Here is a 72,089-nt window from a genome sequence, read left to right as displayed (position 1 = left end):
CAAAACTCCTGGTGGCTCCTAATCCAGGGATTGTTATGCAGCTGAATCTATTCAGTGGACAAGGTAGGTACATGGGGGGAAGGAGGGGGGCAATAGAAAGGCTCAGGAGCTGTGCTCCTGTGAGATCCTGCTGAATTCAAGGAATAATAATAATAATAATAGGTGGTGGTGGAAGAGGAGGATGACAAAGATACTATTTATTGTTTTATCATTTTATTGTCTGATGGTTTTATGATGTAAGCCACCCTGAGCCCATTTTTGGGGTAGGGCGGAGTATAAATTAAATAAATGAAATGAAACCAGATCTCAGAAACTAAGCATGGTCAGCCCTGGTTAGTACTTGGATGGGAGCTCACCAAAGCTTGACTGCAAAGAAAGGAAATCTCAAACCACCTCTGTTTCTCACTTGCCTTGAAAGCCCCTTGGCTGGGGTCACCATAAGTCAGCCAAAGTGACAGCACTTTGCACAGGCGCACACACACAAAGCTTTATTCAGGAAATAACATACTCGATACTGAAGAGGAGAGAAAGCTGGTTTATCACAAGCCGAGAGAGAGAAAGACTGATACCGATTTCGCACACAGATTACCCCACAGTCACCGGAGTTACAGGAAGTGCCGTGGCTTTTGCATAGCAAACGTAAACTGGGTTTTAGTGTTTTATGTTTGCTATGCGAACGCTGCGACACTTCCTGTAACTCCAGCGCAGATAGTGGAAAATCCGACGGACGCTGCGCAGAGAACAGGAACGTGACCGCGGGGTAAGCTGTGTGCGAAATTGGTACCAGTTTACGTTTGCTACGCAAAAGCCGCGGCACTTCCTGTAGCTCCAGCGCAGATAGTGGGAAATCCGATGGACGCTACGCAGAGAAGAGGAATGCGACCACGGGGTAAGCTCTATGTGCGAAATCCATCTGAGTGGAACTTTGAGGAAGAAGCAGGATGTTGCCCTGAAAGTAGCGATCTGGAGACAGCCGAGGAATGATACACTTAACAGGAAAGAAGGTGCCTGCTCACCTCACTGTCCTATCTGTGTTCTTGCTGCCCCCTGCAGGGTCTTTTTGTTTTTACACCAGGCATTGCCTATTCCAATAATCTGTTGCAACAAAGTTCTGCTCTCCATCCCACCTATGTTTTTACTTAAATAAATACTGTTGTATTGTTTTGTATGTTGGAGTGTTTTGATTTAAACAAGTGTTATTTGTCTTAAATATCTATATAGTGAAATCTTAATGCTGTGTTTAAAAGAGGCAGCCATTTCTCTCTCTCGGCTTGACTTCGCGAACGAAGATTTAAGAAGGGTGCAGTAGTCCACGTCTGCTGCAGGCTCGCTGGTGGCTGACAAGACCAATGCGGGACAGGCAGATCCGGCCACAGTGGCTGCAGGGAAAAGTCTGATTTGGCGTTGGTGCTGTAGCAGTGCGATTCTTCCTCAATCTTCTTTTGTCCTCAAGACCAGCTATGCGTGCGTTCTCAAAGGAAGAGACAGCCTGGTGGATGGTGTGCCTCGATGCTTTGCGATCTGAGGCTAGGTCAGACCACTGGTGATGGTTGATGCGACAGGTGCCAAGGGATTTCTTCAAGGAGTCCTTGTACCTCTTCTTTGGTGCCCCTCTATTTCGATGGCCGGTGGAAAGTTCGCCATACAGAGCAATCTTGGGAAGGCGGTGGTTTTCCATCCTAGAAATATGCCCTGCCCAGCGCAGCTGCGTCTTCAACAGCAGTGCTTCGATGCTTGTAACTTCCGCCCTCTTGAGGACTTCAGTGTTGGTCACAAAGTCACTCCAGTGGATGTTGAGGATGGTGCAAAGGCAGCGCTGATGAAAGCGCTCAAGGAGTCGCAGGTGATGACGGTATAAAACCCACGATTCGGAGCCGTAGATGAGGGTTGTCAACACAACCGCTTTGTAAACATTGATCAGTGTGTATGCCCCAACTCTTCAAGCAGATCCTGCAGAAAAGAACAAGTTCTATGCTGATCTACGCAACCTCGTACGGAAGACCCCTACAGAGGACAAGGTGATCATCCTTGGCGACTTCAATGCCAGAGTAGGTAAACACTCGGAAGCCTGGAAAGGAGTACTTGGCAAACACGGCATTGGCAACTGCAATGATAACGGGCAGCCATTATATCAGTATATAAGAATGTGCAAAAAATCAGAAGGGGAGTGCTGTGATTCCACTGAAAACACAACCAGTGATGACACTGATGACAACAGCATCCTCCCTTGAAAATCCTGATTATTTAAGGCACATGTGGAAGAAAATAAACTGATTCCACAACTGTGAAAATGCAGAAGGAGGGCAGATGTGTGGAAGACGATCTCAGGGAAGGTCTTGGCCTCTATGCCCTGCTGTTAGCCACCCAGAGGAACTGATTGGCCACTGTGTGAGACAGGATGCTAGACTAGATGGACTATTGACCTGATCCAGCAGGGCTTTTCTTAAGTTCTTATGAAGAACCATGCCCAAACTGATTACAATGCTTGTGGATCGATGCTGAGAAAACCAGGAGCAAGCAGAGTGTGTGTGGAACAAGTTCTGTTTCTGATTTAACTCTCTAGAATTTACACTGGCAGAAGTGATATACACACATTCTGCATACCAGTTACTGGTACCCAGGGCTTTTTTTTTTTAGAAAAAGCCCACCAGGAACTAATTTGTATATGAGGCCCACCAGGAACTCATTTGCATATGAGGCCACACCCCTGACACCAAGCATTCCTGTTCAAAAAAAGCCTTGCTGGAACCAATATCAGGAGAGTGTCAATACCTTTATGCCCTGCCCTGTTTAGGGGCTTTTCAGGGGAATCAGATGCAGAACTAGATGGACATTTTATCTGATACAGTAGGGCTGTTGTCATGATTGGTTTTTTGCCATCAAGCCATAGTTCAAAACAGCTGCTGCATGGCCCATACAGAGCTCAATCCAGATTGAATAATTACATATTTCAGCATACTAGTGGAGCAAAGGGTAGAATTATGAACTACACTTAGTAGCATCAGACCAAGGAACCATTTGACAGCACTGAAACTTTAAAATAAGGTTGAGGGAAATCCAACTTTTAGATTACAAATTTGAGATTACAGACTGTAATTATGAGAGACTAGAGTAGTAAGGCTTGGTTTGGGTGTGTGCAGAAGAGGGACTGAGTAATCTCTTAGACTGTGTGGTGCAACGGTTAGGATGTCAGGCTAAGATCTGGGAGAGCCAAATTTAAACCTTTCCTCTGCCATGGAAGCTCACTGGGTGACCTTGGGCCAGTCACACACCCTTCAGGCCACAGGAGGTTTGGGCTAGATAACAGCCTGGGGAGCTCCTCTCCCCACCTCCACGCTGTGGTGTTAAACAAGATTGGACCTCCACAGCATTTGTAAAATAAGGGAATTCCCATGGTTAAATGGTATCATTGTCCCTGTGCATCCTTGGTGTAAATCACTTTGGGTCTGTGTTGGAAAGACACGTGGAGTACACATGAAGCAAAGAAATAAATGAAGGAACAAATATATGAATGAATGAATAGTCTGAAACCTATAAGATATTGGGGGAGTAATCAATGTGTTTTTAAATCTTTGTGATTTTACTGATGCTGCTCTTTTAATTAAACTAGTTAATAAAATCAGTCTGTTTGAGCATATGGAGATTCAAGGTACAAGTTATTAAATGGCTTGTTTTTACAGCTTATTATGGACAATTTTTATGTTGTGCTTATTGTATTATATTTACTTTGTGATGAGTTTTGAGTAGGTCCCTGGAGGAGCCGCATATACATTTTTCTAAGTAAATATAAATAAAATGTAGAATGAGGTGTGAATGTGGTGGCAGTGTCATGAGATAGCAGGAGGACCAAACTGTTTCAGATATCCAGCTATGGATTCCAGTCTTGAAGGTTTCTTTGCTTAAAAAGCTCCAGACTAAGACTCAGTTTGTGCAGCAAGCAGAAAGGCACTGACCTCTCCTTTTGACTCTTTTGCTGGTTTTCATTTGCAAGGAGTTTTTAGATATAGGGGAGCAATTCCAAAACGGGACCCTCCATCTCATTGCCACCTTATCCCTCTGCATGTGTGAGTCAGACCCCATATTTCTGCAGGCACATACATAAAAGAATTAAAAACAAATATACACACATGCAGGCTCATAACAAAATACAACAAATCAATATATCAATGCTGGACCAAGGATTTCCTGCCCCCCATTTGAAAGAATTTCATAAGGCGTTATGGACTGCATTATGAACTTTGTTTATTGGAGGAAGGATTTCTGAAAATCCCTCTATTGGAAAGTATTGGAACTAATTGTTGTTTGTTAATAATTTATACATTTTCTGGAAGGAAGAAATTGGAAATCGATGTTGATATTTGTATACACTGGTTTAAAGTTGTATATAGGATAAATAATTTATAAGGATTGAAGTATACTCATGGTTTTTCAGTGGTATTCTATCTGCTTTGACTTTACACTGAAACCCCTTCTTCTATGGTATGGACCATAACTTTTGGCACACTGGCTCTGATCTGGCACTGACTTTGATCAATTCTGGACCATTTTGGCATAAAATAAGATAAATGATGGAACACATATGCCCTTTACCAGGACATAAGGCTGTATTATAAGAGGTCTCAACTACATCTCTTAGTCTTTGTCACTGTATTAAACTACTTTATTTTTGGTCCAGCATGGATAAAGTTGTTGTATTTTGTTATGAGCCTGTATGTGTGTATATAGGGCTTTTTTGGTAGAAAAAGTCTAGCAGGAACTCATTTGCACATTAGGCCACACCCCCTGACATCACCATTGTTTCACACAGGGTTTTTTAGTAGGAAAAGCCGAGCTGGGACTTATTTGCATATTAGGCCACATCTCCTGACACCAAGCCAGCTGGAACTGTGTTCCTGTGCGTTCCCACTAAAAAAAAAAAGCCCTGTGTGTATATTTGACCTCTGAAGAAGATCGTTTCAGGTCAAAACGTGTCAGGTCAAGTGGTTTCCCATTGCGGTTGTATGATTTTACTAAGTAAGGAGGCTATGATGGGCCCCTAAATGCTTTTAACTTTCTGTAATAAATACATGTATTTTTGGTTTTGATTTTACCTTAGATTTTGTTTTTAATTTTTGACCCTTACTGCACATTTTAAGTTCTTAATTCCAGTGTTTGGGTTAAGCTTTTTCTCCTTATTTTTCTTTTAACATACATAAAAGGACCACTAGGTGGCTCTTCAAAACCGTATTATATAAAGTACCATTCAATTGATAAAAGAGCTATTGCCACCACTGCATTAGTCTAGGAATAATCAACAGGCTACTAAAGACAGCAATGTACAAGAGGACTATTTATTTGATACTGAAATATAAATAAAAAATAAACACTGAAAAGGGAAAAGAGAAAAGCAAGTTGGAAGGATGAAAATAAGGTTGAACCCAACCAGTTTTTCTGCTCATGAAAAAGAAGAGACAGGTCTTGTTTGGCCACAAAAAAAAAAAAAAAAAAAAGCTGTGCAGGCGGAATCAAAAGATCTGCATGAACAAAACATAATTTGAGATCTGGAACGAACAAACTGACTGTTTCTAGCTAATTATGGGACTGGTGATGTGCCAGTGATAGAAAACGAAGTTATGAGTATTTCCATGGGTTGGAACCAAACTAACCTCTGCATTGTCAGACTAGAACTTTTCCACCTTTCCCTTCCACTGCAGTCCACTGATTTCCATGAAAGGCTGCTCCTTGGGGATAAGGCACTGAGGAATGAATAGGGAAGACTGACAGCAGGAAGAAGCAAGAATTGATAGAAATTGACAATTCAGCTTGGATTCAACCTCTTCTCTATAAAACTGTGTAAAGCTTAAGTTGTGTCTTTCTTATATCTGCATAAAAACAAAGTTATGCAGATTCATTGCAGATGCTTCTGTAAATAAGGTCTACATTCCTCTAGACAGGTGCATATTCCTTCAGGTGGCACTTCAAGACTTTAGAGGGAGGGAAATTTCTTCCTCCCAGCCACCATTTCCCACCCCTTCCCTCAGTTTTCCTTCCCTACTGGCTCTGCTTCCTCCTTACTGTTTGTCCCTGTCTTCATATCTGCCCATTTCTCTCCTCTCCACTGACCTTCTTTCTGTTCCATAGTGCACTGAAGGACCACGAAGACTTCCTCATATGATTGTGGCAGTTGTTTTTGAATTGCCTTGGCAGAGATCTCATGAAATAGTCCTGGCAAGACCTCAGCACAAACTATTGTATGTTTACTTCTCATATCCCAATTTTTATAAAGTTCAAGACTCTTTAGCAGAATGTTCACTGAAACATCTCCCCAGTAATTATTAGGCCACATTGTGTAGATTTTTAAAATCCTCATTCTGGGATCAAGTTCAGAATTAGATATAAGATTGATCTCAGTATCTTGTGCACTTTAGAAGTGTGGGAATAAGTTCACAAGAATTACTGAGGTTTTACAATTCAGTGGTCAACTCTGAATATTATGCCTTTGTAGTGAATAGTCAGATATGCATTTTATTTATTGGGAAAAATGTTTGTTTAGTTAGTGTTTAAAATGTATAGCTTAATTTGATTTTGTATATGTATGCTAACTTTCTAGCTATTCTTTTAGGTTGTAAAAACATTTCTGTAGCTGAATATTATTTTTCTGGAATGGCCACTGTTAATTCTACTGGGTGAGTATCTTTCCTGTCAGTGGTGCAAAAATTTGCCATTTTTGCTATTCCATTACAATGAAACTTAATCATCCATTAAAATGGGAATATCCCTAACTCACAAGCACTTGTTATTGCAAAGTTGAGGGTGCCATGTTGTATTGCTAAGAGACAATGGTTCTTTTCCACTAAGAGATACAAAGGCAATAAACACACTCATGGTGAAGGAAAATGTGTGTGCGTGTAAAGTGTCATCTGGCTGTTCCTGATTTATGGGGATCCTATGAATGAATGTCCTCCAAAATGTCCTCCATTCTCTGTATTGCAAACTGAGGGACGTGGATTCTCTCTCATGTTGGGTTTCCCTCTGTAGCAGGAAAACCCCCAGTTTGTCAGTTAAAACAGATGCAATGACAGAGGAGGTCTGAGGCGGAATCAGGAAAACAGCTTCCTCTTTATTGAATACACACGTGCGGGCCAGACTCCCTTGGCATCTGCCACAAAGGTGGGAGTCTGAGCCCAGATTACAGTGAAGCACAGCCTTTTATACTATTTCTCAACACACCTTATACATCAGTAGTACATAGGTTCTGCACTGATAGTGCTGGTTCTGCACTGATGCCACACTAGTTACCGGCATGTTGGCACACTAGTGGTTTTTCTTAGATGGTTGCTTAAGTTGTGCACGTGACCACAGCAACACAGAGGAGTGCAGGATTTCCTGTTAATTCCTTTGTAACTTTCCCTTGATTTTTACAGTAACACACTGAGTGACACATTGATGTAAACCGTTACTGCAACTTATGTGGTTATGTGGTAAGGCCTCTACTGAAGCTCCTGGCGCTCATGTGGTATTGCTGAAGCCCAGGTGCTATGTTGCTGGTGCCCACGTGGTTTATAGTGCAGGGCCTACTGTAGCATCTGCTATATGACAATACTATTGCTCTTTACTCCATTACTGTAAGACAAGTTCAGACATGCCCAAGCATGCCCAGGCAAGTCATAAAACTTGATTTAATAATTAGCAAGCTATAATCTATACTCATTCTAATAATTACTATTTGGCCTGCAGTTTTCTGAATGGTTTCAGAAACTGTTTGGGACTACGCCTTTATCCTGCCCGTAGTTGCAGGAGCTTGTTTAAGCCTCTTTATAATACTTTACATTTGTCTTTCATTGTGGTGTCTTGAGCGCAAGAAAAAAAGAAAGCTAAGAGAAATTGTAAGGAATATAAGAGAAAATGTCGTCCGCTATAGGCATGATTGTATTGATCTTTTGGATACAAGCCCCCCTGACTTGGAAAACCCAAGGTGCCCCAATATGAGAGAGAACCTTGGGGACAAGAGGGAGGAGTATGACAATGAATAGGTGCACCCAAAGCCCAAAGATTTCGGCACATCTCGGGTTTCAGTTATTCACATGCCCTGTGAGACGCAGGACAGCAATAGATACGAGCCAAGTGGGCTCCGTGAGAAAAGAAATAGTGACCGCCCAGCCATTTTCGGTCCGCACCCCGGTATTGGAGTTAGCTCCGAGCCGTGACCCATTCCAGGACCCACGAAAATTACTAGCACCATTCTCTCACGGACAAACCCCAGTCCACCCTTTCCAAGCCCCAATTGAGTATGTGTAAAAGATAGCCAACCTTTCCAAATGCTGGCTTTGTGCCCACACCCATGAAGCAGGTGGAGCTTTGGCTTGGGACCCCCTCCATGGTCCCGACTGGATACTAAATTCTTCTAGCTCCGCATATATAGGGTTTCAAACTTTAGGGCGGAAAATGTTTCAAGCAACTGATGGCAGTAACACCTCTTGGAACCCCCATGATAGCTTTCGAGTAAAAGATCCAAATGGAACCATGTTTGACTTACACCCGATTGTGGCAAAACATCAGAGGCGGTACCCTTGGTGCATGATAGGTAATGGCACAGGTCCGGATGTGGGATATTTACAGCCTAAAAACTGTGAACATGTCCTCCACTTAGACCCGGACAAAGCTGGATGGCAAGCCAATATCTCTGGATCTTTTGCATATTTAGGGGACCGCAGTTATGCCCTGCAGTTAAACACACGGGGTATAATATGGCCTTCCCAAGGTGATCCACCAACATTTACGAGTTCATATGCTTCTGTTTGGCTTACTGGCTTAGCATATTTGCAGGCCTGCAAAACAACCAAGCACCCTAAGACACTGGCTATGCTTCAGAACTTATGTAACGCTTCTTACGCCCTTGTCGATGGTATCTATATCGACCTCCCAGGTGTCTATTGGGTGTGCGGAAAGACAGGCTACAAATATTTGCCCATGCATTGGAGAGGAATGTGCTCGGTGGCCTACTTAACAGTGGCAGGGCATCACCGGAAAAACATCATGGCACATGAAGTGTTAAATTTGGGGTACCCAACAGCCCGTCGGGGCCCGGAGTCCAGAAAAAGACGAAGCACCTCCAGCGGGGGCTCCGGGATACTAGATTTTCTGCGAGCCATGATACCAGGGTGGGGAGTCCATGATTTGCAGATCTATACGAGAAACCTCTCCAGGATTCTGCAGGAGGGACTCGAGAAAACAGCATCATCCTTGTTTACCTTGCAGAAAGAGGTTGATAGTATAGCCAATGTAGTACTTCAAAATCGTCCTTTAATGCAGTGCCAGATTAAACCTTGTGGAGGCTCCTAGGCGGTCAAAATCTTGGGGGGCCTTCACAAATTATCTCAGAGTTGGAGCACACACCCCGCCACTCATGGCTCCTGCTGCAGCCTGCAGGCACCTTCTTAAAAGACCCTTTTACAAAGCTGTGGGGGAGAGGCAGAGAGAGGCAAACTTGACAACAACACCAGCAGCAGCTGCACCAGGCAAATTGGGCAAAGAGTAGCTCAGTTGCTGGCTGTGCATGAAGGCTGGGAGAGCTGCAGGCAGGGGGGAAATGTGGGGAAGCCAGGCTGGGGCCCCTAAAGGTGAGGGGGCCCATAAGCTAGTGCCTACTTGGCCTAATTGTTAATCCAAATTGTTGATTTTCCAGGCTTTTCCTATCATCAGTACATTCCTTCTTAAAATGTATTGTTATATTTCTCGAGATAAAACAGTGGAAGTGCTTTGTTAGCTAGCTGTCTGGATAGGAAGTTGTGCTTTTACAAAGGTCCCACCTAAATCAGTGCCATTTCCTTTCTGTTAGCCCCTCATGTTTTTTTTAAAGTCAGTAATTGCTATTGCACTATGACCAGAGTTCCCTCAGAGTTCCCTCCAGCTCACACATTTTTGTCTCAGCTCAGGAAAAATAGCCCCAGAGCAAACCAACTGATGCAGTAGCTCCCAACTTTCATGCCAGCAGTTCACAAAGCAGAATTTTTGCTCACAAGGCATCACAGCTTAGAGGGAGCATTGACTATGACATAATTATGTTATAACTATCTAGTTATACATTTTTCTAATCCCTCTTCCCAACTATAGTTTTTTTTTTAAAAAAGAGTGAATCTCTAGCCTTTCTCAATACTGATTTCTACAATGAAAAGAGCTAGAGATTTACATTCTTTAAAGGAAAGCTTGGAATTCAGAGGAACTAGACTTTTAGATCTTTTAGATCTTTATTTGTTACAATCACAGATCTGTCAAGATTGACATATAAACCTAGTAATCAGCATTTCTACATACAACAAAAATCTCAAAGACACATAATAGGTTGATTTCCATGGTACAGATGTTATTAATAAAAATCTTTAACCAGATGCTTCCTTGTTAAACATGGTGAGGTGCAAAATTTGGCCACCATAAAGGTAGTCTCGCTAGAACAATCTGAGAAGAGGAGATAAATATAACATTCATCAAGTCTGTATGGAAAATTTGATAAGATTGCAGTTATGTATAGACTGGATGTCCCTATACAGATGTTGATGTAATAACACATGATCAAGTTTTTTGACAGTGTGCATTTGGTAGGGGCAGACATGTTGAGAGTAAAGAATACATGTGTATTGCTAGACAATTTTGGCAATAGATCATTATAATGTTATTGTGCTATAGGGCAACACCAAATACTTTTTTTTTTCAAAAGCCCTGCAGGCAGGGCAATAAAAACATTTGTATAGTCATGATAATCTCAAAAATGACCATACAATCTCTTACAAATGTAAGACAACCCTCCTGCAACAATGTGAGAAGCATTGTTATTCAGTGATTTCACCATCAGCTATCAGGCAGGCAGCATTACAAAATCTCTTCTACCATTTTAGTGCTCTGTTCAAAGGGGCAACTTTGGGAGTAAAAGAGAGACAGTAACCTAAATCATAGCGCTAATGGTTTAGTTTAATTGTTTGGCTTTATTCTTAAATGAAATGTTTAATGTTGGGGAAATTCTAGAAATGCTTTATGGCATTTTGAATTTTTAGTCTTGTTATTCTCTGCATGTCAGAAAACTCAATGTTTTAATAAAAAATTATAGACAAGCTCGGATCAAAAAGACAAAAATAGCAGACTCCAGCAACAGTTAGGGTCAGCAGGGTGAATCAGACATTTCTGATAATCAGAAAGCGGAGTCACGATGCACATGAGTGCACCAAAAGGTGAAGATCAGTAGGATTTTTTGGCATGTCAGAGGGTAGAGTCTGGTGGATTGGGTCCAGTTAGGTAAGAGAGTCTAATATTTTTTGATTCACAGGAGGTGAAGCCTGAGGGATCAGAGTTACCACATCGATAGGTTAAAAAATCCAATCTGCTCAAAATATGTGGTTTATTCAACAAAATATTTTATATCAAACCTGATGTAAAAATACCTGAGACTCTGAAGAGCCACTGCCAGCCTGAGTAGACAATACTGACCAATAGTCTGATTCGGTATAAGGCAAATTCATATATTCATAGACCAGATTCATATATTTATATACCAGTTGAGAGCCGGCAGCCCTAGCTACAATTTTCAGATGTGACTGAACAATGCATGCAGAATCCCATAATATATAAGTTCAACTTCACTGACATCAACAGAAATTCCTTTGAGAGAGCATGGGCATTGGCGGCACAGAAGACTAGCAGCACTATGCATTTTAAAACCTCTTCTAGGAATTAATTTATACAAAGTGGATTTGATGTATGAGCCACTGGTGATGAAAAAGGAGGGGAACAATTTATTTTTTCTTGATTATAGAAGTACATTTTACATTGAGAAATCCATGACCATGCACTAATTATAAATGCATTGAAAGAAATGTATGTTCAAGACACATCTGTGGTAGATTTCCCATTCTTTCAAGTGTGAATGAATTCTCTCCCTCCCTCCAACATCCAGTATCTTGCAAAAAAAGCGGGGGGGGGGGGATTCATTGTATTTTGATTAATCCATGCTTGGTCCACCTCAAACGTTTCCATGGAGACAGGATTTCTCCCCCCTTCTTCAGAGGCAGCTGCTAGAGGCAGGAAGGTTAGCTCCGTTCTCTACACACAAACCCACTTGAACTCCTAAAGAACCTCTTATTAGAACTCTCATGAGCACCAACAAAACTCCCCAACCCCTTCTCAGGCTCATTAGTGTCAATGCTAATGGAGCAGCATTTACTTAATGACTTTTCATTTTATCCACAAACAAGAGAAATGTCTCAGTTCAAGATCTCCCCCCTCCCATTAAAGGAGGGAAAAGAAACTGTAATGGGCAAATTGTTAAATATTATATATGTAAATAAATCTATGCTTTTTAATAGAGGGACTAACTAAACAATTTAGTATTAATACAGATCTAACTCGAGTTTAGTTCCCATTATAATTTATTCCCAGTAATCTGAAACCATTATTTTGTTAATTGTTAAAATATTGGAACAAGGTATATATTATAGTTTGCTGATTAGCTTTAGCTGCAACCATTCAGAAAGGACCAAATTTATGTAGGAAGTGATATTTCTCATCTTGATACTGTCATCAGTCTAAATTACTATAATAACACTTCTAATATTTTTCAAATGGGTTTTTGGTTATGCAAAGTAGCTCTTTCCCTTGCATGGCCTAATCGGACAGCCCATCTAATTGTCCTTTGCTTAAGAAGGCATGAAGAGATTCACAGAGACCATTCATAAGCAGGTCTACTGAGAAGCCTATTCAAGTCTTTTCAACAGGGCTTACTCCCAGGAACGTAGTCTCAGGATCGAACCAGCAGAGAGGCAAAGTTATACAGTGATTAGAGTGTCAGACCAGGGCCAAAGAAACCCAGCCTCAAACTCTGCTCAACTATGAAGTTTGCTGAGTGACCTTGAGTCAGTCTTCCTTTCTCAGGAGGCAGGCCACCCTTTTCCCCACTGCTGCTCCCCAAGCTGGTGTGAGAAAAATAGGGGAAGGCTCTTTGGCAATTATGAGTGATTTTATTTCCAGTGCAAGAACTGGAAGTGAAATCATCATGTTGGTGCAACACTCTAGGATTCACCCAAAACTCTAGAGTTTCAACATAGGGTTTTGCACTGAAAGTGATGTTGCCATAGGCACAACACCGGAAAGATTATCTCTGCCCTCTGCCCCAGTTCTCCTGCCAAGCTGCTAGCTATGGCTGGCTACCATAGGTTGTTACAGGAGTGGAATTCTAACAGGAACTCCTTTGCATATTAGGCCACACATCCCTGATGTAGCCAATCCTTCAAGAGCTTACAAAAAAGAGCCTTGTAAGCTCTTAGAGAATTGGCTACATTAGGGGTGTGTGGCCTAATATGTAAAGGAGCTCCTGCTAGAATTCCACCCCTGGGTTATTATGATTATAAAATGGATGACAGGAGAAATATGTTTGGGACCCTGAGTTCTTTGAGGAAAAGAAAGAATTAGATAGATATATACAGGGCCAGCTCGCCCACCAGGCAAACTAAGCGGTTGCCTAGGGCATCGGGAGGTAGGGGGCACCGAATTGGGCTCCCCCTGGTGCCCATGGCAAATGCCTAATTTGCTTCCTTCTCTCCCCACCACCACTGCAAGTCTGCCACCAGCCACCCCATCACCGCCACCGGCCCTCGCCCTCCTTCCCTTTGCAGTGCTGCCAGGCAGCACCGTGCTCCACCCCCCCCCCCCCGCGTGCCGTGCCAAGGCTGGTTCTTACTGGCTTTGATGTGGCTGGCACAGCTTCTACTTCTTTGAAGAGCCTGCGTCGCAAGAGGAGACTTCGCTCCCCCTCACTTCTGGTTTTGGGAAGAAGGGAGAACAAAGTCTCCTCTCACATTGCAGGCTCTTCAAAGAAGTAGAAGCCACGGCAGCTGCATCTAAGCCAGTAAGGACTAGCCTTGGTGCAGCGCGGTGTGGCGCGGGGGCAGTGGTGGAAGTGGCGGCAGCAGAGCGTGGCGCTGCCTGGCAGCACCACAAAGGGAGGGAGGGCGGCGGGGGGCAGCCGGGGAGCGGTGGACAGGGATCCTGGGCCGGCGCTGGATATATGTAACTTTCCTCTGCTTCCCAGTCCCTGTGCTATTCTCTGTCATGTGTATGTGGTGTGATATGAATTCATCTTTCTTGGAGAGACAGGATATATAGATGAGTCCTGTCAAAAAAAATCTGGGGTGTAAATTGGTGTAAGAAGATTTATCTTCCCACTGCATAATTTTTTAAAAATAGAAATTGCCTTTGTGGAACGGTTAACCCCAGTAAGGGAAAAACGAACAAGTACAATATGGGTGCCTCTCCCGGCCCCACAGTTCATAACAGGGAATTTCTATTGTGAAGCACATGTGAGAGGACCCTGATCTAAATCAGGATCCTTTATGTCTGCCTTTTAGCAATAAAAATATATTGCAAAACCCACCCAGAATGTACATTTCAGCCTTTAGTCTATGCCAAGTATAGTATGTTAATTCTGAGACTGAACAGCCATGAGATAAGGGTGGGAGGAGAAGATTATGGTATATTGTTAACTGTACTGCTGATTACTGTAGTGGATTTTTGAAAACAAAGTGTCAAAGGCTAAGCTAATTTTAATTATTTTGGCATGTATCAAATCTTGAATTATTCAATGAATTTTCATGTTACACAAAGAACCGTACAGTGATCATGTATATAATTGTATCCAGGCCTCAGATTCAGCAGGAGCTCACAGGAGCACAGTTCCTTAACCTTTCTGACAGCTCCCCCTCCTCCCCACCTAACGTCCATTGAATAGTAGGTGCAGCTGCATAACAATCACTGGATTAGGAGAGCGGGCAGCCAGCTAGCCACCAGGAGCTTTGCCATGCCCCCAGCAGTCTTCATTAACCCCTGGAGAAGCCCACACCACCCTTTCTCCACTTCTTATGTGATTTTGGGTGGCGGGTGGCTTGCTGGCCTTTTGCCTGGGGCGGGGCTAGCCCAGGAGAGTGAGGCCTGCTTGATGTGGCTGGATTTCTAGCCAGCCCAAACAGGCCTTGTTCATCCGGGGCTCTCTTTTCTTGCTTTGGGTTACTTTTGACTGGTGAGGGGACAGCATATGCTAATGAGTTATGCTAATGAGCTCCACCACATATTTTTCTACAAAACAACCCCTGATTGTATCTCATGAAATATATATAAGACTAGGATAAGTAATACATTCATAAAGTTGGAGAAAATGCTTTCTGAAGTTAAGGCAGCCTTCCAAAACATATTTTCCCTGAACTTCCCATATGGATAGTGCTGGAAAGGCGTCAGATATCATTTATTTTTTAAATAATGATAACTCTAGATAAGATATGGTGAACCTACTCCATAAAATCAAAGCAATTGAATCTGGTTGCAGTCCATGAATCAAATATAATGTCCCCATGTTATCATCCTCCGCACCAGGATAGCTAAATATGCCCTTAATTGTTTGGATTTTATGGCAATCGGACAACATGCAATTAGGATTGACATTCAGACTAGTCCAACCAGTAAATTGTGTGCTGCCAAGAAGCCAATGTTGTCTGAAAAGCCAGTAACCTCCAGTATTAGGGAGGGCCAAGAAAACCAGTAAACTCCACCTACAAGAGACTGTCTCTTAGACAGCTTGCCAAGATTCCACCTCTGTACTGCTCAAAGTGCCAGTACTTTTAAAGTCAAAAGCTGGCAACCCTCAAGCAATATAGTTCATTCAGAAAATGGTATCTGAGTGCACATAATAGGTCATAATGTATTCCCCATTTTCTTTTTAAAAAATCAGTGTGAGATCCATTTTTCTTTGAGATCCATCTTTCATTGAAATCTGCCTCCGTTCCTGAGGACTGGAAGGTAGCAAATGTCACCCCCATCTTTAAAAAGGGTTCCAAAGGAGATCCAGGAAATTACAGGCCAGTCAGTCTGACTTCAATACCGGGGAAGTTGGTAGAAACCATTATCAAGGACAGAATGAGTAGGCACATTGATGAACACGAGTTATTGAGGAAGACTCAGCATGGGTTCTGTAGGGGAAGATCATGCCTCACTAACCTGCTACATTTCTTTGAGGGGGTGAACAAACATGTGGACAAAGGAGACCCGATAGATGTTGTTTACCTTGACGTCCAGAAAGCTTTTGATAAAGTTCCTCATCAAAGGCTCCTTAGAAAGCTTGAGAGTCATGGAGTAAAAGGACAGGTCCTCTTGTGGATCAAAAACTGGCTGAGGAAGCAGAGAGTGAGTATAAATGGGCAGTCTTCGCAGTGGAGGACGGTAAGCAGTGGGGTGCCGCAGGGCTCGGTACTGGGTCCAATGCTCTTTAACTTGTTCATAAATGATTTAGAGTTGAGAGTGAGCAGTGAAGTGGCCAAGTTTGCGGATGACACAAAATTGTTCAGGGTGGTGAGAATCAGAGAGGATTGTGAGGAACTCCAAAGGGATCTGTTGAGGCTGGGTGAGTGGGCGTCAGCGTGGCAGATGCGGTTCAATGTGGCCAAGTGCAAAGTAATGCACATTGGGGCCAAGAATCCCAGCTACAAATACAGGTTGATGGGGTGTGAACTGGCAGAGACTGACCATGAGAAAGATCTTGGGGTCGTGGTAGATAATTCACTGAAAATGTCAAGACAGTGTGCGTTTGCAATAAAAAAGGCCAACGCCATGCTGGGAATTATTAGGAAGGGAATTGAAAACAAATCAGCCAGTATCATAATGCCCCTGTATAAATCGATGGTGCGGTCTCATTTGGAGTACTGTGTGCAGTTCTGGTCGCCGCACCTCAAAAAGGATATTATAGTATTGGAGAAAGTCCAGAAAAGGGCAACTAGAATGATTAAAGGGCTGGAACACTTTCCCTATGAAGAAAGGTTGAAACGCTTAGGGCTCTTTAGCTTGGAGAAACGTCGACTGCGGGGTGACATGATAGAGGTTTACAAGATAATGCATGGGATGGAGAAAGTAGAGAAAGAAATACTTTTCTCCCTTTCTCACAATACAAGAACTCGTGGGCATTCCATGAAATTGCTAAGCAGAAAGGTTAAAACGGATAAAAGGAAGTACTTCTTCACCCAAAGGGTGATTAACATGTGGAATTCACTGCCACAGGAGGTGGTGGCGGCCACAAGCATAGCCACCTTCAAGAGGAGGTTAGATAAAAATATGGAGCAGAGGTCCATCAGTGGCTATTAGCCACAGTGTGTGTGTGTGTATAAAATTTGGCCGCTGTGTGACACAGAATGTTGGACTGGATGGGCCATTGGCCTGATCTAACATGGCTTCTCTTATGTTCTTATTTTCTTTTGGAGAGGCCTTAGATCTGGTATTATCGGAGAAGTCAAGTCCTTTCTGTTTATTTTGGATACTTATTGACTTTCTTACAATTTTCCATTATGAAATTCAAAGTACACATTGGGGGGGTCTTCCATCTCAGGCCTAGAACGGCTAAGCTTAATCAAAGATGTTACGTACATCCTGTGCTTTTGGACTGTGCCTTGGCCAAAGGACTAGGATTTAATTTTAAATGATACCTTTGTCCCAAAGCTCTTTTAATAGGGCTACCATTTTCCCGCTGGGAACAGGGAATCTCTAGTCCCTGACTCTCATTTCCCACCACTGCTCCTCTGACTGCTAGGAGAAAAATAGAATATCACAATTGGGTGATGTTGCTTCTGGAGAAAACCCAGTTTTATCATAGAGTTTCCAGTGATTCCTAGAGAGATGTTGTTTGCTTCTGGGGTTTTCCCTGGAAGTGACACTGTAGCCCAACCCCAACCCCCCAGATGGGCCTAATGACCTTAGGTAGACTCTCTTGTAAGCTGTAAGGCCGAATTAGACAGAATGGGAACAGGCATGTGTTTCTTTTCATGTCCTTTTAATATCATATTTCGTGCCCGTTATATTAATAATAAAAGGGCTTGGAGAGTGGAACTGAATTCTTCCCACTCACTTGCCTCCCTGTCTGTTTCTAACTAACTTCCTGTATTAAAGACAGGATAGAACATAAGAGAAGCCATTTTGGACTAGTCCAATGGCCCAGCCAGTCCAACACTGTGTCACACAGTGACAACCCCCCCAAAAAACAGGTGCCATCAGGAGGTCCATCAATGGGGCCAGGACACTAGAAGCCCTCCCACTGTTGCCCCCCCCCCCAAGCACCAAGAATACAGAGCATCACTGCCCCAGACAGAAAGTTCCAAGCTGTGGCTAATAACCACTGCTTCATATATTTACCTAATTCCCTCATGAAGCTGACTATGCTTGTAGCCACCACCACCACCTCCTGTGGCAGTGAATTCCACATGTTAATCACCCTTTGGGTGAAGAAGTACTTCCTTTTATCTGTTCTAACTCGCTCAGCAATTTCATTGAATGCCCATGAGTTCTTGTATTGTGAAAATGGGAGAAAAGTATTTCTTTCTCTACCTTCTCTATCCCACGCATAATTCTGTACACCTCTATCATGTCACCCCTCAGTCAACGTTTCTCCAAGCTAAAGAGCCCCAAGCATTTTAACCTTTCTTCATAGGGAAAGTGTTCCAACCCTTTAATCATTCTAGTTGCCCTTCTCTGGACTTTTTCCAATGCTATAATATCTTTTTTGAGGAGCAGTGACCAGAATTGTACACAGTACTCCAAATGAAGCCACACCATCTATTTATACGGGGACATTATGATACTGGCTGATTTATTTTCAATTCCCTTCCTAATAATTCCCAGGATGGCGTTGACCTTTTTATTGCAATCGCACACTGTCTTGACATTTTCAGTGAGTTATCTACCATGACCCCAAGATCTCTTTCTTGGTCAGTCTCTGCCAGTTCACACCCCATCAACTTGTATTTGTAGCTGGGATTCTTGGCCCCAATGTGCATTACTTTGCACTTGGCCACATTGAACCTCATATAGTACCTGATATTGTTTTATGTTTTTATATATTCTTGTATTTTTGTGTTTTATTTATGGTTTATATAGATTGCTGGTTTTATGTGATGTTTTTACAAAAATGAGAGCTGCCCTGAACCTGCTTCAGTGGGGAGCGTGGGATATAAGCAAAATAAAAAAATAAATTTGCCTCATTGACTCCCACTTGTCCAACCTCAACAGATCTCTTTGGAATGCCTCACAATCCTCTCTGGTTCTCACTACCCTGAACAATTTATTGTCATCCGCAAACTTAGCCACTTCACTGCTTACTTCCAACTCTAAATCATTAATGAACAAGATAAAAAGCACTGGACCCAGTACTGAGCCCTGCGGCATCCCACTGCCTACCACCCTCCACTGTTAAAATTGCCCATTTATACTCACTCCGTTTCCTATTAATTAGCCAGTTTTTGATTCACAAGCCAGTTTTTGTCCTTTTACCCCATAGGAGCCTTTGATGAGGAACTTTATCAAAAGCTTTCTGGAAGTCAAGGTAAACAACATCTATTGGGTCCCCTTTGTCCACATGTTCACCCCCTCAAAGAATTCTAACAGGTTAGTGAAACAAGATCTTCCCTTACAGAACCCATGCTGAGTCTTCCTTAATAACTTTTGTTCATCAACATACCTACTAATTCTCTCTTTAATAACATTTTCTACCAACTTTCCCAGTATTGAAGTCAGACTGACTGGCCTGTAATTTCCCAGATCTCCTCTGGAACCCTTTTTAAAGATGAGAGTGACATTAGCTACCTTCCAGTCCTCAGGAATGAGGCAGATTTTAATGAAAGATTACATATTTTTGTTAGGAGAGCCAAAAGTTCACTTTTGATTTCTTTCCGATTTCTTGGATGTATGCCATCTGGGCCTGGTGACTTATCAGTTTTTAAATTGCCTATCAGTCATAGGATCACCTCAATGTAGGTCTTTCAACACCCCTCCCGAAATCATCAGTTCTGGAGTGGGCAAACACTTCTCATTTTCCACAGTGAAGATGGAGGCAAAAAATTCATTCAGCTTCTTAGCCATTTCCCTATCTTCCTTCAGTAATCCTTTTACCTCTTGGTAAATGAACTGATTGCATATCTAGATTCAGGTAGATAGCCTAGATTCATATCTAAATTCAGGTGGTTATGTGAAGAAGTGTGCATGCTCATGAAAGCTTATACCAAAATAAAATTTTGTTGGCCTTAAAGGTGCTATTGGACTCTAACTTTCTTCTAACTGCACATGCAGTTTGGCTATAGAGTGATATGTAAGTACTTTCAGCTGCAGTGGAATAGTGGCACAGTATGGCCTGCCTCACTGAAATAGGCTGTGCCTGATCTCAAATATCTCATCACTAACAACATGGACAACGTGACCCCATCTAATAGAATTTATAATGTACATGTCTTTATATGGTAAAGATAAAGTTGCCGATCTCCAGGTGCAGCCTGGAGATTTCCCAGAGTTACAACTGATGTGCAAACAATAGAGATCAGTTCCCCTAAAGAAAATGGCTACATTGGAGGGTGAACTCTGTGGCACTATACCTGCTGCAGTCCCTCTGCTCCCAATCCCACACTCCCCGGGCTCCACCCCCAAATAAAACTTGTATAAAAAGAAATATATTTTTATATAACCATTTGTATGTTTATAATAAAATATGTCATATATAATTTTTGTTGTATACATTATAATATCAACTTTGTATAGCTCTTCCACCAAGCCTTTGATGGTTAAATTCTGGGATTCCTATCTGGTCACATGTGAAATGTTAACATGTTGGACAAATTGAACTGCCTTTAAAGAGCCTGCCTCTAGATGTGAACTATATCTGGAGATTTGAACTTATGTTGGAAATCATAATGGAAAGATTGGTGCACTGCCATTGTGAAAACAATGCTTAATGCTACTGTATTGGCTGTTTTAAATGTTTTAAAATTGTAACTGCATCTAGTTTTAATTGGTTTTATGTATTTAAACTTGCCTATTGACCTTGTCTGCTGCCCTGCTTCGGTGGGGAGAGCGGGATATAAATATAACTAACCAGAGCTTTTTTTGTAGCAGGAACTCCTTTGCATATTAGACCACACACCCTGATGTAGCCAATCCTCCTGGAGCTTACAGTAGGCCCTCTACTAAGAGGCCTGTAAGCTCTTGGAGGATTGGCTACCTCAAGGGTGTGTGGCCTAACATGCAAAGGAGTTCCTGCTACAAAAAAGCCCTGGAACTAACTAACTAACATCACTGGAAGATTTATGTGGGACTACAGTTACCATGTGAAAGAACCCATGGTTTGCTTTGTGAGCTATGTGGTAGAAATGTTTTTTTTTCCACAATTAAACAAAATTCAATATTAATAATGCTTATTTCTATTATAATGATTTTTTTTCTTTTCACTCCTCTTCTGTATTTTCAGATAACATCACCTGGTCAGGATTGATTTATTTTTAAATTGAGGACTGATGTATTTCTAAAAAATGTTATCTACTATTGACCACTGAGAAAGGTTTTTTGAGGCTAAAATGTGTATGATCTTGTGTTGGTCAATTGATATTTATCATTAACATTGTATAGGAATTATAACAGCTTATATAAAACTTATTTTTGATTACTCTTAATGTAGCCCAATATTCTAGCCCTAAGTTTTTAATTATATTATTGTGTACCCTATGACATTATGAGAAAATATTTTTTAAAAAAATAAACCATAGACAATATCTTGTTTATTTACTTCATATCCCTTACCTTACTTCCCAAAGCTGCTTACATCATTCTCCTCTCCTTTGTTGTATCCTGTCACGTTCTCAGGGCACAGGCTGGCGTCCAAGGTCAAAGTCCAGCAAGTCAAGCAGGGGCAAAGTCACCAAAGTAAAATTGCAAACCAGCATCAGAAGTGAGTGTCCAAAAGCCAAAGGGTCAGGGTGCAAAGGAATTCAAGCAGGTCAGGATCTGGAATCAGGAAGGAGCATGGATGCAAGCCAGAGAATAGACTGGTTGCTTCCACAAGGTCACCAGGTCCTGGGTGGGAGTTATATGGGAGCCTCAATCAGCCTGCTCTCTGGGTGGCAGCAACTCTGCTAGAACTCAGAGCTGAGAGATCTGAAGCATTGGCGTACCTCATGTCTTCGCTCTGAAAGTTCTTTCTGGAGCTTGCTTCGAACTCTTGAGATGGGAGTGGGAGAGCTTGGAGGAGATTGATTGTCAACAGCCAGCACTGGTGCCTGGAATGTGGGTAGAGTGATTGATGGGCCAGCTGCTGGTTGTTCAACTAAGGAGCTGGCTGGCGACTCTTCCGGGTCTGTTAACCCTTCTAGTTCCACCTCATCAGAGCTCATGACATATCCTCACAACTACTCTCTGAGGTAGGTTATGCTGAAAATGTGTGGCTGGCCCAATATTGTTAAAAGATATTATAAAATGGTACCCCATTATGATATTGCCAGTCTTTTTTCCATTTGCTGGGTTTGGAGGTGGGTGGTTAGAGAGATACACTAGCCTCAAGGGAGGGACGGTGGCTCTGTGGTAGAGCATCTGCTTGGGAAGCAGAAGGTCCCAGGTTCAATCCCCGGCATCTCCAAAAAAGGGTCCAGGCAAATAGGTGTGAAAAAGCCTCAGCTTGAGACCCTGGAGAGCCGCTGCCAGTCTGAGTAGACAATACTGACTTTGATGGACCAAGTGTCTGATTCAGTATAAGGCAGCTTCATATGTTCATATACAACTTTAGCAAATGTTTTCTAAAGATATACAAATAACTTATTAGCAGAGGCTGGTTTTAGCTTCCTTTTCCAGGTTTAATTTTGCTAGATTTATTGTTAACATCTGGCCACGATGGACATTGGCTTAAATGCAGCAGTTAATTCTTCCTTGTCTGGTAGGTTGAAATATCTTGTTACAGGGAACCTCCATTTCCTGTTGCTCAGAGCCACACATTGTCAGCATTTCCTTTTGTACTTCCTCATGTTGGTGCAAATAATGAATACACTGAACAATTTATTCCTAAAACTCATATGGGAAAGAATTACTCTTCACTAAGCTTTAACTAATGCAGGAAAATCATTGATGGTCAAAATTTACATAAATAAAAAGCATGGGCCTTAAATTACGGTTGAGAAGGAATTCAAAGATATGTACATGCATTATGGGGAAAGACTTGCATTATTCTCATGTTATATCATTCTCATGTTACAGTCAGCCTCTGAATCCCAGTGCTAGGAGGCAACGTCAGCATTCATTTTGACAGGTGCAGGTTCAGGACTGTATAGGACGGATCCTGTGTGAGCTAGAGACATAAAATTTGGAGGGCATGTTGAGGAGCATCCAGGGGAGGTCCACTGCCTGTCAAAGTTAAAAGATTTAGGATTGTATGGAATTAATCCTTTGCAAGCTAGAGACATCAGAGTTGCAGGGGACCTCCCCCAGATGCTCCTCTACATGCTTTCTGAGTTGTTGCTTTGAAGTTAGGTAAACATTTTGATTGAGTGGAGAGAGTCTGTCTGGAAATGTCTTTACTCACGAACCAGCACAAAGCTCTATGAACAGCTTGGAAGTTTGTGGAAAGTTCATTCTAGGTGACTTGCCACAAACTTGACTTCATGAAGCACGAACCAGCCACAATTCATCATGAACTTTAGTTTGTGAGCCAGTTTAAGCCCATCTCTTGTTATGGATAATCACAGCACAGGTGAAAATCATGTATATAAATCCCCAATTTTGAACCTTGGCCCAGACTGGAACCGTAGAACAGTACTGTGAAGTTGGCCAGTTTCAGGAGTCCATTCATTGTTGCACTTGGGTTCCCAACAACTGAAGCATGTATCTTTTGTTATTAACCTTCTAGTTCCTATTCTGTGAAGGAGGCTCCAAGACCTCTGGTGATGCCCTGCTAGGGGTGGGCTCCAGTAGGCTGGCAGGATGGGCTTTGTGCCTCAAGATGGGGGCCTCTGGTACATGGGGGGGTGGAGAATGTCTTCCCCCCATCACTGTGAGCTGTGATGTGAAGAATATGAAGACAATTTGTAGGCGTTCCAAGGAGAAATGAAAACAAAGCCATGAAAGTAAGACAAAATTTAAAAGAAGCACCACTTACCTACTGAATGAACAACAAAGAAAACGGTCCCAAGAAGAAGAGTCTCTGCACTCAAAACAATATTGGACTGGTCTTGGATATTGTCAGACTTGTATCACAGCTCCATATTTTTTCTATAGGACATTGATCCATCATACAGTAGCAGCATGTCCTTTCGGTTCTGGAGGGATTTTGTGTTGTATAAATATGCTTGTTTATATTACGTTTGGCTATCACTGTAAGCACTGTGATTGTTATTAATAAATACTGGATAAGTAGGAACAAAAAGGAGTATTATTTAATTTTTGTTACACGGAGAGGCTTTGAGGTGTTTCTTGCCAGCTTTGGAGATGCTGCCCATGGATCACGGAGGAAGGGGGAAAGGGCTCTTCTAATTGTCCCTTCCTCCAGACTCACTGGCAAGCACGCATTCTTTATGATACATGACACGCTGGAGACACTGTGCCTTGCTGCTAAGTAATAAAGCATAGTGCCAGGATGCTTGACATTTAAGATTATGCAGTTTGAGACTACGTTTCTCATAGTGCACCAAGAAGCAGCAACTTGCTCTGACTAGAAAGAGCAGGAATTCATTTGCATATTAGGCCACACACCCCTGACATCACCAAAAGTGATGTCACCCGTTCCATAGGTTACTTTCCGCATATTGACATAGAACAGTACAGCCCCATCAGCTGCATTTCATGGATGTGTGTTTTCACACAGCCCAATGAGAGAACTTGTTCCCCTCCCCAAACACAGCCGGAAAGAGAGCCACATGTGGCAGAGCATGCAGTGGCAGGCCCAACTTCTGCTGGGAGATGGCGCTCGTGGGTGGCTCCACATCTCTCTCTCTCTCTTTTCAAGCCCGTTGGAGGCTGGAGGCAGCAGAGAGGATGGAGCTCATGGTCTGGGGGCGTGTGGCTGCCTAGTGCCTTCCCTCTGCCAGAAACCTTTTTTTGAGCTAGAGCCCTGGCCAAGCCAGCCACCTTTCCACCTGATCAGGGTCCCCAAGGTCCTGCTTGGGAAACTCCAGGGCATTTAAGGATAGAGCTTGGGGAGGGCAGAGACCTCAGTGGGGTACAATGCCTCCAAAGCATCCATTTTCTCTATCAGGGGAACTGATCTCTGTAGTCTAGAGATGAGCTGGGATTCCAGGGGATCCCTAGGTCCAACATGAAGGCTGGCATCCCTAGCACCAAAGATCCAAAGGCACAACTTATGTGTACACAGATGCAGGGGTCGTTTTGTAGAAAAATAGGTGGCAGAGCTCATTATCATAACTCATTAGCATATGCCCCCCAGTCAAAAGCAACCCAATGCAAGAAAGAGCCCAAGGCGAATGAGGTCTGCTTGGGCTGGCTAGAGATCCAGCCAGTCCAAGCAGGCCTCGCTTGCCTGGGGCTCTGCCCCCTCCACAGTCAAAAGGCCAGCAAGCCACCTGCTGCCCAAAATCACATGAAAAGTGGTGAAAGGGTGGCATGGGCTTTTCCAGGGGTTAATAAGGGCTTGCTGGGGGTGTGGCAAAGCTCCTGGTGGCTGGCTGGCTGCCCGCTCTCCTAATCCAGGGATTGTTATGCAGCTGCACCTAAGTAGTAAATAGACCCCCAGACATTATTAATGAAGGGGAAGTGGCCAGTGATGTCACTTCCAGTGACATCACCGGAAACTGTCAACCCCACACATAATTAATGAAGGGGCGTGGCCAGTGATGTCACCGGAAACTGCATCATCAGGGTCATGCCCCAATGACGTCAGCCAGGTCATGACCCCACAGTCACGTGACCGGAAACTGCGTCAAATGGGGGACGGAAGTGACCTATTTGGGGGGAGCCACCATGATGTAGGTACCCCGCATATTTAATTAAGCACCTCCCACCAGGAGGTGGCCTGTCTAGCCCCACCCCCACGTGACCTAGCCCCACCAATCACCATCTATGCCCCACCATGTCGTAGCTACCCCACGTATTTAATTAATTAAGCACCTCCTCCAGGAAATGACCTTATTAACTCACACCACATGGCATAGCCAGGCCAATCAGCATCTACATCCACCCCGCTGTGACGTAGCAACCCCGCATATTAATTGAGCAGGCCAGAAATCACATGTGTAGCCCCCTCCCCTGCCCCTTTCTCCAGCGCCACCTAGTGCCGCATCATTGAACTTCTGCCTGTGGCACCCCACCCCGGAAAATGGGGGCTGCCACTGAGAAAGCCTGAGTAGGCCCATGTGACCCCTCTAACAACATGCCCAGTCACCCCTGGCCAATAGCAAAGGGACTGGGGCCCACCCCCACCAGATCATTTTAGGAAAGAAGCTATTTGTGCTTGAACACATGTGTGCAGGCTCTTGCTGAGAACATGGAAACTCCTGCCAGACCCTTGGTACTTTGCAGCCTGCCGCCATTGGTGAGATAAAATTTAAAAGGAGATATGTGAGCAGTTCTGAGGATGAATAATTTGTTCAAACAAAGCTCCATTTCCCGTGGCCTGTTTTTGACGAAGAGACACACGTTAGTATGGACAGCGGGGAGACAACAGCTGACATGCTATCTAAAAATAGCGTTTCCCAAATTTTGCAAGGCCTCCTGGAAGATTTCCCAGACACTCAGGAACTTATTCTGACTTTATGTATACCACCTCGAAAACAGAAATCAGCAATGTATGTGTTTCTTAGTCTGAACAAATAGTAGACCGCAAGGTGAAATTTGTTACAGATGAAATTTCGATACATTCAAATTGTGAACTCAGTTGGCTAATCATTGAAATGCTCGGTCTTCACGCAAGAAAGTATGGACCAAATATTTGATTTATTAAGTAAAGTTGGAGATGCCTCAAATTCACACAAAACTCTTACAGTGCAATGGTTAAATATGTCCAAAGCTATATCAAAGATTTGCATTTTTGTTCATTTTTTCTGCTGCAGAAAAAATGGCATTTCTGTGATGTAATAAAAGAGAGATTACAGCTGCTTTTTACTGTCTGCTTTTGAAATAAACCTTGCAAATAGACTGCAACTCCTTTTTTCACTGTCTGTAAATGAAAAAAACTGTAAATAAAAGGAACCATTTTAAAGAATTCAGTGTTGTTATTACATGCCCAGGCATGCCTCCATGAAATGAAGCACTGGTGGTTGCAAGGGAGGGGGCTACACTCTAATTAAATCTGGCAGCATTTTAAAATTCCTAAGATGGTTAGCCCCCATATTTACTGGCTGCTGTTTTTAAAAAAGTTTGGAAAGGGGGGTTGCAAGGGAGAGAGGAAGGGGGGCTGCACTCTGATTAAATCTGGCAGCATTTAAAAAATTGCTAGGATGGTTAGCCCCCATATTTACTGGCTGCTGTTTTTTTTAAAAAAAAGTTTGGGAAGGGGTGTTGCAAGGGAGGACGCTGTACTCTGATTAAATCAGGCAGCATTTTAAAATTCCTAGGATGGTTAGCCCCCATATTTACTGGCTGCTGTTTTAAAAAAAAGTTTGGGAAGGGGGGGTTGCAAGGGAGAGAGGAAGAGGGGCTGCACTCTGGTTAAATCTGGCAGCATTTTAAAAATTGCTAGGATGGTTAACCCCCATATTTGCTGGCTGCTGTTTTTTTTTTAAAAAAAAAGTTTGGGAAGGGGTGTTGCAAGGGTGGGAGGGAGGAGGCTGTACTCTGATTAAATCAGGCAGCATTTTAAAATTCCTAAGATGGTTAGCTCTCATATTTACTGGCTGCTGTTTTAAAAAAAAGTTTGGGAAGGGGGGCTGCACTCTGATTAAATCTGGCAGCATTAAAAAATTGCTAGTATGGTTAGCCCCCATATTTGCTGGCTGCTGTTTTTTTTTTAAAAAAAAGTTTGGGAAGTGAGAGCCTAATTTTATATTTATATATACATATATATACACACACATATATATTGCAGTGTATTCTGAAAAACTACTTACCCTCTTTCCCATGTGCTTCCTGAAACCATGGCTGCTTCTTCTCTGAGATCGTGTGGGAGGGGAAAGGAGGCAGGGGGTGGGATTTTGCAAGTTACATGGAAGGGGTCTTGATACCTTTACAATTCCTATTGGATTAGCAAGTCACATGGCAGGGGGAACCAATCACAGCACTCCTTCACACACAATAGTGGTCAGTTGGTCTTGATTACATTATGGGGCGAGTCACATCCTTTTTGGCCAGAGGAGAAGGTCAGAAGACATCTTTACCTTGAGGCTGCAGGTAAGCCACGTGCTACTCTTTTTTCTATGTGATTAGAAATTAATACTGCATGTAATTTTGATTTAGTGGTGCTTAAAACAGACAAATTTAAAAGTAGGCTTGTAGATTTGTCTGTTTGAATCTTTTTACTCCCTGTAAAGCAGCTAGTTTATTGCCCCAAGCATGCTTAATGAGAAAAAAGAGGGGATCTACTCCTGTTTTTTTAATTTAACAGATGTTTGCAAGCTGCAAGAATATTTAGTTCCCCTTTATGGTGGCTCTTTTGAATGGCAGAGGTTTGTTTTTATATATTTTACAATATTCTTTTTAAAAAGAGGCAGATTTCTTTCCTTTGTCTGACAATGAATGGTTGGGGGGAGGGGAGAGGAATATGGGCTGTTTCAGTTTTTCTTGATTAAATTAAGGGGCGAGTCACATCCTTTTCCAACTCACAGAGAGGCACTAAAGGGAGACTTTTTTTACCTTGAGGTGTTTGTTTGTCTTAAGCTTCATAAATGGGGATAATAATTTAATGCTGGAAAAAGGTTTATTTGTGATCAGTCTTTTTCAATATTTTTTGTAAATCTTAGGGGTGAAAAAGAACAAATATGGCAGAAGAAAAGTCTTCAAAAAACAAAGGTATATTTTGCATTCCTCTCTGTTTTAAAATCAGTTTACCGTTGTTTTTATAAGAGGTGTGTGTGGTGGGGGATAATTTAAAAATGGGGTGGCTGCATTATATTTTATATTTTTTTGCATTTTAATATGCAGGCCAGAAGAGGCCACATGGCTGTGAAACATATTGGACAATGATATGCTCAAAAATACAATGTGGTAAACATTTGATTTGCCCTTGGGGTGGAGGCTGTTTTTCTGAATGAATTTAAGTGCTTTTTCCTGTTTTTTTAAAAAAGTTTGTAATTTCATTTTATGCTATAAGGGTGGGAGAGATGCCTATAAACCTAAAAGCAGATACTTACAGTCCTGGCTGTTTTTTTTAATTTGGTCAGCATGCCCCTGGCAATGATGAGGGTGGGCCTTATAAGGAAAACGTTCTTCCCTCCTTGTCCCTATTGGAAAACAAGAGATGCTTGAAACCACTATCTAGTAAATTTTACGTTTTGCTTCACTGTTCTTGATTTTCATTTTAAAAGCAAGCTTAATGTTTAATTTTTATATGGTGGGGAAAAGTTTTTTAATTTTGTGCCTACGTAATAATGTGTGTGTGTGTGTGTGTGTATGTATATATATTAACTGCATGACTGTTTTGGCTTGTTGTGTTAATAATATTTTTGCTGAGGCTTGGCCATGCTGGTATTTAATTTTCATTCAATCTTCTCTCCTAACAGAGCACCGCTCTCCTAAAGATGTCACTAACCAGAGATATCTTCAGAGCACAGTGATCTCCACCTTGCTGAGGTCTGGACGCTGCTGCAAAACATCAGCACAGCAATTCAAACTGCAGACTGCCATGAAAGGATCATCCACCCCACCCCAGCCAAAAGGATGTGGTAAAGCGAAAAGAAAACACACAAACCAAACTGAGTGTAAACACCTACAAAAGGGTGCTTTTGAACCACCCTCTAAGAAACAGAAAATTCACAATGCTAGTGTGGATGCATCTTTTAGGGACACATGTGAGTGCATGTTAAAATTGCTGGGGGCTACAACAGCTGGAATGCAAACACTTGCTGACCATACAAACAGTTTTCAATCATTGGGTATAGACAGCTCCTGCCACCCCTTAAGTGCTGCTTTTAAAGGCAGCCTTATGGGTTTCTGGAAAGGTTCTGAAATTATTTTACAAAATGATTCTGTGTGTAAAAGCAGGGAAAGGGGTGCAAGACAGGTTAGAGGTTGTCAGCCCCGCATTAATATCACCACAGATGCCCCTTTTAGCGAGATATGTGAGCATACATTGAAATTGCTTGGCATTACAACAGCTGCTGTGCAAATACTTAATGGCCAAGCAACAAGCTTTCATTCTTTGGGGCTAGATGGCTCTTGCAATCCCTTAAATGCTGCTTTAAAAGGCAGCCTTTTGGGTTTCTGGAAAGGCTCTGAAAGAATTTTACAAAGTTATACTGTATGCCCAAATGGGGGAGCCCTGCAGATAGGCATGGGGCAGGTCAGAGGGCCTCGTCACACACACCAGAGGAAAAGCAAGCATTTGAAACAGAAAGTTTTGGCAAAGAGTCCTACAAAAGCGCCTCAAGAAAGCAAAAAAGTTTAAATCTAGACAAAAAAGAAGTGACTCTCAACATTTCTTAGCAGAGTCAGGGCCTCTGAGAGACCAAATGTTAACAAAAGTGAAGGCACCTCTCTCAGCACAGAGGTAGAGCCTGTCGCCACCTCCATTTTGCCAAATAACAATGCAGTCCCTTCCTCTGAGTGTCCAAATGATAATTCAGTTCATGGTGCCCCTCTCAGCACAGAGGTAGATTCTGTCGCCACCTCCAATTTGGCAAATAACAATAACAAGGAACTTCAATATATAGACATCACTCAATGCTGATTTGTGTAGGGGCTATTTGGAATAGGTCCAGTTCAGATTTGGTGCATTCTTCTGACCTGCTGTAAATAAAAGCCACTGCTGTTTAAAATATATCTTGGGGACTTGGGAGACGTCTTCCTGCCCTTCTCTTCACCTTCTGCATCTGAGGGACCTTGCACTTCACAGCTTTTCTTTTAAAGGGGCATGGTGGGCCAATTAGTTGCACCCGTGATGCCTTTCTTTTAACTTCGCGCTGTCTTTTAAGGTACATGAGACCTGAGCCCTCTTGTGGCATAGGGGGACTCACTTTATTTAGAACAGTGCCAGAAACATGACCTACTACATCTTTGGCTATATTTCTGGCTGCGGTTCTCACATAGGGCTTCAGGAGTTCAAATCCTTTTCTCAAAAGAGGGACAGCTTTTCTGAAAAGGGTCTGGAAAATTCCACATACCCCAGTCCCATACATCACCAGGGCACCATGGTAACCAGGAAGAGCATAGCCAGCCTGGTTCTTGTAGTAATTCCTATAGAGGCCAGGATCCCCATAGCTTTTTAAGATGACCATCTTTGTGTGCTTAACAGACCAGGCCTTTCTGTGGATGAAAGTGAAGCTTCACGATCACCTTACCAAACTGGAATGGTGCGTTCTTGTTCTGGTCCATCTTTATTTCAATAGTGATGGTGTTTATGTGGTATTTATTCACAGGAATATAGTGCGGCTTGTCATAGATATTATTGATACAGTCGCCAGTCTCCCCTTGCACAGTGATACAACGCAGTAATGGAAAATATGCATCACCCACAATTTGGTGATCCACAATGTCGGTGTAAATGTACAAAGTGTTGAACCCCCTGTGATGTCTGCTATAAAGTTTATATTTTGGATCGCCTCATCTGGGGGTGCCCCTAAAAGGTGAGCCAATTCTTTAGAAGCTGAAAAGGTATAAGTAGGCAGTGCTCTTAGACCGATCTTCCTATACCGTGGGTCACAGTCCATGCTCAGTTCAGGGGGGGGGGGGGAATTGACTGTATGGTGGTGTTCGGTTTCATCACCAGGTCAGGAATGCTTTTATAATAGCTGCTACTGAATCTGTATTTCCACTGTTTCTCCTTGGTAACAATTACAGTGGTGGAATCTTCGGTCAGGGTCTTCCAGCTATGAGCGTACTGTATTTCCACAAGCCCAATTTTCCAGGCCCCTGGAAGGTCCAATGACCATGCTAGATGGGTGGTAAAGGCTGCTGTAGTGTTCTGTGGAAAAACACTTGCACATGCGTTGCTAGGGAGGGTGATAAAGAAGCCACTGTCAGCCATTTTTTCTATATAGAATCACAGAGTTGAGAAGCAGGAACCCAGCTGTTAAATTTATCAGGCCACCCTAACCACTTCACTAAATGTTGTTTTCTTTTCCCCCTGCCTTTGGAGGCTAAGATTTTCTCAATTTGATACACTCTGTCTGCTATACTCTTAACTTTGTAGCTCTTCAGGATAGAATGAGCCTATGACGGGGTCTCCGGCATAATCTTTGAGCAAGTACACAGGCCTCTTGCCTCTACAGATGACCTGTTCTACTATAAATAGTTCATCTGTGAAGCTCCATTCATATCCTTTTACAAAAACTCCTTGCTTTTAGACACATGCACATGATCTCCATTTCAAATGAAAGGCCTCTCCTTTACATTTGCTCCAACACAGTCTCCATAAAGTGTTTTCCACACGGTATGAGCGCTGGTGTAGTTTTAATCCACAGGACGGGCTCTGATTGTCCTGTGAAAGCTGTGGTTGTAACTTTTAATAAGCAGCTGCAACACATCAATATATCTGAAGGTGTTGTTGGAAGTAAAATACCTCCACATTTTTGTTTTTAATGTTCGACTGAAGAGCCCACAATAGCCGGACTTCATTATGGGTGTAAAAGGGGTGAACTCCGTGTTGCTTTAACATGCTGCTTACAGACTGGTTTAGAAACTCTTTACCTGCATCAGGTATTCTGCCTTGTTTGAAAATTTCCTTAAGGGCTTTCGACACCCTCCCCCCGTCTTGTCTTTTAAGGCCAAAGCCCAGGCATATTTAGACAATATGTCAACCACTGTTAAAATGTACTTGTAGCCATTATTACTTTTGGAAAATTTCTGCATATCAACTAAATCCGCCTGCCACTGGGCATTGAGACGAGAAACCATGATCTTGTTTCTCTTAAAGCAGAAGTGGGCTTGTTTATGCAGTGTGTAAGCATCTTGCTCTGAAAGCCAGTTAGTAACATGATTTTGAGAGAGCTTTACACTGCTTTTTGGCTGCCTGGAAGAGAGGTCTCATCCCACCAAAGCTCCCTGCTTCTCCGGGTGTATAATACATGTGCCTTAAGACCTCCTCTTCATCAACTGCCCCCATCATCACCCACTTAACTCAGAAATGATCACACAAGGTTATAAAACAAATGTCTTTATTGTAACAGAACTACTTCTTCCTCTTATTATTCATTTTATACTTCTTTTTCTTGTCGCACTGGGTAACTTTGGTACAGAAACACGACACACGATAGATTCACGTCAACAGGGTTACTGATGTGAAGATTACTGAAAGTCTGGATAAAATTCTCATCAAGTTGTCAAAATAAAATAAAAAGAACAGCTCAGTGAATAAGTGAATCACCCACCTTCATTATACACCCATTCACAAACACTGCTTTACCTGATTACCTGTGAGTTTGACACCGCATTCTCTTGTTCCATGGATTCATCTAAAACCTCTTCATTTTCACTCCCCTCTGGAGTTTCATCATCATCTTCAAACTGCTCAGCAGGGTCCCAGTAAATACACCACAGCGGGTTGGGCATTCCCCAGTCCATCTCATGTTCAGGACGGCTGGAAAGCTCTGTCCACACATCATGCTGGCTTCCCCCATCATCATGTTTTCTGTTCTGCCATTTACCTCTGGAGTTGCGGGGTGCTCGGGCATCTCCGCAGCCTCATTGGAGATCAAGTAAGTACAGCGCATAGGGAAAACTCCACCAAAGTACATAGTAGATGCTGAAGGGATATCAAATTCCAGCTGCCTGGCAGGAGTGCCAATTTTGTTGAAGTTAGGCCTCCCCAATGGTGATGGGCTGGAAAGTACCAAGGGTCTGGCAGGAGTTTCCATATTCTCAGCAAGAGCCTGCACACATGTGTTCAAGCACAAATGGCTTCTTTCCTAAAATAACCTGGCAGGGGTGGGCCCCAGCCCCTTTGCTATTGATTAGGGGTGAGTGGGCATGTTGTTAGAGGGGTCACATGGGCCTACTCAGGCCTTCTCAGTGGTGGCCCCCATTTTCCAGGGTGGGGTGCCACAGGCGGAAGTTCAATGATGCTGCAGTGGGTGGCGCTGGAGAAAGGGGCAGGGGAGGGGGCTACACATGTGATTTCCAGCCTGCTCAATTAATATGTGAGGTTGCTACATCACAGTGGGGTGAACATAGACGCTGATTGGCCTGGCTATGCCACGTGGTGTGAGTAAGGTCATTTCCTGGAGGTGCTTAATTAAATATACAGGGTAGCTACGTCATGGTGGGACATAGATGGTGATTGGCAGGGCTAGGTCACGTGAGGGTAGGGCTAGACAGGCCACCTCCTGGTGGGAGGTGCTTAATTAAATATGCGGGGTACCTACATCATGGTGGCTCCCCCCAAATAGGTCACTTCCATCCCCCATTTGATGCCGTTTCTGGTCACGTGACTCTGGGGTCATGACCTGGGTGATGTCATTGGGACCATGACCCTGATGATGCAGTTTCCAGTGACATCACCGGAAGTAACGTTACTGGCCATGCCCCTTCATTAATAATGCGCGGGGGGTCTATTTGCTACTCACCTACTATTCAATGGATAAGGTAGGTGGGGAGGAGGAGGGGGGGACACCAAAAAGGTTCAAGAACTGTGCTCCTGTGAGCTTTTGCTGAATCTGAGGCCTGCACAGATATAAGATGCTTCTTGGCAAATGGCCCCCTCTGTATTATTCTCCCACAGCCTGTGGTGCTGTACTGTTACCCTTATTTATATTCCACTGACATGAGACACATTCTCGTATGTTGAATTTGTAGGTGTACGATGTGAACAAACTCATAGCCTATCAATGAGATTAATATTTGTTCCTCACAGCTTGCTGACCATTTTAGCTAATGGGATCCAACACATAGCATATGGAATTTCAGGTTCTATATCTAAGGATTTCATTTCTCTTTCACTGTGAATTCACTGTTTCACTGTAAGAACTGCAAACTATTTAGCATGGAAGGTTTGCATTTAAGCTAGTGAATTCCCACTGGAATCAACAGCGAATGGCATTGTAACCAGGCACTTCAGAGTTCAGTTTTGTCTGCAGATATTGCAACCTTCCACCTTTATCTCCCCTATTCCTCTGCTTCTGTAACAAAGGCCTGGCTCCTGGGTATTTGAAGATATCATCCCCTCTGCAGTCACAATTAATATTCTACAGCAGAGCATTGGCTAAGCCCAACCACCTAGCCCTACAAGCCTTCTGCAACAAGCCATTAATATTCAACCTGCAGATCTGGAGACCTTCCCCTTAACCATAGGTCTGGGGAGCTCCTTCACACCTTACAGAAGCACAGTGAGACCGATTCCCCACTACCCTTATGCCGCTTTCACTCTCCTCTTCTTCCATGGGATTTCACACTATCTGCCCTGGGGCTGCAACTTGCTCCACCTCTTTCACACAGCATACAAGATCCTCTAAAAACTGGTTTCTGTTTGCTGCACTAAAAAGGCAAAGCGAGTTGCAGCCCCGGGGCAGAGTGTGTGAAATCCGACATAAGCCCTGTGGAGAGGAGGAGCATGAGAGAGGAATAAAGCTAGTGGGAAATTGGTTTGAGTGTGGGAGGATGAAGCATTAATGCAACAATATTGGAAAGCAAACATATTGCTACTTTGCTAGGTGTTTCCTGCTTTCAGAGTACAGGATTTATAATTTAGCCCAGTGTGTGTTTACTCGGAAATGTCCCACTGCATTCGGTCCTTGTGGCTTACTCCCAAATAAAGCATGAACAGGATTGCAAATGTAGTTTCATTTGGATAAAGGAACAGGGAAGCGCTCTAGCACCTTTTTGTAATATCTGTGTACAAACAGGACATGGTGGAAGCAAGTATCCCTAGAGTACGTAGTGAAATCACTGATCTTGTATCATTCCTAGGGAGTAGCTTTGTGAAGCTGCTGTATACCAAGTCATATCCACCTAGAATAATGTCTACTCTCACTAGGTTTCTGCAGATGAATTCTCCACATTTTACTAACTGCACATAAAGGGACAGCAGGGCATGGGGATACTGACTAGGGTTGTCAGATCCCTTCTGGCAGCTGGTGGGTAATGGGGGAATAGGGTTGCAAAATTTGGATTCGGAAATTCCTGGAGATCTGTGAACTGAACTTGGGGAGAACAGGAAACTCAGTGGGATACAGTGCCATAGAGTCTACCCTACAAAATATCCATTCTAATCATAATCCATAATCTTTCCAACTCTGTAAAAAAATGTAGAAGGCTGTGCTCCTTTGTTACATTGTAGAGCGGTGATTCTCCTTTTGAAATTTGGATCAGTAGACCTTGAAAAACTCAGTACGTATCCTTTAATTGTTATGGCTGACTGTCGTCTTTAATGACACAGGCACTGATATGACAATACACCAGCATTATAAGAACAGAAGAAGACTTGTTTTGAAAGAGGGAGGACACTGGGCACCTGTTTTCAACGGATTGAGTCAATGATATTGGACTTTGTATGTTGGATTACTGTGTGGTATGCTTAGGACTTTGAAATAACTTTTGTGCAATTTTGAAGCCACTTTTGGACCGATTCTTCACTAACAGTTGCTCTGCCCCCAGGCCGCTGCTTTCCCTGGCTCAAGCAATCAATTCTCCACCAGTTGCTGCACAGGTGCATTTTGATCTGTGGCTCCCTCAAGTTTTCTTTGCGGCTTCTGGAACTCTGGAACAAGAGCAGGAAGCCATGAGGGAAATTGGAGGGAGCTGCAGATCAAAATGCACTTGTGCAGCAACTGGTGGGGAATTAATCACTTGAGCCGGGGAAAGCAGAAACCCAGGGGTGGAACTGCTAGTGACCAATTGGTCTCAGATCTTTGAATTAGTTGTTTGTGCAGTGTATATTTTGCAAATTATTAAGAACTGCCATGCATCTTGTTCTTCAAATATAACAATTTTATTATTAGAAAAGTACAACATGCATAAGAATTGTCTTTAAAATACACATTTCCCCCCCTGTATTGTTGCAGTCATGGGAAAGGAGTGGTATATGAACAGGGCCAGATTAGCAATTAGGCCAAGTAGGCACTGGCATATTGGCCCCCACACCTTTAGGGACCCCAGGCTGGCTTATACCCCCTGGTTTTCCCCCTGCTTGCAGCCCTCCCAGCCTGAACCTGCACACGCAACCAGCAACTGCCCAACTTGCCTGGTGTGGCTGCTGCTGGCATTGTTGCCAAGTTTGCATCTCTCTGCCTCTCCCCTGAAGCTTTGTCAAAGGGGCTTTTGAGAAGGTGCCCTAAGGCTGCAGCAAGGGCCATGAGTGGTGGAGCAGGCACTGTGACTCTGAGATAATTTGTGGGGGGGGGGCCGTTTTGCCTAGGGGCTTCCATTGGGTTTAATCTGGCACTGTATGTGCATAGGGGGGTTTTGGGGGGTGGGCTCCCTCTGGGAATCCTACCCCCCCAGGGAAAGTGCATGCGCAATACATAGCCTCTCCTCTCCTGGTGTAGTGAACGCCGCGTGGTCACTGTCTGGCTATGCCTGGCAGATGGTCACTGCAATGGCCTCTCCTGCATTACTGCATCCGTAGCAACACCTTCTCGCTGGTCCCCCCCGTTTTCACAGAGTTTGCTACGTCATGGTGCGACCGAATTGTCCGGCGGTATAACCGGATGGGCAGGCTGGGCCCACCAACTTCGTCAGCCTAAGAGAAGGAAAACTCTAACATCAAACCCGGGCAGATAGAGCTCGTTAATGTAACACCTACCACCTGGAGGACTCACTGCCGGCGTCCCGGCTTACTGGGCCATGGCAGATGACCCCCAGGTGAAAGGGTGGAGCCAGTACCGCGCACACTGCGCTTCACCTAAAAAATTCCTCTGCGCAGGCCTGAAGGGCATATCCACACACACAACCCACAACGCATCAAGTCCTGCAGCGATAGGCAAGGGGCGAAACGGCAGGTGGAAGGTGCCACTGGAAGTCGCAGTCCCGATCCTGCATGTAGGCGGTTCAGGATATTGGTCGCCTGATGCTAACCCGGAGACGAAAGCATCTTTCGGCAGCACCCTGAACGACCAAGCAGCCCTATCTAGGGACAGCACTGCTTGCTCCACACGGAGAGGGGCCTAGAAAAGGTGGCCTAAACAAAGCTCGTCTCCCCCACCCCAGTTGGCTAGCCGCGGTCAACGGGCATCCTTACTTGCGGTCGAAAAATAACAACAAAGAAAAGGCATGCACCTGCCTCACAAAGTGTGCAAAGACTAAAGCTTGCGTGTTGGAACATCAGAACCATGCTTGACACAGTAGGCAGTGGTCGCCCTGAACGACGCTCTGCTCTCATTGCCCACGAACTTCTCAGGTTGAATATCGACATAGCAGCTCTCAGTGAGGTCCGTTTCCCTGAGGAAGGTAGTCTTCAAGAACACGGTGCTGGCTATACCCTCTACTGGTCGGGTAAGTCAAAGGCTGAGAGCCGCCTTTCTGGCGTTGGCTTCATGGTCAGGAACTCCATTGCCTCCAAACTCGAAAACCTTCCAACAGGTCACTCAGATCGCATCATGTCCATGCGCCTCCCACTTCAAAACAAGCAGCATGCAACACTCTTCAGTGTGTATGCCCCAACCCTTCAAGCAGATCCTGCAGAAAAGAACAAGTTCTATGCTGATCTACGCAACCTCGTACGGAAGACCTGTACAGAGGACAAGGTGATCATCCTTGGCGACTTCAATGCCAGAGTAGGTAAAGACTCGGAAGCCTGGAAAGGAGTACTTGGCAAACACGGCATTGGCAACTGCAATGACAACGGGCGCCTCCCGCTAGAATTCTGCATGGAGCACCAGCTCACCATCACCAACACTATCTTCCAGCAGAAGAACAGTCTGAAGACAACCTGGATGCACCCACGGTCCAAGCATTGGCACCTTATCGACTACATTCTGGTGCGCCAGAGAGACCTTCGGGATGTCTTACACACCCGAGTAATGCCCTGCGCAGAATGTCATACGGATCATCGTCTTGTACGCTGCAATCTCTGTCTTCACTTTAAACCCACCCCCAGGAGAGGAGGTATCCCTCGGAGGAAGTTTCAGGTTGGCAGCCTCCAGTCAGCCGAAGTTAAATCTGCCTTCCAGGCAAAACTCCAGTCAAGAATTGAGGACCTCAGTTGCCCCACAGACCCTTCTCCAGAAGCACTCTGGGAACACCTAAAAACTACCGTCCTGCAGATCTCTGAAGAAGTCCTCGGGTTCTCCACAAGGAAGAACAAGGACTGGTTTGATGAGAACAATCAAGAGATCCAAGAATTACTGGCAAAAAAGAGATCTGCCTACCAAGCACATCTTGCTCAGCCCTCCTGTCCTGGGAAAAAAGCAACCTTTCGCGCTGCATGTAGCAACTTCCAGCGCAAGCTTCGAGACATTCAGAACGAGTGGTGGACCAAGCTTGCAGAGAGAACCCAGCTGTGTGCAGACACTGGCGATTTAAGAGGGTTCTACGAAGCCCTGAAGGCAGTATATGGTCCATCATATCAGGCTCAGAGTCTCTTGCATAGTGCAGACGGCCAAGTGCTCCTCACAGACAAGGCATCCATACTGAACCGGTGGTCGGAGTATTTTCAGGTTCTCTTCAGTGCCAACTGCGTTGTTCAAGATTCAGCAATCCACCTCACCCCACTTCAACCGGTGAAAACAGAGTTGGATGAGATCCCCACCCTAGAAGAGACTGTTAAAGCCATCAAGCAACTGAAAAGTGGCAAGGCAGCAGGAGTTGATGGAATTCCACCAGAGATCTGGAAGCATGGGGGCACAGTACTACATAGCTCACTTCACAAAGTACTTGTCACCTGCTGGGAACAAGGCAAATTACCACAGGACTTTCGCGATGCAATCATCATCACCCTATACAAGAACAAAGGGGAAAAGTCAGACTGCTCCAACTACCGGGGGATAACCCTGCTCTCCATCGCAGGCAAAATCCTTGCCAGAATACTCCTGAACAGACTGGTGCCCACCATTGCAGAAGAACTCCTCCCAGAGAGCCAGTGCGGCTTCAGAGCTAACAGGAGCACCACCGACATGGTATTTGTTCTCAGGCAGCTCCAAGAGAAATGCAGGGAACAGAACAAGGGTCTGTATGTGACTTTTGTCGACCTTACCAAAGCTTTCGATACCGTTAGCAGGGAAGGCCTGTGGCAAATCTTGGAACGTTTAGGATGTCCCCCAAGGTTCCTCAGCATGATCATCCAGCTACACGAAGACCAGCGAGGCCAAGTCAGACACTGCAACGACCTCTCGGAGTCCTTCCCAATAGGCACAGGTGTAAAGCAAGGCTGCGTTCTTGCGCCAACTCTCTTTACGATCTTCTTTAGCATGATGCTTCAAAGAGCCGCAGTAGATCTAGATGAGGACGATGGTGTCTACATCCGCTATCGCACCGATGGCAGCCTGTTCAACCTGAGGCGACTAAAGGCACACTCCAAGACAATGGAAAAACTCATCCGAGAGCTACTGTTTGCTGATGATGCTGCACTCATCTCCCACTCGGTATCAGCTCTGCAGCATATGACGTCCTGCTTTGCAGAGGCTGCCAAGCTATTCGGCCTAGAAGTTAGTCTGAAGAAGACAGAAGTTCTCCACCAGCCTGCACCCCAGGAAGATTATCACCCTCCCTGCATCACTGTGGGTGAATCAGTTCTGAAGACAGTCCAGCAGTTCAGCTACCTGGGGTGCATCATCTCCTCAGATGCCAAGATCGACAAGGAGATTGACAACAGGCTGGCAAAGGCAAACCGTGCATTTGGCCGACTGCACAAAAGAGTGTGGAGCAACAAGCATCTGAAAAAAGGCACAAAGATCAATGTTTACAAAGCTGTTGTGATGACAACCCTCATCTATGGCTCCGAATCGTGGGTTTTATACCGTCATCACCTGCGACTCCTTGAGCGCTTTCATCAGCGCTGCCTTCGCACCATCCTCAACATCCACTGGAGTGACTTTGTGACCAACACTGAAGTCCTCAAGCGGGCAGAGGTTACCAGCATCGAGGCACTGCTGTTGAAGACGCAGCTGCGCTGGGCAGGGCATATTTCTAGGATGGAAAACCACCGCCTTCCCAAGATTGCCCTGTATGGCGAACTCTCCACCGGCCATCGAAATAGAGGGGCACCAAAGAAGAGGTACAAGGACTCCTTGAAGAAATCCCTTAGCACCTGTCACATCAACCATCACCAGTGGTCTGACCTAGCCTCAGATCGCAAAGCATGGAGGCACACCATCCACCAGGCTGTCTCTTCCTTTGAGAACGCACGCATAGCTGGTCTTGAGGACAAAAGGAGATTGAGGAAGAATCGCACTGCTACAGCACCAACCCCAAATCAGACTTTTCCCTGCAGCTACTGTGGCCGGACCTGCCTGTCCCGCATTGGTCTTGTCAGCCACCAGCGAGCCTGCAGCAAACGTGGACTATTGCACCCTTCTTAAATCTTCGTTCGCGAAGCCAAGCCGAGACAAATGTGCATTGCCAGCTGAGAAAGATTTCTCCCCATGGCACTGTGATCAGGAGCAAGCGATTACACAGAGACAGAGGTAGGGCTAATATGTTCATAGCTGCTTTCCCTCTCCATGTGTTCATTCAGCATGTGGAAGGGTTTTCTGTGGAGAGCTACTGGCAGGTTTTTCCCTGCAGCCGCTGTGGCCGGACCTGCCTGTCCCACATTGGTCTTGTCAGCCACCAGCGAGCCTGCAGCAAACGTGGACTATTGCACCCTTCTTAAATCTTCGTTCGCGAAGCCAAGCCGAGAGAGAGAGAGAGAGAGACTGACTGGCAGGAACTCACCAGGGTCTCAACTCTCAAGCAGAGAGCAACTCCAGAAGGGTCTAAAACCTGCCACCTGGGATTCTTTTAATTGGAGATCCAAGGGACTGAATATGGGATCATCTACATGCCCATCATGTGCTCTCCACGGAGCCACATTCGCTCCCTGAGAAGACTCCTACGTTGTCCCTGCTCCAGCTAAACTAACAAGTTTTCTTAGTGTCTGAATCCAGCCTGTTTCTGCTTTCTGTCTCCACATACCACAGCCTTCAGACTGCTAGTCTCATAGGATATCCTGCCCTGCATATAAATTACCTATTTAGGAACACTTATCCCCATCAAAATAACAGTCCATCACCCCTATTAGCAAGCAATCAGCTTAACAAAAGATGGTCACCCAAAGGCCTTATATGGAACACCGTTGCAAGTTCCTGTCTTAATTGCCAACTGCGAAAGATTTCATACAGCTGCGCTTCCCTAAAACCCTTGGGATCAGTGGTTGTATTCATATATTATGATGGGCATGGACAAACAGGCCTTTCTTGATGTCACAATCTGGCCCATGTGTTTCATACCATTGACAGAAAAGACAGCTGGGGCAGACTGGCTATTTAACTCACATGGAAAGTTCACAGTGAATGCTATGGGCTATTGGCATCCAAAAGAAAGCCCCAGGAGCTGTGTATCTTAAGTTACCTAATTAGTAAGTTTGTGTATGTCAAGTTTCCTGGGATCTTTGACATGGGCCAAAACTGAAGCGGTTTCACAGAGTCACTGTTTGCTTTCTTGACATTGATTATGACATGGCTACACAGGATAAGACAACACTGTAATTAAGGAATGGCGTTTTTTGTTGAATGACTACCCTGTCTCTAATACTGATCTAAAGGGGGATTTTTTTTGAGAATATTGATTTATTCTTCTTCAAAAATGACCTTAGGCTCAAACTTCATCTTACACTTTCTTCTATAATCACTTTATAAGACTCAACCCCCTTTCCCTATGCAGCCACCAGGCCTTCTATTTCAAGAGAGAAAACAATACAGAAAGAGGACTTTTATTCCTCCCTCTGCCATTGTTCTGCTGAAAAAAAGCCAACTCCAATTTGCCCTTATCCTCTACTTGGAGGCGGAAGGAAGTGCCTGCTATATAGAAGTTTTTTCCCTAGAGTGGACACTGGTTCAGGCTGTGGGTAAATGGCATAGAAGAAGGAAAAAATAAAGTTCCATTTGCAGGGATGCCAATCCCCAGGGGCAGGGGATACCCCTCCCCGCCACTTCAGGGTCATCAGAAAGCAGTGGGGGGGGGGGGAGGAAGGGAAATGTCTGCTGGGCACTCCTTTATTTCCTATGGAGACCGATTTCCATATAGTATAATGGAGAATTAATCCACGGGGCTCTGAGGGGGTGTTTTTTAAGGTAGAAGCACCAAATTTGCAGCATAGCATCCAATGACTCTCTTCAAAACACCCTCCAAGTTTCAAAAAGCTTGGACCAGAGGGTTCAATTCTATAAGCCCTAAAAGAAGGTGCCCCTATCCTTCATTATTTCAAATGGAGGGAAGGCATTTAAAAGGTGTGCGGTCCCTTTAAATGTGATGGCCAGAACTCCCTCTGGAGTTCAGTAATGCTTGTCACAACTTTGCTCCTGGCTCCACCCCCAATGTCTCCTGGCTCCACCCCCAAAGTCCCCGGATATTTCTTGAATTGGACTTGGCAATGCTGTCCATTTGTATGTGCCATTTTCCCGCTCAACAAGTGAGTTTCAGTGGCTGCATTTGGAACAGAAATCTTTAAAAATGATCATGGAAGAAAACATATGTAGTATGAGCTTCAGAAAGCTCAGTTCCAATACCAGTTTAAAGGGCTGGTGGTTTTTGGTGGGATGGTGGTGATGATCTATTAAGTGCTGATTACTCATTTGAGTGCTTCAGCACTTGCCAAAATATTATTTGATAGACATCTATGTTGTTCACTAGTATGCCAGTGTTGATTGTAGTGTATTATTTTGGAATGCATTCTTCATAGGCCCCCATTTGATGCCATATTTGATGTCTTTCTGACCTAGTATGAGTCAATTTTTATATAACAGGCTTTTGCGGTCATTTGGTAGCACCATTGCAATTTATTTGATTGTTTTATCATGGCCCACCCAGGGACGCCAATAAGAGCCCCGTGGCGCAGTGTTAAAGCTGCAGTACTGCAGTCCTAAGCTCTCCTCACGACCAGAGTTCGATCCCCGGCGGAAGATGGGTTTTCAGGTAGCCGGCTCGAGATTGACTCATCCTTCCAAAGTCGGTAAAATGAGTACCCAGCTTGCTTGGGGGGGGGGGGAATGTAGATGACTGGGGAAGGCAATGGCAAACCACCCCATAAAAGTCTGCTGTGAAAACGTTGTGAAAGCAACATCATCCCAGAGTCGAAAACAACTGGTGCTTGCACACAGGGCCTTTCCTTTATCATTTTATTGTTTTAATAGTGCTTGTGTATTTTATGTTGTTAGCTGCCTTGAATTTGCATAGAATGGGCAGGATATAAATATAACGTTAATAAATAAATAAAATAGATGTACTGGAAGACTGAGTCTCTGACTGTTGCCTATTCTATCTTCTGTCTGTTCAATCCTTTAGTATTTCTGTATTTTTAAAACATTAAATGGGCTTCTTTTGTTTTTTAGCTGCATTAGAGGTGGAAAGTGCCATCAATATGGTATATGGAGCAGAGGTTCATCAGTAGCTATTAGCCACAACTTATCATTGGAATTCTCTGTCTGGGTGCTTGGGGGGCACAGTGGGAGGCTTCTAGTGTCCTGGCCCCACTCGTGGACCTCCTGATAGCACTTGGTTTTTTTGCTACTGTGACACAGAGTGTTAAACTGGATGGACCATTGGCCTGATCCAACATGGCTTCTCTTATGTTCTTACCGAGTTGCCATCAAATTATGATGACCCCATAGGATTTTCACTGCAAAATATGTTCAGAGGTGGTTTCCCATTGTCTGCCCTCCATTACCACACATGCAATATGACAAGATCAGGGTTTAGCCACATTACCTAATTAATTTTTACCTACTTTATTCACTGTTGATTTTGTCCAACTTCATTTAAATATGCAGTTTGGTTTTTGTACTGACTGTTCTTGATTGTACCTTTCCATTGTTGGAAACCACCTTTTATATTTTAAAATTTAAGGGCATGGTACTCATATATACTAAAGAAGGAATATTACATATGTCATTATTGTCTATCAGCCAGGCACTTTGATACCATCAGCTAGAGAATCTTTTTTGATCTTACTGTTTTCCTGTAATTATTTCATTTTGTGGTTAGGGCACTGTTGCTGTTCTGGAATCTGATGGGAAACCACCATTATGGGAGAGGATATAAATCATTAGTGCATTTGTAAAACACAGCGTCTTGGATTCTTGTGGTTTCTTAGCTTTTGGATCACTGCCACCCAGAGAACATAAAATTGTGCCAGTGCTGAGTACTACAATTACCAGTGTTCAGCAGCCGCAAAGTAAAATTCTGAAATTAGGGTTGCCAGCTTTGGGTTGTGAAATACCTAGAGGTTTTGGTGTGGGGGGGGGGGTAGAACCTGGGGAGGGTGGGGATTGGGGAGGGGAGGACCCCAGCAGGATGTAATGCCATAGAGTTCACCCTCCAAAGTAGCCATTTTCTCCAGAGGAATTGATCTTGATTGTCTGGAGATCAATTTAATAGGAGTTCTCCAAGTGCTACCTGAAGATTCACAACCCTAGGGATGATGCATGTGAGGAAAATAAGCTCTCAGAAACAAAGGCAGTTATATTAGACTTTTGAATAAGTATTTTTTTTCCCTGACAAACACCTATACATGGTCATATAACTGTTTATAAAGTGTTGTCAAGTTGCAATTGACTTATGGCAATGACAGCAAGAGACTTTCAAGACAAGCAAGAAGCAGAGTTGGTTTGCCATTGCTGCCTATGCATAGTCTTCCAATTTCCCTCACAGCTTCCAGATCTAAAAAAAATAGAGAGAGAGCAGGAAGCCACAAGGGAAATTGGAGGGAGCCACCAAACAAAATGTGCCCATGCAATTGATTCAAAAGAAAATGATGTCCTGCAGCACATCTTTTATTAGACAATAAAACAAGTCTCAAAAGCAAAATTCGGATGGATATTGGGGAGGGAGAGCTGCAGTTCCCATGAGGCAGTGTGTGAAAGTTAAGGTTGTCAACTTTTGCCCCAAAATTAGAGCACTCACCATGTTGGTGACACAATGATGTCATTTCTAGGTGATATCATTGCACCACACATGCAAAGTGCACGTGGCAGAAGTTCCCAGAAACCCTAGTGGCTAGAGATCTCCTGGGATTACAACTATCTGCCAATAACAGAGATCAATTCGCTTGAAAAAAAAGGCGGACTCTGTGGCATAGGGTTATCAACTCTTCATTTCAGGATAAGACAATTTGTAGGTGTTCCAAGGAGAAATGAAAACAAAGCCATGAAAGTGAGACAAAATTTAAAAGAAGCAGCACTTACTTACTGAATCAACAACAAAGAAGACGGCCCCAAGAAGAAGAGTCTCTGCACTTGAAACAATATTGGACTGGTCTTGGATATTGTCAGACTTGTATCACAGCTCCATATTTTTTCTATAGAACATTGATCCATCATACAATAGGAGCAGCATGTGCTTTTGGTTCTGGAGGATTTTGTGTTGTATAAATATATTTGTTTATATTATGTTTGGTTATCACTGTAAGCACTGTGTTTGTTATTAGTAAACACTGGATAAGTAGGAACAAAAAGGAGTATTTAACTTTTGTTACATGGAGAGCCTTTGAGGTGTTTTCTTTCACAGTAACCTCTGTGGTCCCGGCTTTGATTTCTACAAAATGACCCCTGCAAATCCCCATCCTTGAGAATGAACCAATGTGTTTGAAACTGTAACATGAAAACTATGTCTCTCTGAATTGGATTGCATGTTTTGTGGCTAAGCTGAAAAGTGCATGCTTTCCACTGTAAGCTTAGGTAGAAGGTGTTAGGAGAGACCATTCTCTGCCTGAGATCCTGGAGAGCCTGTGAAGACACTGATGAACTAGTGGTCTAAATTAATATAGAATATCTTCCTTTGGAGAGATCTGCTTATATGAACAAGGTGAACTGTAAGGAGTTTCAGGGCAGTTTCTTATAATAGCCATCACCATCATACCCTGCCTATGTGACAAAATAAATCCATCTTTCAAACTGGTTTTAGTGGTCTTGTCTGTTATTGATCTTATTGCCTTCATGCTACTGCATTGACTGTGGCCTTCCTGGGGTATGGTGGGGTGGGGGGTTTAAGTGGTTGGCCACAATGAAAAACAGGGTGCTGGACCCTTCTTATGTTCTTAGATATTTTGCTTTCTGATACCAGTACAGAAGTAAAATGAGCATTTGCCATAAAGGGTATGTGAACATAAGAACATAACAGAAGCCATGTTGGATCAGGCTAATGCCCTATCCAGTCCAACACTCTGTCACACAGTGGATAAAAAAACCAGATGCCATCAGGAGGTCCACTAATGGGGCCAGGATGCTAGAAGCCCTCTCACTGTTGCCCCCCCCCTCATCCAGCACCACAAATTCAGAGTATCACTGCCCCAGACAGAGAGTTCCATCTATACCCTGTGACTTATAGCCGCTGATAGACTTCTGTTCCATATGTTTATCCAATCCTCGCTTGAAGCCATCTATGCATGTAGCTGCCACCATCTCCTGTTGCAGTGAATTTCATGAATTAATCACCCTTTGGGTGAAGTACTTCCTTTTATCCATTCTAATCCGACTGCTCAGAAATTTCATTGAGTGTCCAGTGAGAAAGGGGGGGAAGTATTCCTTTCTTTACCTTCTCTGTTCCATGCATAATCTTTAAACCTCATATCACCCCTCAGTCGACATTTCTCCAAGCTAAAGACCCCCAAGTGCTTTTACCTTTCTTCATAGGGAAAGTGTTCCAACCCTTTAAACATTCTAGTTGTCCTTTTCTGGACTTTTTCCAATGCTGCAATATCTTTTTTTGAGGTGTGGTGACCAGAATTGTACACAGTACTCCAAATGAGGCCGCACCATTGATTTATACAGGGTCATTATGATACTGGCTGATTTGTTTTCAATTCCCATAAGCATCATAAGAAGAATCAAGGTCTTTCTGTATATATTTTGAAGAGATGCACCAGATGCTATGCTGAAACTTTGGTGCTTCTGCCTCAAAAAACAGCCCCCCTAAAGCCTCAGTATCTGCAGATCAATTCTCTACTATACCCCATGGAGATTGGTCTCCATAGGGAATAATGGAGTGCCCAGCAGACATTCCCCCCCCCACACTTTCTGATAACCCTGAAGCAAGGAGAGGGCCTCCAAACTGGGGGATTCCCTGCCCCCAACTGGAAATTGGCAACCCCTGTGACCCTGTCCTTCTTTGGTGGTCTCCCATCCAAGTACTATCCAGGCTTAGCTTCCAAGATCTGACAAGACTAAGCTAGCCTGGGCTATCCAGGTCAGGGCATTTTTTAACACATCGATGCAAAATAAATCCTCTGGTTCATTAATTCAATTTGAAACATTGAGTTTTTCTAAGCCTTGGAATGGATCTTCATCACTTTAATTTGTTAAACTTCTAACATTTCAGAAGAAAACAAACAAATTACATTTGAAATGGGTCTGTCAAGAGTGTTTGTTAATTATCTTTGTTTCCTTTATATGTAGGTAGGTAATGGTCTCACAATCACCTGTTGAAAGTTTGTGTGGTAATGGACAGTTTTGTTTGTCTTCTTGCATGGACTAAGAATCAGATTGAGTTTCCCCGTGTGATCTGTAATACTATTTTTAAACACTTAGGTCTCTAGATTTCTGGTCCTGTTTTCCCACTACTACAGGAAGATGAAGAAGGTGAAAGATAATTTTAGAAATGAAATTGTGCAGTCTCTCTTCCATGTATTACTATAGTGGCAACGAGCAACTGCATTTATTTTATTTACACAAAATGAGTACCGCAATCTCTTTTGAAACATAAATTATCATGTTGAGCTGTCGTTCTATCATACATGATGAAAGATGAACAAGAAATATCCCAATCTGCCAATAACTGCTGTTCAAAGCAAAATTAATTGGGTTGTTTTGATGCCTGCCTAGAAATAAAAATCACCCAGTACCTAAAGCAATTAGGAATAAATGTTGAAAAAAGAAGAGGTTGATTTCTTTAAAAAGAGAAGAATGGAATTGAAACATTAATCTTGGATATGGAGGGGAATCTCAGTTTACATAGTCTTCACTGGCACCAAGAGTATACAGGTGAAGAAGGATTGATCCCACTGATGACCAAAAAAGAGATTAATGTACTTTCTTTCAGTTTGCCACATGGAAATCAGAAAATCAGAGGATAATGCCACTCCATTCACAAACCTGGAAAATAAACCGAACTATGGTTAAATTTTTAAACAACCAAAATATTAAACTAATAGAAAAACAATGATAGATCCAGGTGAGTAGCCATGTTGGTTTGAAGCGATAGAACAGAGAGTGCAATAGCATATTAAGAACATAAGAGAAGCCATGTTGGATCAGGCCAATGGCCCATCCAGCCCAACACTCTGTGTCACACAGTGGCCAAAAAAACCAAGTAATCTTGAAGATCAACAAAGTTTTATTCAGGGTGAGAGCATTCATGTGTGCACAACCTTCATGTGCGCAGAAAACTGTCTGACAACGTGTGAGTGCACATGAAAGCTCACATCCTGAATAAAAACTTATTGGTCTTAAAGGTGCCATTGGACTCTAACTTTGGTGGTTAAGTTCTTACCTGGGAGAATTGGGTTTGATTTAGGGTTGCCAAGTCCAATTAAAGAAAAATCTGGGGACTTTGGGGGTGGAGCCAGGAGACATTGGGGGTGGAGCCAAGAACAAGGATGTGACAAGCATAATTGAACTCCAAGTGAGTTCTTGCCATCACATTTAAAGAGACAGCACACCTTTTAAAATGCCTTTCTTCCATAGGAAATAATTAAGGATAGGGGCACCATATTTTGGGGCTCATAGAATTGGACCCTCTGGTCCAATCGTTTTGAAACTTGGGTATTTTGGGGAGAGGCACTAGATGCTATACTAAAAATTTGGTGCCTCTACCTCAAAAAATAGCCCCCCAGAGCCCCCAATACCCACAGATCAATTTCCTATTATTCCCTATGGGAATCGTTCTCCACAGGGAATAATAGAGTGCCTCGTAGACATTTCCCTCCCCCCCACCACGCTTTCTAAAGGGGGGGAGGGCCTCCAAACTAGGGAATCCCCTGCCCCCTCCCTCTCTCACACACACACACTTACCAGATCTTCCTCCGGACAACTCTACTTCCTGTGAAAACGAAAGCAAAGAAAGGGAGGGGCCGTTCTCAAAATCCCTTCCTGCTTCCGGCTTCCTGCCCAGCCTTAAAGGGGCAGACATTTTGCAAACGGCTCAGGAGCTCTACATGAAGCCTAAAGGTATGTTCTCCCCCCCCTCCACCCCCCACCCCCGCTTCCAGAGTTTTGAAAAGCGGGAGGTGAGGCTGTGAAACCAGAAGTCTCCCGCCAGAGCGGGAGATTTGGGAATCAAACTTTGATTCCCCACTTCTTCACTTGCAGCTGCTGGAATGGCCTTTGGTCAGCCATAGCTCTAGTAGGAGTTGTCCTTGTTAGGAGTTGTTTCTCAGCCCCACCTACCTCACAGGGTGTCTGTTGTGGGGGTGGGAAGGTAAAGGAGATTGTGACTGCTCTGAGACTCTGAGATTCAGAGTACAGGGTGGGATATAAATCCAATTTCTTCTTTGCTCTAAAAACAATGAAAATTTGCTGGCTTTTATGGCACCTTTTTAAAAAGGAAAAATGCACATGTACTCTTCCTGGTTAACAAGGCATGTGTACATTTGGCACTTAAGTATCTGTAACTGGATATCTCTAATAGAGTGGCTTTTCACACAGTGCATTTATTATTTATTTACTTTAGGAATATGTGCCATTTTCCAACAATAGAGGAGAAGAAATTAAAAATTGATCATACAATCAATGCAAAACAAATTAAACACACACAAATATATGCTTAAATAATCTATGGGGAAACCTCTAAGGCTAGACCAAAACAGGGGAAGTTTTGCATCTTTTCTTGTTGGCAACCAAACATTTCTACAGGTTGTTCTTCAGTACTTGATTGCATAATATACTAATGTATAGGTAGGGAGTGCAGTGGAATGTGTATCTATCTTGTCCACTGATCCTATCTCAGCCAATCAATTGTTGGATATATTTAGCAGAGTACAAGCAAAACAGCACATATGTATTAGCTTTAAGAAAACTTTGCTAGAAAAATTTAAGGAAAGGGTTACACTGGAAGATAAAACAATAAACCACCTAACTGTCTAAACTACATTTGGTCTCTTTGGTGGTTCTATCTCTGTGTGTAAAACAAAGGGGAGAAAGTTTTACCCCAATGCCCCTACCTCTTTGTGTATGTGACAAACAGCATGTAGCTTCCTCAATAAACTAATCAACCAATAGCAGTTTCCAAACTCAACTAATTATGAATAACACATCCCTTTCTCTGGTAGGAAATATGTGCATAACATCAAATTGGTTCTAATACTAACAAGCTAAGAATGAGCATGCATAAACAAACAGGTTAACTTTTTCATGACTGGAGAGTGATATTTGCAACACCCCGGTACTGAATCCTTCCTGTAGGTTTTTCCCTCCCAAAATCCCAGATCAGAGGCAAGAAGGTTTAACTCTTTGCCTTCCTGCTTCCGCCAACCACTTCATTTGGACACCCAGGACCTATAATGCAGCTTCTTTTTCTCTTGCCTTCCCTTTCTTCTGTGGTTTCTGCCATATCTTCTCTATATTTTCTCCCCCACCCTTTCAGTAGACCTGCCTATCTTACAGGAACTACAGGGCAAAACCTCTTCCTAACTATTGTTCAGAAAATACAAACAGATATGGATTGGAGCATGGAGTTTTCACAGAATTACAACTGATATCCAGGCTACATAGATCAGTCTCGTCAGAGAAAGTGGCAGCTTCAAAGGGTGGGCTGCATGACATAGGGTTGCCAGGTCCAATTCAAGAAATATCTGGGGACTTTGGGGGTGGAGCCAGGAGACATTGGGGTGCAGCCAGAAGCAAGGTTGTGACCAGCATAATTAAACTCCGAAGGGAGCTCTGGCTATCACATATAAAGGGACAACACATCTTTTAAATGCCTTCCTTCCATTGCAAATAATGAATGATAGGGGCACCTTCTTTTGGGGCTCATAGAATTGGACCCCCTGGTCCAACCTTTTTGAAACTTGGAGGTTATTTTGGGGAGAGGCACTGGATGCTATACTGAACATTTGGTGCATTTACCTCAAGAAACAGCCCCTCCCCCGAGCCCAGAGCTGGTGCTGGGGTTTTTGCCGCCACAGGCAAGGCTCCACCCCCTGCCATCCAGTGGGGGCAGGTCCCCAGTGCCAGCCCAAATTGGGCCCCATTTGCAAATGCCCCCCACTCAACATTCCCACGGCATGGGAAGGCCCAGCGGAGCCAGATCACTCGACCCTTCCCTTCCCCAGCACCCTCAGAGGACGCTGGAGAAAGGAAATGCTGCTCTTTTGGCTCTGAGGGATTGGGGAGCTCCTCCGATTCCTCAGAGCTGAAAGAACACTTGGTCCTTTGCTTCCCCAGCACCTTCAGAGGATGCTGGGGAAGGAAAATGGGGCTCTTTCTCAACTCTGAGGGATCAGGGTTGATCCTCCAATCCTTCAGAGTCGAGAAAAAATGAGCGAGAGGCTCAGGGATGGCGCGAACAGGGAGGGGGCACCCACCCCTGCCAGGAGCTGGCACCCTAGGCAATCACCTAGTTCACCGACTCCCACACGCTTGCCCTGCCTGAGCCCCAGATACCCACGGATCAATTCTCCCTTATACCCTATGGGAATCAGTCTCCATAGGGAATAATAGAGTGCCCAGCAGCCATTTCCTTCCCCCCCCCCCTTCTGATGACCCTGAAGAGTGGGTAGGGCCTCCAAACTGGGGGATCCACTGCCCTCACCTGTAATTGGCAACACTAGTCATGTCCCTGCTGAGCTCCTTCCTCTTCCCAGGCATTGCCACTAGATCTCGAGGAATTTCCCAAGTTAGAGTTGGCAGCCCTTTCTCCCCTGCCTGCCTTCCAATATTCTCATTTCCATTAATACTCTCCTACAGCACAAGAATGCTTCATCAACTAGCAAAGATCTAATAGATATACATTTCCCTCTATAAAATACAGAAACAGGAAATATGAGTCATTTCCTAGTTGCTACATGCTCTGTGTTTGATGCTTTTCCTTTTAAATTCATGTGCCCTTCACTACGGAAACAGTATGTATGTGTTTTGTGCATGATCCAATATATATACAATTCCTTTTCCCTCTATAAAATACAGAAACAGGAAATATGAGTCATTTCCTAGTTGCTACATGCTCTTTGTTTAGTGCTTTTCCTCTTAAACTCGTGTCTTTCACTACTGAAAGAAGCATGTATGTGTTTTATGCATGACCATCTGTACCTACATATAAATCTTGCATGATAGTCACCTTTTCAGCTGTGGTCTTGTGTGCACTTCCTTGGGAGCTGGTTCCACTGATCTTAACAGAAATTAGTAAACACTGACTATTTGGGGTTATTTAGAGGTCACTGTGTGTTCCCTAGGGATCTGTAAACACTCAGTAGACACAATCATCATGCAGTTATTTACTGATTTCTTTTTTTTAGTATATGGCTGCTTTACCACAAAAATACAGAAAGGGTTATTGCTCTACGCTTCAAATCTTGTCAAAACTTTAAAATATCAAGAATTAAAACTGATCATGAGTTTTGACAGAGCTGTTTCTAAAGGGCCAGCATGACTGACGAGGACTTGCCTCCTGCCTAGAGAATGCGGAATATTATACTTTGCAGTAGCAGCCATAGCTGGGGGCAGAGGGCAGGTTTTGCATGCGGAAGATTCCAGATTCAGTACCTGGCATTGCCAATGAAAAAAATCTCAGCTGGTGCTGGGAGAGGCCATTCTCTATCCTAGACCATGGGGAACCACTGCCAGTCTCAATAAGGGAAGTAGGTGGACCAGTGATAAAGCATTACTATAATATTATGTAAAATATGATTAGCTCTAAGCTTTGATGAACCTGGATAATGTGTGGTTAAACAGTCACAGAATGTAGGAGATAGGAGCTTTAGGTCCAACTGGGTAGAGAGGTGAACATATATGAAGCTGCCTTATACTGAATCAGACCCTTGGTCCATCAAAGTCAGTATTGTCTTCTCAGACTAGCAGCGGCTCTCCAGGGTCCCAAGCTGAGGTTTTTCACACCTATTTCCTTGGACCCCTTTTTGGAGATGGCAGGGATTGAACCTGGGACCTTTTGCTTCCCAAGCAGATGCTCTACCACTGAGCCACCGTCCCTCCCTGGATGTATGTGGCAGCAAAGTTGGCACTTGAGTTTATTTTAAGCTCTGGTACCAGTGTCCATGCTCAGATGAGATGAGGTGGGGTATAGAGAGGTGGGGTATAGATTAAAATAAGCAAAATAAGCAATTAGATCCAAATAGGCAGCTGTGTTGGTCTGAAGTAGCAGAACAAAATAGGAGTCAATTGCACCTTTAAGACCAACTTAGTTTTATTCAGAATGTAAGCTTTCGTGTGCATGCACACTTCTTCAGATGAGGAATGAGGTACAGTAAGCAGAACCACATATAGCTGGTGGGGTTTGGAATGCCAAGTGATACAAAGTTAAAAACCAATAACAGAATAGTAAAATTAACAAATTCTGAAAACCTTTGATCTGGGTTGAATTAGCGTGTGAAACCATAAAACAGTAACATGTCAGAATGTGAGAATGCCCGTTCATTATTCTATTGCTAATAAACCTGGGTCATAAGGATGGCATTTCTTTCCCAGAAGTTTTTCCTGTCCTACTAATTTACCTTTTAACATGTCACATAAATATATGCATCATTCCAGTTTGCCATTAGGAAAAAATACATTAAAATATAGTAGAAGATGGGTTTAATATATGTAATGAGATAAATAGCCAATATCCCTAGTTTGAGTATGTCAATACAAAAGCATTATTCTGATATTATCCTAAAAGAGAAATACATTGGAATACTGTGGATATATCGCCCTACTTGGTGAAAGTGGGTTTAGCATATGTAATGAAATAAAAAAACAAAACAACATCTCTATTCAGTCCCAGGGAGATGCTTATTCCAAGTTTCACAATAGTTTGTAATTCAGCAGTTCCTCTCTCCATTCTGTTCTTGAAGTTCTGAGAGTGGGTTTAGCATCTGTAATGAGATAAAAAACCAATATCCCTGGTCAGTCCTGGAGAGGTTTTGTTCCAAGTTTCATAATAATTTGTAATTCAGCAATTTCTCCATTTTGTTCTTGAAGTTCCTTTGCAGTAAAACAGCTACTTTGAATGCTTTGGAAGGTTAAAGTGTTCCCCCACAGGTTTCTCAGTTCTGTAATTCCTGATGTCAAATTTATGTCCATTTATCCCTTGGCGGAGGGTTTGTCCTGTTTGCCCTATGTAGAAAACTGAAGGGCATTGTTGGCATTTAATGGCATATATAATGTTGGAAGATGAGCAAGTGAATGAGCCTGAGATGGTGTAGTTAATGCTGTTAGGTCCAGTGACTGTGTTGTCTGGATGTATGTGGCAGCAAAGTTGGCACTTGGGTTTATTGCAAGCTCTGGTACCGGTGTCCATGCTCAGATGAGATGTTGTATTGTTGTGGGTGAGGAGTTGTTTGAGATTAGGGGGCTGTCTGTGTACAAGAAAAGGTTTACCCCCCTCCAGTACTTTTGAAAGAGAGCTGTCACTATTCAATAAAGGTTGTAAGTTGTTGATGATATGTTGAATTGTTTTGAGTTGTGTGACCACTAGTGGTGTTCTGTTATTGTCTTTTTTGGGTTTGTCTTGTAACAGGTTTTCTCTGGGTATCATTCTGGCTTTGTTAACAGGTTAACAATGCCCTTCAGTTCACTTTCACCAAGTAGAGCGATATATCCACAGTATTCCAATGTATTTCTCTTTTAGGATAGTATCGGAATAATGCTTTTGTATTGACATACTCAAACTAGGGATATTGGCTGTTTATCTTATTACATATATTAAACCCATCTTCTATATTTTAATGTATTTTTTCCTAATGGCAAACTAGAATGATGTATATATTTATGTGACATGTTAAAAGGTAATTTAGTTGGACAGGAAAAACTTCTGGGAAAGAAATGCCTTCTTGTTGGCCCAGGTTTATTAGCAATAGAATAATGAACAGGCATTCTCACATTCTGACATGTTATTGTTTTATGGTTTCCCACGCTAATTCAACCCAGATCAAAGGTTTTCTGAATGTGTTAATTTTACTACTCTGTTATTGGTTTTTAACTTTGTATCACTTGGCATTCCAAACCCCACCATCTATATGTGGTTCTACTTACTGTACCTCATTCCTCATCTGAAGAAGTGTCCATGCACACGAAAGCTTATGTTCTGAATAAAACTAAGTTGGTCTTAAAAATAAGCAATTGCATGTGTTCACAGAATGATGAACCCAACTGTTCTTCCCTTGAACCCAAGGCAAACCAGTCCCTATGCTGTGTTCAGCGCTGTTGTGTATGTTTGGTGTGGGTTCTTAGTTTCTGCCTGGCTCAGTGGAGCCTTAGGAATGAGCTTGGGGACATGGGAACAATGGGAAGCAGGATCCAAATCTTTGCTTCCCAGGACGAATCACCAGCCCCCTGCTGGTTCAAATGACCCAATGACGTTCTAGCACGGGAACTTTGGGAGTGTATATAGTTGGCCCCGTTGGCCCAATATATTAGTCTGCCTATTACAATGCTGTAATCACTAATAAAGAGCTGTGACCCACTGCAACTATATCTCCTCATGCATCGAACTCCAATGGGCAAGGAATGAAAAAAGCTCCAATGGGCAAGGAATGAAAAAAGTTGACCATCAGCCTTCAAAACAGTATAAGGAATCATAGAATCGTAGAGTTGGAAGGGACCTCTAAGGTCATCTAGTCCAACCCCCTGCACAATGCAGGAAACTCACAAACACTTCCCCCTAAATTCACAGGATTTTCATTGTTGTCAGATGGCCATCTAGCCTCTGTTTAAAAACCTCCAAGAAAGGAGAGGACTTGCACTAGACTTGCATGAAAGCAAACTGTGGGACCCAACCAACTAAAGGCTTGGACCTCCATGCGGCTTTCTGCTGTCTTAGGTATTTTCCTGCAACTAAAGCTCATGTACAATCCCTTGGCCTGAGCCACATATGGCATCTTGGTAGACAGCTTGGTAGGCTTCTTTTCAATTGTCTGTTATTTTTTCCCCCTGAAATTCCTTCATTTGGTAGGGACTATTTCCTACCCTGCAGATCTCTCCCTTCCCAGTTTGCAGCCCTCTATATTTATTTTTGATTTGATTTGATTCATACCCCACCCTTCTAGGAGGCTCAGGACAGGTTACAACAAAGTTAAAACAATTAAAATGGATTTTAAAAATACACATAAAACAATTTCAGTTCATGATATAAATAGCATAATCCCAATTTAAAACTCTGCCTCAACAGTCACAGCCAAACAGGGCCAGAGGCCGATCCCCATGAAGACACTGAAGCTGTCTGTCTCCATCTTAGCATATAAAACAAACCCTAGCATTTTAATATTTTATCATAATCACTTAAATCAAAATATAAAGCTTTAGAATCACTGTCTAATCAATTCATTCTTATGCCTTTTATTGTACAAATAATAACTGTTAATTATGGACTCAGTGGAAAGTATAGGATTTATGCTATCATTTCATATTTATTTAGAAATAAAAGAAAGCTTCACAAGGCCTGCTTCTTCTTCTTCTCTTTCACCCATCTGAGCCTTTCTTGACTGTCAAAAAGACATGATTGAATTAGCTGCATTAATGAGAATTCACTGGTTGCACATGCCACCCCATTAATCTGAATGGCATGTGAAATCAAACACAGATTCCACAAATAATGGGACCTAGTCTTCCTTTGCTGCATAATCAGTTTGAGGAAAATCTGCCTCCCAGCACGGGAGAGAATGGATGGCTGAGATGGTAGAGAGAGAGAGGAATGAAAGAGTTTAAAGTGTCTTGCATAAAAGGCTGTGTAGAGCATTCTTTGAAAATGTATGCGGGCTTCCACAAAAGATGAGAGAAAAGGGGGTGCAGAGAGATCTTAGGACTTCATGCCGAGATGTGTCATGCATACAGAAAAGGTTGCTAAGGTAATGCAGAAGGATACCTTCCAAAGGGAGTAAGCTGTAGGTAATGGAATACAAGCAGACACAAAGGCGTTTTGATGAGGACAGAGGAGGCAGTAAAGGCAAGTACTTAGAGCAGAGGTGCAAAGATATCTTTCTGAAAAGATTATAAGCAATGGAAGGAAATGACACCAATTTACTAAAAACAATTTTTTTTTAAATTCCAGACTACCATTGGTTTGTTAATTTATCTTTTGTTCCATAAATTTAAAGGCCATTACGGGGGGGGGGGGGGGGATCATCCATGTTTCAACATTTGCAGCACCTAGATGTCTGCTCACTCAACCTCCAATTCCTCTTCCCGCAGAATTACTTCATTACAGGTTTGTCAAAGCCTCTCAATGATGAGTAACAAATAATTTCAAAATGATAGACGGAGTAAAGAAATCTCAAAATGATGAACAGAGTAAGGAAATATAAAAGGCAGTGGCTGAAAAGCATACCTGTTACTGTTACACCCTGGCGGACACATCATGTATACCAGAGAGGGAGGGAGGACTATTAAAAAAAGAGAATGAACGGCTTTGAGGTAGATATCAAATACAGAACAAAAAAAAAATTCCAGAGAAAGATAAATGAGATGTCACTATATATCAAGGTAAAAATATTTTCTCCAAAGATAGATTAAAGGTCATATTCATATGGAGGAGAGGAGAAGGATATAAGCCACTTTGGGTCCCCATTGGGGAGAAAGGTGGGATATAAAGGAAGTAAAATAAATATTGAAAAACTTAAAAGCTATACTAGCAGATATATATTCTTTCAACAGGAGAGCCTTTAAAAAAAAGGACTACAGAAGTGGATATTTTAAAATATTATGTACAAAACTTTATTTATTTATCTATTTATCTGATTTCTATCCCGCCCTCCCCTGACAGGCTCAGGGCAGCTAACAACAGTTTAAAAACATTAGCAATTGTGACGAAACCGGCCCGATTCTGCCTTCAGACCCGGTCCCGTCAGCTCCCTCTTGAGTCGCCAACTCCTGGAGGGAGCTATTTCTCCTCCTGCCCCTTGGGCTCGCTGCCACCACCTGCTCAGTCTAAGGGTTCAGATTGAGAGGAACAGGACTCCCAATCCCCCTCTCCAGCTATGAGGCCAGGCCTCAAGGTCCTCTGCCACCCTGTACTTGGGTATCACAGAGACCTCAGCACTTCTTTGGGGAACCCCTGGAGGATTGGCACCTTATCCAACTGCATGCCTTCCTCCTTCCCCGGGGCCCCCTTCTTAAAACAGCGTGGTCTAAGGCGGTTGGGGATCTATGTGGTACAGAGATGGACTGCCAGCATTCAAAACAGCAAAAAAATATTTATTTAAAAGAGAAAAAGAAAAGAAAAGAAGAACAAAACAAAAACAGTTGCTTGTAAAAGGTTACACAGCACAGCACCCGCACAGCAAACAGCATGACAAAGAAAAGGTGTTTATAAACGTTTCCTACTGTCCCTGGTCTAAACTTGCCCCGCCTTGGGGATGACTTACTTGGTCTGACTGCCTGGGGCCTCACAGGCAGGAGCCCCCATGTTCACCACATGCTCCCTCGAGCGCCAGTTGCAAACTGCCTTCTCTTCCTGCTAACTCCAATCCCCAGAACAAAAGAACTTCCTGCCTCTCTAGGAGACTTTCCCCCTAGAGTTGTTGGTTTGGCTCTGGAAGGGAGGGGGGGTTTGGAGGGAGGCTAGGCCAAAGCCTGCTTAGGAGTTTCATGTTTTCCGTCCCAATGAAGCACCAACATTGACTAAAATGGCGTTTCTCCACAGCAATTAACAAACATATCATTTTAGAAATAAAATATATAATAAAACATCCCATACATATTAAAAGTCCAAGATGGCAAGTTTCTCATTTCCATTATATTAGTTCAGTGAGATTGTCGGTGCTGTAACGTAATAGCCACCTTCCCCTAACCATTGAAGGCAAGTTTAAATAATTCCGGTCTTGCAGGCCCTGCGGAACTGTGGCATATAAATATGGAAATGTAAAAATTAAAGTGAGCAAGAGGCACAGATCCCAGAATGATGATTCTTTCCTTTATGATTGGAACCACCCTCACAACTCCACTAGGCAAAGTGTGTAATGCAGGACAAGTCAAGAGAGTGTCCCTACTAATGTTCCCATATGCTATGGGGCCAGATTTGCAGTACGAATCTTTGCAAACAGGCCCTCATGCAGCCATTTCACCTCAGGAAAACGACTCATGAAGGATGGCTGAAGTCCCTCCTCCCTCTGCGCCATGGTCATGCTGTGCTTAGGAATGTCCATTCCCTGATGCTACGTGTTACAGGAGTTGGGTTGGAGGATCTTTGATCCAACTCATGCGTGTATTGTCTAGCTTAGTGGCCCCAACCAGGAACCAGTTTTGTGGAAGACAATTTTTCCACAGACGAGTGGGGGTGCTGGGGCTTTTGCTGTTTTTGCTGCCCCAGGTTGCCTCCACATGCACATCCCATTCTTGCCCCCAATGGGGATCTTTAAATGAGGGGTAGGCAAAGGTCACTGCTGTGCTGCCCCTTCCACCCACCAGGGACCTGGGCAAATGAAAGAGGTAGTGCTTCAGAGTGAGACTGCACTGCCTCTTTCGTCTGCCTGGGACCTGAGCAGGTGAAAGGTGCGGTGCCTCTGCTTCACTTCAAGGCCCAGTTGCTAACAGGCCACGGCCCGGTACTGGTCCATGGCCCAGGGGTTGGGGACCCCTGGTCTAGCTGACCCCCAGTTCAGGCTTTCATATTGCCGCATCAAATCCAGTCCCCTGCCTTGGAAAGGTATGGCTATGTCATACACAATGTTTATTTTGGGCTGGTCAGGATGAGGTAGGTATTGCTGTCGGAGGCAAAAGAGACCCAAACTCTGCATTTAGACAGTCTCTATAGGACCTAGGAAAGACAGCATGTTGTCATTGGGACAAAACTGAGGCCAGACAACTGCTATTTGCATTTCTGCATGCTTTTGTCAATCTATAGAAGTGGCCTTCCTATTCAGTTAATGAATTTATAACAACTGATGGTTTGAAGCACTCACTATAGATTAGAAATTTGGATTGTTGGCTGAATTTCAGTTCATCAGAGCTGAGATTTTTCACAGGGGTTGATGCAGACAGCACTGCAAGATTCAGCTGATGCATATCCAATACATAAGGGTTCCAAAGAATAAATTGGTTGTGTTATTTAGCCAAGAAAAACCTGAATATAATCAAAAGATTGCCTTCATTGGGATGCTCAAATGTTATCTTAGTAAGCAAGTCAAGTAGAAGCCAACAAGTTAATTTATATCTGATAGAGGACTGAAAGTTTTTATTTAAAAATTAACACTATATTTTAATCAGGCAGGTAGCTGCAGAAATGTTTTGTTCTAGCCCTTACCTTGACCAATCTGGCCACCTGGATCCATGACATGGAGACATAAAGACTAGACTACTTAATGCACTCTATATAAGTCTCCCCTCAAAATAAACCCAGAGACTTCAGTTGGTACAGAACACAACAGCTCAGTTATTATCAGCAGCTACACAGAGCATGGGCATTGCTCCCATTGTGCAGTCGCTCCATTAGCTTCATCAGTTACCAGGTTTAATTCAAGGTATTATCACATGCAAAGCCCTTCATGGCCTTGGACCCTTGTATCTGCAGGACCGCTTCTCCCCCATGCTCCACCATGACAGCGTCATTCATCTGAGCGGGGTCTTCTGCGTGTGCCAACCTGCAAATGGACAAGATCAACAACTTCCTGTCCATATGCATTCTCTGTAGTGACCCCCACTTATAGAATGGCCTGCCTGCATTCTGCAAACTATGCAAAACTGAACTATGTTGGAGTGCATTCTTACGCAGACAATAGGGCAATACTAAAACGGCATGGCTCAGAAAGATGTTTTAATGAAGGGAAAGGGACTGTGGACTATATTGTTGTGTATGGTGTGTCCTATCTGTTATTGAATGAGTTCACCTACCATGACATCTCTGCATAGTTTAACATGTCATGTCAATACTTGCGCTTTTTTCTGGCATTACTTCAGATTTCCTCTTGGGTTCAAATTTTTGCAACCTTAATCCTACTACATGTCTTTTTGGATGTCTCATCCTGTTGATTGCATGGCCTTGCATTGTGCAATCTGCCTGGAGTCTCAGTGAGAAAGTGGACTATAAATAATGTAAATATATATTATATATATATACAATGTAATTATATATATATATATATATATATATATATATATATATATATATATATATATATATATATATATATATATATATATATATGTATGTATATTGCAGTTCCCCAGGAAATCACAGTACCTTGAGCCACGGTCCTTTGTGCACTTTGACACACGTCATGTGGTACATGCTTGCCTTCTGTGTGCTAGTTCAATAGAGGAGGCTCGTGGGGATTTAGTTTAAGTGCAGAGAAGGTGCAGTAATGTAGATTTAAGTGCAGAGAAGACGTTAAGAGCAGAGAGAGAGAAAAGTGCGTGGACAGAATGTTTTACAGACAAACTTGATTTGTGATACCAGACAGTGGCGTCACTAGGGCGGAGCCAAGGGGGCCATCGGCCCTTCCCCAGAGCATTCTCATTGGCCCCAGGCACTGACCCATGCCCCCCCCAACCGGAAGGGGCTGGCCCTGGGACTAGAACGCTGCTGCTGTGTGGGCTGGCCGGGATTCTGAAACCGGGGCCGCGCTGCCGCCTCTACCACAAGGGGATCAGCATTCTGTTCAGCGGGGGTGAGTGGGCGGGCTGGCTGAGCTTCCCAGCTCACGCTGCCGCCGAGTTGCTTGCTTTCTGTGCATGGTGGGGGGCTGGGCTTCCAAAACTCCAACGGTGCCTCTGCTGAGTGAGTCCTGCCTGTTTTCTGTGTGCCTGGGGGGTGGGGTGGGGGCGGAGGGGCTTCCCAAACCGGTGCCGTGTTGCTGAGTTGCTTGCTTTCTGTGCATGGGGGGGGGGGTGGGCTTCCAAAACTCAAACGGGGTTGTATTACGGGGGTGTCACGAGCTGGGGCCAGGCCAGGCGAAGTCCAGGGGCAGTCCAAGGTCTGTAACCGGTGAGCAAGAGTGTCCAAGGTGCCAAAGCCAAATCGTTGTCCAGGTATCGTAGGTCAGAGGTTCAGAAGCCGTAGTCAGGGGGTCCAGAAGTCAAGCCAAGGTCAGGAGGTCCAAAGTCAAAAGCCGAAGTGGATGCTAGGACGTCAGGTAGATGACTAGTTGCTTCCACAAAGCCTCCTCCCAAAGCCTACAGCTATATAGCCCTCTGCTGGCTGTTGCCCATTTGGGCTAATTGCTGGCTCAGAGAGGCAGCCAGGATCCTGTTGCAACTCAAGCATCCTTGCTCTTAGAAGGGCCAGAATCCTCTCAAAACTCAGGGCTCAGGGAGCGTCTTGCTTGTGAGCGTGCCGCCCTCCTCCGATCCCTGCGGTCCTGACGGAGGCGGTCACGCACACGCGCCGCCCGAGAGGGCGAGGCAGGGGGGTTGGGATCTTCTCCAGCAGGAGGCAGGGGCACTGGTGCAGGTGGCAGGGGCACAGTTTCTGCTGCAGGCTCAACTTCCTCTACAGGGTCCCCAGCACCCATGACACTATCCCCCCCCCCCAGGGCCCCCCTCCGTCGAGGGGCCTGGGAGGTCGGGGTGGTCGTTGTGGAACCGTTGCACCAAGTCTGGGGCATGAAGATTGTCCACGGGCTCCCAAGACCGGTCTTCTGGGCCGTATCCCTCCCAGTCCACAAGGTACTGGAGGCCTCCACGATGGTACCGGGAGTCCAGGATCTGGCGCACCTCGTATTCTTCTTCATCATCCACCAACACTGGTGGTGGTGGTGGTGGTGGAGAAGGAGGCCGAGCTGGGTCAGGGCGTGCAGCTGGAACAAGGAGGGAGCGATGGAACACGGGGTGAATGCGGAGGTGGGGTGGCAACTGGAGCCTGAAGGCGACGGGGTTTATTTGTTCTAAGACAGGGTAGGGTCCAATGAACCGCGCATCCAGCTTGTGAGACCAACCAGGCCGGCGCAGGTAGCGAGTTGAGAGCCACACCTGATCCCCCGGCTGGATTGGGGGGCCTTCCTGCCTCTTCCGGTCCGCAGCTAGTTTATAGGCTTCCTTGGCCCGCTGTAGCTGCTCTCGGAGCAAGTCTTGGCTGGCGCGGAGTTCTTGCAGGTAGGCCTCAACGGCGGGGACATTCGTGGGTGGCAGGATCGCCGGGAAGAACCGAGGGTGGTACCCGTAGGTTGCAGCAAACGGGGTCATTTGGGTGGAGGAATGGACCGCGTTGTTGTATGCAAATTCCGCTAGAGGCAACAGAGTGGTCCAGTCGTCCTGCTGGTAGCAGGTGTAACAGCGGAGATATTGCTCTAGCGTGGCATTGGTGCGCTCTGTCTGACCATCTGTCTGTGGGTGGTAAGCTGAGGACAGGTGCACTCGAGTCCCCAGGCTGGAATGGAGGGCTTGCCAGAACCGAGAGGAGAACTGGGGGCCCCGGTCTGAGATCAGGTGGGCTGGGAGTCCGTGCAGACGAAAGATGTGTTGCAGATAGAGCTGGGCTGTCTCCTGAGCTGTGGGAAGTTTCAGGCACGGAATGAAGTGGGCCATCTTGGTAAATAGGTCGACGACCACCAAGATGCACGTCTGACCCTTGGATCGTGGAAGTTCCGTGATGAAGTCCATCGAGATGTTATCCCAGGGTCCTGAGGGTGTGGGCAAGGGCTGTAACAACCCCGAGGGTTTGGCTGGGACGTCTTTGGCCCGTCGGCAGACGTCACAGGAGCTGACATAACGGGCAACATCGGAGCGAACTCGTGGCCACCAGAATTCCCGTGTCAGCAAGTGGGTGGTCTTATGTTGTCCAAAGTGCCCAGCGGGTAACGCGTCGTGGGTCATGCGTAGTACTTCTGCCCGCAAGGGCCCGGGCGGCACATAGAGGCGTTCGTGGTGTAGCAAGAGGCCGCCTCGAGTCGTGAACTCGCCTGTTGAGCCATCTTGGAGTGCCTGGAGGTGTTGCTGGACCCAGGGATCATTGGCCTGGCTAGCACGAATGTCCTCCACGAGTGCTGGTGAAGTGGAGGTGGCTGCAAACACTGAGGGTGGCAGGATGGGAGCAGCAGGCACGGTCTCAGTCGAAGCAGGAGCGTATTCCGGTTTCCGCGAGAGCGCATCGGCTTTCCGGTTCTGGGTATGGGGGATGTAGGTGATCTTGAAGTCAAAGCGGGAGAAGAATAGGGACCACCGGATCTGGCGCTGGTTGAGACGGCGGGTGGTCTGGAGATGCTCCAAGTTCCGGTGGTCGGTGAGCACTTGGACAGGGTGGCGAGCCCCTTCAAGGTAATGTCTCCAAACCTCAAAAGCCACCTTGATCGCGAGCAACTCCCTCTCCCAGATGGTGTAGTTCCTCTCTGCCGCAGTGAGCTGGCGTGAGTAATAGGCGCAGGGCTGGAGTGGCTGGGACGGCTCCTCGCGCTGGGACAGCACTGCTCCCAGGGCCACATTGGAGGCATCAGCTTCCACCGTAAAGGGAAGCTGGGGGTCGGGGTATCTCAGGAGTGGCCCGGTGGCGAAGCGGGTCTTCAGGGTGGAGAAAGCGTTATCGGCCTCTGGGGACCAGTGGAAAGGTTCTTTGGGGCGGAGTAGTTGAGTCAGGGGTGTTGTCAGAGATGCATAGGCTGGGATGAATTGCCGATAGTAGTTGGCAAAACCAAGGAACCGCTGCAGGTCTTTGCGATTCTGAGGGGCCTGCCAGGTCAGGACCGCTTCCACCTTTTTCGGGTCCATGAGGATTCCCTGTGGTGACACAATGTGACCAAGGAACTCGACGGAGCGCAGGTCAAAGTCGCACTTCTCCAGCTTGGCGTAGAGGCCATGGGCTCGTAGGCGCTGTAGGACCTGGCGGACGTGCTCGGCATGCTGGGCAGGATTGCGGGAGTAAATTAGAATGTCATCCAGGTATATGATCGCGAAGCGGTCGAGCAGGTCCCGGAATACATCATTCATGAACCTCTGGAAGACAGCGGGGGCGTTGGTCAATCCGAAGGGCATCACCAGGTGCTCGTACTGCCCGTATCGGGTCCCAAACACGGTCTTCCATTCGTCTCCGGGCCGTATGCGCACCAAATTGTACGCTCCGCGGAGGTCCAGCTTGGTGTAGATTTGGGCCCCCTTTAAACGATCCAAGAGTTCAGGGATCAGTGGTAGAGGGTACCGGTCGCGGATGGTGATCTTGTTCAGGGCCCGGTAGTCATTGCACAGCCGGAGCTCCCCGCTTTTCTTCTTCACGAGGACTGGAGCAGACAGGGGAGAAGTTGAGGGTCGGATGAATCCGCGCTTCAGGTTCTTGTCCAGGTAGTCTCGCAAAGCTGCCAACTCAGGCTCCGACATTGGGTACAGACGCCCCACCGGGAGTGGTGCCCCAGGTACCAAATCAATGGCACAGTCATAGGGTCGGTGAGGGGGAAGCTGATCTGCTCCTGTCTCTTCAAAGACATCGGCAAAATCTGCATACTTCTGAGGGAGCTGAGGACCACCACTCGGGATGCCGGCTGCTAGAGTGGTGGGAGGAGTCAGATGGGGGCATGGGTCTCGGAAGCGTAGTTCTTGCTGAGCCCAGTCCACGATGGGGTTGTGCAGCTTCAGCCAGGAAAGGCCTAGAATCAGCGGGAAGCGAGGCATGCGGGCGACATCAAACTGCAGCTGTTCTTGGTGCTGCTGGACGTGGAAGGTGATGGGACAGGTCTCCTGGGTGACGGGGCCAGAACGGAGGAGGCGCCCGTCAATAGCCTCCACCAGCGTCGGAATCTCTTTTGGCTGCACTGGGATCTGGTGTTGCTTTACAAAGGCGGCATCTACGAAACAGTGGGCCGCTCCCGAGTCCAGCATGGCATACACGAACAGCCAGCGTCCATCAGGCAGATGGAGTTTGACTGGTAGCAGGAACGGGCCCGGGGTATCAGCCTGTTGTTCGGAGGACCCAGCTAGTCGCCCCAGGCTGGAGGGTCCACTTATGCCTGGGGCTGGCCTTTTGGCGGCGGTGGCAATGTAGGTCTGGGTATCCGATGTTTAGCAGGGCAGCCAGAGGCATAGTGGCCTGCCGTGCCGCAGTAGAGGCACAGGTTCTGCGTGCGGCGTCTGGCCTTTTCTTCTGGAGTCAGGCGGGGTCGAGCAGCTCCAAGCTGCATAGGCTCACCCTCGTCTCTGGTACTAGCTGGGGATGGGAGAGGAGCCAAGTGGCATGGCGCAGGGAGCTGGCGCCCTCGGGTCTTGGCTTGGCGGCGACTTTCCAGGCGGCCATCGATGCGGAGGCAGAGGGTGATAAGTTCCTGGAGCGTGGGGGGCCGCTCCACCCTGGCCAGTTCGTCCAGGACTTCCTCTGCCAACCCCTCGGTAAACTGGTCCATCTGAGCAGCCTCATTCCACGCCAAGTCTTGGGCCAGGAGCTTGAATTCGGTGGCATACTGAGCCACCGAGGACTGGCCTCGTTTCAGGGCCCTGATTTTCCGGTTGGCTGTGGCTGCTTGGACTGGGTTGGAGAAGGCAGCAGACAGGTGGGCCTCAAACCCCTGGTAATCAGTCAGTAGGGGAGAGGACCCAACCAGTAGGGGTGTGGCCCACTTGGCCGCCTGCCCCTTTAACAGACTAATGATAAAACACACCTTCGTCTTGTCATTGGGGAAGTCCCGTGCTCTTAGTTCAAAGTACAGCTGACACTGTGCCAGGAACGCAGGAAATTCTTCCACAGCACCCCCAAATCTGTCAGGTGGGGGAACTGGGCACTTGGCTGGAGCACTGGCTGCAGGCTGTTGCTGCAAGTGCACTACTGCCTGTGTCAGCTGCTGTACCTGGGCTTGGAGGGCAGCCAGTAGTCCTGCGGTTCCACTTGCTTCAGCATCCATCCTGTGGAATGGGTGTTTGTGTGGGTGGAAGCAATCTGTCACGAGCTGGGGCCAGGCCAGGCGAAGTCCAGGGGCAGTCCAAGGTCTGTAACCGGTGAGCAAGAGTGTCCAAGGTGCCAAAGCCAAATCGTTGTCCAGGTATCGTAGGTCAGAGGTTCAGAAGCCGTAGTCAGGGGGTCCAGAAGTCAAGCCAAGGTCAGGAGGTCCAAAGTCAAAAGCCGAAGTGGATGCTAGGACGTCAGGTAGATGACTAGTTGCTTCCACAAAGCCTCCTCCCAAAGCCTACAGCTATATAGCCCTCTGCTGGCTGTTGCCCATTTGGGCTAATTGCTGGCTCAGAGAGGCAGCCAGGATCCTGTTGCAACTCAAGCATCCTTGCTCTTAGAAGGGCCAGAATCCTCTCAAAACTCAGGGCTCAGGGAGCGTCTTGCTTGTGAGCGTGCCGCCCTCCTCCGATCCCTGAGGTCCTGACGGAGGCGGTCACGCACACGCGCCACCCGAGAGGGCGAGGCAGGGGGGCTGGGATCTTCTCCAGCAGGAGGCAGGGGCACTGGTGCAGGTGGCAGGGGCACAGTTTCTGCTGCAGGCTCAACTTCCTCTACAGGGTCCCCAGCACCCATGACAGGGGGCTGGTCACGTGACCAGAGGGGGCTGGTCATGTGACCAGAGGGTGGATGAGGGAGGGGCCATGTGAAGTGGACGGGGTTGTGTGCGGAGGGGGTGATGCAGCCCTCCAAAAGGGGTGATGCCCAATGGGGGGGGGTGACTTGAATCAGTTACACCCCAGGGTGCAACCCACCCTAGTGACGCCTCTGGTACCAGAGAAACATGCTGGTTTGAGAGATTTGCACAGGTGTAATTTGTGGTCACGTTGACCTGATACGGTGGATAATTGGCTGGAGCAAGTGGAATGTTATGAGGTCATGAAATAAATAAAAAGTGGCCATCGGTATTGCGCAGCAGAAAAAAGAGTTTATGAATTATGAGAAGCTGCTAGCAACTCTGATGAACTTTAGAAATTGATCCAGGTGCCTCCCTGTGTGTGTCTCTGTGTGTGTGCGTTTTCCTTGTGGTGTAAATCTTACTTTTCTCGCCGGTGCGTGGGCTGGACCCACGGCAAGGCTGACCACAGTGCCCAAAGAAAGGTATGTTGGTATTGCTTCCTTCACTGGGAAATAAATGTGGGCAAAGCTACATATTACAAAGCAAACACAGAGTCCTCAACCTTGTATTTATCACATAAACTAACAAAGGGAGAGGGACATTTCCAGGGGAAAATCAGTGGACCTGAGAATGGTTAAGTACCCTCCCTTCCACTTGTAGATTCTCTGCTAAAAATACTCCCCCTTCTTTCTACCTTGGTAAATGCAGAGTTGAGAATACATTTGTCAACTAACATTGCAGTGTAATCCTAAGCACAGGTACACCTTATAAATCCTCAGTGATCTGGGAACGTCATACTTACAGGACCATCTCACCTGTTACAATTCCCTGCAGTCCCTTCAGTCATCATCTGGGACCTCTTGCAGGTGACTGGCTAAAGGTTAGCTGACACCAAGTGCAAGGCCTTCTCAGTTGTGGTCCCTACCCTGTAGAATGCATTCTTGGATGACATCCATGGCCTGCCAGACCTGTTAATTTATGCAGAACATGCAAAATTGAATCATTTAGGTTGGCTTTTAGAGGGTAATGTGTTTGGGCTGTTTTAATAGTGTTATGATGACAGCTGTGTATTTTAATGTTGATATTTAATATTTGGTTTTATGTTGCTTTTACCTTATTAGTTTTAATGTTGCAAGTCTCCAGAAGACCCTTTGGGTGAGTGGCAACCAAAACTATAATTAATAAAGAAATGTCCATTGAAGTCAGTGGCTTATAAGGGTGTTACTCTGTTAGAATTGTACTGTTTGTTACTATGAAGCAGCCTTCATGGACAACAGAGTTCCATTAGTGCATTGGTTTGCCTGCAGCTGAAAGAATTTGCCAAATTACAGTGAAATAATTTATTTTTCAGTAGGCAACTGGATCAATAACTTTATTTCATTGCAGTTCAGATGTCCCCATCATTTTCCCATGCAGACACAGTGGATTTAATCTATTAAATTCACATTTAATTAATTGTCATTATAATATGTATTGATATCCTACTCTCTTCACTCAAGGAGCTCAAAGGGGCACATACTTTTCTCCCCTCATGTTTTTAACAGCCCTATCAGAGAGGTCAGGCTGAGGGGCGATGAAAGAAGTAAGCCCCAGGAAGCTTGGTTCCTGAGCAAGAATTTGAACCCAGCTAATATACTGGCTATTAAAATAGACATTATTTCCCATTAAGTGGACAATACATTTTTTCTATACAGTAGATTGTTACATTCAGCAACTCCCATGAGTAAATTGCCTCAGTGAGATCACAAAAATGTGGGCTTGCAAACTGTTTGTTTTGGCTACTCTGTGTGTGTGAATGTCCCTTTAAGAAGCCATGCTTGGGAATGCTTCCAAAACCTGACAAGGGGACTTGTGGGGGTATGATAAATTTCACTTTCATTTAGTGGAAATGCAGCTGCCAAGGTAGGCAAAAAAAAAGAGGAGGAAATGAAGAGTGTATTCAGGGAAATCGCACTATTGTATTTTTGTTTATTTGTTTAGGGAATGGGAAAGTCGCCTGACTCCATCCCCAAAGTCCCCAAATATTTCCTGAGATGGACCTGGCAACCCTAGCCAGTGCTCTCTGGAATCTGTTTGGGGGTGGGGCATGAGAGAGGCAAGCTTCATAGACATCACTGTCCCCCCACAGTATTGTAAGAATCCCACAAGCACTATGATAAATACCAAAGAGACTGAGCCAGTTCCTAGAGTGTTGCAGGGAATCAGTGATGTCATTTTTGGGTCTTCACCTGGAAGTGATGTGTAAGTATCAACAGCATTGTTTCTATCCCCCATTTTCTTTGTGCTGTTTACAAGAGCAAGGGTGGGCAGCAGAGGTTGGAGAGTGGGAGTTTTCCTGGCTCCTGCCCTCCATGAGAACCTGGAAACCCTAATGCACATTTAGTCTGGTCTAAATCTATGCATGCAGCAGAATGAGTAATAGAAACCTGCGGTGGTAGAACGGGCTGTACCACTTGACAGAGTGAGTTGTATTTTTAAAACTGAGCCCTGCAAAAATCATTCACGTTGGAGAACTTTGAAAAAATGTAACCTCTCACCTCAGGTTCATACATCCTACCATCTTAGCCCTCTACCACATAACTGTGGCCATGTCCAAACTAGAACTAAACCCATTGACATCAGTGTGTTTAAACTGGAGTAACTCTGGATTGGATTGCACTGTTACACTGCAGTTCTAAACTCTTCTCAGTCCATTGACCTTAATAGATACAGAAGATTTCATGAGACTGCACTGTTACGTCTGTTTAGGTGATAATACACTTCAGGAACAACAAAAAAGCAAACAGTTCTACTGATTGTATCAGATTTATTTCATGCACCTCTTGAGGAGAAGAAAAAAGTATTCAGTTTTACAAGCTTCTACAGGGAAAAAAAATCTCATAGAAAATGAAATCAGCAGCCTAACCATTTCCACGATATTGTGTTGGCTTGATTTTTATTAGTCAATATATGAAAACCACACAATAACTCCAGCGATGTAATATCAAAGATACATGAGGGAACATCTGCCATGAGGACAGAATCGTAAATCATTGCACTGAAATATCAACACATTTTCTCTGTGGTGAAAACATTTTCAAGATGAAACAACTGACAAATTGGTTGGATGGGAATATTATCTGCTGGAAAATATTATCTTTGGACATGACAAATTGTTCAAATTTTATTCATTTGCTTTGAGTGCTTCTGTTCCAATGATGCCACTGGTGCACTTTTGTGTGTGATGGGGGAGGGGAGGCCACTCTGTTTGAAAGCCATTATAGTGATCACTAGTTAATTTATACGCTCTGATTCTGAAGAGCTTTTATCATGCAAATAGCATTGATTTCAATAGATTCTCATGGCTCTTTGCAGGTTAACAAGTTTATCATATGCTCTTGTCAGCTGGACTCCATTTTGTCAGAGAACAGCTTCTCCAGCCTTCCTTCCCCCACAAATTGTACTCATTTATTTGTTTATTAAAACATTTTTACCACACCTTTCCCAGTAGTTCAAGGCACCTTACAACATTAGT

Source organism: Heteronotia binoei, chromosome 8 (genome assembly GCF_032191835.1).
Source record: "Heteronotia binoei isolate CCM8104 ecotype False Entrance Well chromosome 8, APGP_CSIRO_Hbin_v1, whole genome shotgun sequence".
Lineage (NCBI taxonomy): Eukaryota > Metazoa > Chordata > Lepidosauria > Squamata > Gekkonidae > Heteronotia > Heteronotia binoei.
Note: the sequence above shows the minus strand (reverse complement) of the source record.